The sequence below is a fragment of the Adiantum capillus-veneris genome, chromosome 21, assembly GCF_014529385.1.
Source record: "Adiantum capillus-veneris isolate H3 chromosome 21, ASM1452938v2, whole genome shotgun sequence".
In the NCBI taxonomy this organism is placed as follows: Eukaryota; Viridiplantae; Streptophyta; class Polypodiopsida; order Polypodiales; family Pteridaceae; genus Adiantum; species Adiantum capillus-veneris.
This window is the reverse complement of record NC_140951.1, coordinates 58,864,535-58,925,482: the sequence shown is the minus strand read 5'-3', so window position 1 is coordinate 58,925,482 and position 60,948 is coordinate 58,864,535. Positions and strand designations below refer to the sequence as shown.

Here is a 60,948-nt window from a genome sequence, read left to right as displayed (position 1 = left end):
ATTTCAAAGGGGGGGCCTGTAAGGACATGGGTCCTATGGGCAAGGCCACTGGCACGATCGGACAGTGTGTACGCTAGGGGGAGGCTATAAGATAGCACAGTTGGGTGGAGACTAGCACACGCATTACCATCGCCCTTTCACTGGTATCGGAGCTATTTTTGGGAGGAGGCAAAAAGCGGGTTGCATGTGCGTGCGACGCGTTGCTTCTCTCCCACGTTCCATCGACAGCGACGTCTCCACTGTGCAGCAAAAAGAAGAAAGGCACAGTTTCCTGTGCGAAGCGTGCACGGACAAACAAAGACAATCGACCACGGAAGCCCCATCTACGCCCTCCACAATGCACGACCAAGGCGAGGCAACCAAGGCAAACTCAATCAGCAACTCGACAGCACCGAGGCTCCGAAGGCAGACAATCGACCACGGAAGCCCCATCTACGCCCTCCACAATGCACGACCAAGGCGGGGCAACCAAGGCAAACTCAATCAGCAACTCGACAGCACCGAGGCTTCGAAGGCTTCCGTTGCTTGCGCACGGAGGAAGGCCAGCTTAACCCTTGCATGAAGGAGGGTTGAACCCACCCCATGAGGGTAAGAGGCTAGCACTTTACCATCAAGCTATTGACCCTTGTTGTGTATAACAAGGAAAAATGGCATACTTGTGTTAAAAGGAAAGCTAGAAGGAAAGGGAAAGCTTCAAACTTCAAGGAAGTAGTTTCACCCTTCCCTTCACTTCTTGGAAGAAGGCAAGTTTACCTCCAAAAATTCTTTTTTCCTCAAGGAGGTAGCTTCAAAGTGAGCAAAAGCATTCACGAATACGACGAGTTTTTGTGAAGAGGCAACAAAGGTGTTCTTACGACGAACGACACGTGAAGCGCTACAATTTCCACAAGGCGAGGTTCGCATGCAACGCAAATTGCAGAGCATACAAAACACAAAGACTTTGATTTCACAAGGTACAAGTTGACATTTTTTCTCTCTTTACATTAGTGTGCGTTTACCATGGTCAGTGAGGATATCCCACCTACACACACTTTTGATTTTGAGTACGTAGATCAAAATCAGGGCACCACGGGTGCTGCTGACACTAATATGCATGATGATGATGATCTAGGAGATCACGAGCTTGCAGATATGGCTTCTTTCAAGACTTTGGAACATCACCAAAGCGTACTTGAAAGCAACCTCTCTGCACTCAATGCAAGTGTTACAAATCTTACGGAGTTACTTGTGAAATTTATGAATTCACAGACGACTCAAGGAGCCACAAGTGACACGGTTCAAGGGAACCAAGCTCGCATGACTCAAGGAGTCCAAGAGACAAGTGCTGCAGAAGATAGCAACACATTACTTAAGAATATCACCATTTGTGAGTTTCGTGGGGAAGAGCGTGATCGCAACAAGGATGCGGTCAATACGTTCTTACACAAATGGAGTGATGCCTTAGTTTGATAACGATTTTATTGGCCGGGCTTACATCATGATGTTCAAGAGTACGTACTAAAATGCCAACAGTGCCAAGTTAATAAGGCAGAGCGCCTCAAGGTAGGTGGCCTTTTACATCCTTTAGAGATTCCACAAGGTAAGTGGGAGAGTATCTCTATGGATTTTGTAGTAGAACTACCTACTACAAATCATGGCCATGATGCCATTTGGGTAATTGTAGATCGTCTCACAAAGATGAATCGATTCATTCCCACTAAGACTACGGTTAAGACACTGGAATTAGCACGGCTATTTATAGAGCGTATATATAAACTCTACGGTCTTCCAGCTAGTATCATTAGTAACAGAGATCGAAAGTTCGATAATCACTTTTGGAAAGATGTGTTCCAAAAGTTGGAAACTAAACTTAATTTAAGTATGGCTGATCATCCAGAAACGGATGGTCAAACCGAAAGAGTTAATCAAGTGCTACGAGCATACGTTAGCAAGAAGCAAACCAATTGGGAAGACTACTTACCTATATTGGAATTTGCTTATAATAGTTCATGTGACTACATGGTTCATTCCATTTATGCTTTTATATGGATTTCAACCTAGATCACCTATTACGGTGGGGTTGACTAAGGAGAAGATACAACAAGCGAAGGATTTTCTCCAAGACCATTTTGACATGCTTTGAGTTGCTCGACAGAATGTTAAGCAAGCTCAAGATCGATATAAGAAGTACGCAGATGAACATCTTCGTCTTGCTACTTTTGAAGAAGGAGACAAGGTTTTCCTCAAAGTTCCGGAGCATTCAAAAAGTCTGGAACGGGAAAAGTTGCTAAACTTTCACCACGCTATTGTGGACCATTTACCATTCTCAAACGTATAGGTCAAGTGTCCTATAAGTTAGCTCTCCCAGAGCACTCACGAGTTCATCCTGTTTTTCATGTTAGCCGTTTACGAAAACGGCTAGGACAGAATGATAATGTCATTGACACAACTGTGTTAGTTGACCTTATCGAACCGCCAAGCATTCCTCATGAGCCCGAAAAGATTTTGGATTCTCATGAGCTTCGCACCAGACATCATGTCAAACGACAGGTGTTGGTATAATGGCTAGATAGACCTGAAGAAGGTTCTACATGGGAGAATGTCTCCGCACTTAAGAAATTTTCCTACGTTTGTTTTCGAGCACAAAAACGATTCTCCAAGGGGGAAGGGGGGGGGGGGGGGGGTAATGTAAGGACATGGGTCCTTTGGGCAAGGCCACTTGCACGACCAGATAGTGTGTACGCTAGGGGGAGGCTATAAGATAGCACGGTTTGGTGGATATTAGCACACTCATTACCACCGCCCTTTTAGGGCCATCTGCAAAAGAGCAATGTGCAACAATGGGCTTTAAAGACCCTAAGGTTCCGCCCATTAAGACTTCCAAAATGCTAAGGTTCCAAAATTCAAAGGTTGTGTCCAATGGTCAAAGCTTAATTAAATTGGATGCTTTGTGTGTGTACAAAAAGTCTTCAAAGGTTCCCACATAAGAGGGGGCGAGCCTTGCAAGTAGGGGATGAGAGAGAAACACACACACACACACACACTCACAAGCTTCCTTTACACAAGTAGGGGATGAGAGAGAAACACACACACACACACACACACTCACAAGCTTCCTTTACGCAAAGGGAATGAGGGACACATGTCAGCTCCCTAGCCCAGATGCCCACAAGGTGTACTGAAATCCTATTGGATGGCCATGGAGGTGGACCAATGAGAATTAGGCTAGAGTAAATCTAATTTTATTAATTTAAAAAACACTTACTAAAAGAACCAATAAGAATTAAGCTCTCTAGAAGACTATTGGACAGTCTCCCAAGGGGTCCAATGAGCATTCAGCAGCCCAATGGATTGGCCAGAAGACAAAGGGGTTCAATGAGAGTTTAGTTGCATTAATTAATTACCTACAGCTCTCACAAAAGGGGAAAGGGGGACACATGTTAGAAGGCTATCACTTATGTTGCTTAATTTTCATTAGCTAAGCTGGGAAAGGTCCAATGGGGTGTCAGCATGAGTAAATTGCATGAGGGGTCGACCAAGAGAGAGAGGGGGTTGAATTTCTCAAGGCATTATTCCACACACACTCACACTAGCTCATTTGTGAAACAAGAAGACTCTCTCTCTCTCTCCTTCTCAAGCTTTAATGGAAAGCTTATCACCTACTCCAAGCTTGTGAGAAGGGAGGCCTACACCAACAACTCTTGACTTTGTGATGCAAATCCAACCAAGTGCCAAGCTTCAATGTATGCTCATCTCCTCTGCCATGCTAATTACTAAGCTATGCTATGGTAATACGAGTGATTATGTGAGGAGTTGTACATCTTTCTCATAAGACTACTCCTTCTTCCTCTCAATCTACTCTCATATCCCGCTAGCTCTCACCATCTTCGAAGGTGTGTGAGGTCTTGGGTCTGAGACCATGAGGGAATTGATGTTGTGTTTATAAGTGTTTTGCTTAGTGCTTGAAGCTTCCATCTTCATTGCTCTAGCTAGTATTGAAGGAACAGAAAGAATTGTATTGTAAAATGTCTCTCTTGATGGGAGAAACCTGTAATACAAAGCCTTTTGGAGGGGGGACCAGCTCCATGTAAATCCACTCCTCAACTGTTTGTCAATAGCTTAATTTCTCTCTCTTTTGAAGTATTGTTCATGCTTATCCAGCTAGGTGTTATGATTTTTGTTGCTCTCTCCACCCAAGCACTCTTGTTATGCTCATTAGGAATCTATTCTAATGAAATGCTCACTATGTTCATGTTATTTTCCGCTAAACACAAGTTACTAGGCCATTAAATGTTACAGGTAGATTAGGGACACCAATTTTCACCCTTGGGAGAATTGAATGATTTAGATGACCAGTTCTTTTCCTTCACGAGTGGCTGAGAGTTCTATGATCACATATGTTTTTTTTTGCCATGAGCGTAGAGAAGGTAGCAAGGAGAACTTTACACATCTGTGTATTTACAACCGGACTTGATATACACACAACGCCCCAAGATGCCACACCGTGGGACAACTTCCTCAAATGGGGAGGAGGATACACCCAAGAGAAAGTAGCGCGTGAGCCTCGAACCCTCAACCTTGGCATTTCATCACGAAGGCTTCACCAACTAAACTATGCTTCTTGGTGATATAATCAAATAATTGAAAATTTTGAGAAGAAGTGTCATAAATTATAGGGAATATTATCAATTTTCACATAAGTGATTCTTTGCAATACTAAGATTACATCCATGAACTTGTTTTATAACCATTGGACCAAGAAATATGGCATTTACATTTGATAATCTCATGAGTTATTTCATCTCTTGTGTCCAAAAGCCCCTTAAAATCCACATTCCTAGCATGCGAAATCAATAGAGCATAACTGTTTATACCAAAAGTTCTAAAATGTAATGTATTGATGTTTTGGGAAGATTTGAGGGTATTTTGGGAATTTTGACCAATATACAACACACATTAGGAATATATCTCGTATATTTTGGCAAAATATACGAAATATATTAAGAATTTTGATAAAGTTTAAGGGCATATTGGGAAGATTTGTCCAAATTTGAGAGGGATTTAGGGAACTTTTGAAATTACAGGGGTATTTTGAGAATGTCCATAAATTTGAAGGGTAATTTTTCCAAATTGTAATGAAGCCCCTAAGATAATGGTTAAAAGAGAGTTTATCTCTTGACGATTAGTGGGAGTGCTGAGCATGAATCAGCAGTAATGGGGAGATTAAGCTGGCGACTGTCAGTCCCTGCGTTTCCGCAAAAAAGTCCATCGTCCCCTTTTCTCCCGCGCGCGATCTTCCCCTTCCTCGATCTCCATCCACTTCCAATTGAAATGCTCTCTCTTCCCGCCATCGCCAGCAGCACGTCGAGTTCTCCAGTCGCTCACGTTTGCAACCTCTACAGGCTCTACTTGCAGGCTTTTACTTGTGCTCGCACTTCCTCCAGGTCCACATTCCACCCTTCTCTCGTTCTCTGCTCTCGCATCATAGCACTCGCCCTCTCTGTCACATGCACATATCTCTTGAAATTCCTCAAACATGGTTAGTTTCCGGAGCTTCAACTTGCTGCGAGCATTTCCTGTTTCTTTTGGAGCCATGCATTCCAACCACCTCGGGTGTATAGCTCTGGACCAGAGTAGGCTGCTAGAAAGTTTAACTGTATTTTGCGGTTCAAAATTTTCCGGTTTTCCATAGCTCTTCTTTTTTGTGCTATGCGAGGCCGAGTCCCAATAGTGCTTTGTTCTGTTGTCGTCGATGACTGTTAGTAGTCATTAAAATTCTTCACTGTGAATTTCAAATCTAGTTTGAGCTATTTGCAGGTCTTCAAGCTTAGAAGCTGAAACGTTAAAGGACGAAGATTCAATCTTTGCTTAATGAAGACATGTCTAGAGAGGATGGATAGAAACACGTAGAGAAACGGTGAAACCCTATCTAAATATGTTAAATAGATGAATTAATCGACGAATTCTCCTTTTCACGTCGCTGGGTCTTGCTCATGCTGGCTTTGTCACTTCTGCTAAATCCTTAAGCGTTGGAGGTAACAACTGTACTGTTATTGGATGAGCAATGTTTGACTTTGCTTCAATGCCTCTAAAATGTGTCGTTGTAGGTTTTAAAGTGAAGGGGCCTCCACAAGTGCCTGGAAATGACATGGAGTGTTCAGAGTTGCTAATTGAAGAGCATGCATGCGAAGGCAAGCTCTCTAGCAGCTACAAGCCTGCGAATTGTGGGCATCCTGAAAATGCCATCCAGGTGCCCAATGAAGACAATTCTGACAACAAAAGTGACTTAGATGAAGAACATACACCAGAAAAGGCAATCATTCAGAGTCACTTTTTTGTAAAAACCAACTGCAATCGTTTGCATTCAGATAATGAGTCTAGTTGTTCAAGCTACGAAAGTTTTGTATCTGAAAGGATGGGTGAGAAAGTCGAGGATGGTCTTCAAGAGAATAGGCTGCTGGAGTTTGTGGCTTCATCGGAAAAGGGCTGTGTTCAGTCGAAGGCACTTTCAAAAGAGCTGCAGACTGGGCCATGGCAAGAGAGCTCGACAGAGTCAAGCTTGGTTCAGATACTAAGAAGGCAAATGGAAAGTTTGGTGCTCAAGGAAGAGTACGTTCAGCAAACATTGAGTACAGAAAGGATAGAAAATTTGGTATCCAAGGTGGAAGAAGAGGTTGAATTTGAAGGCATGGTTGAAGATTTATGCTTGAGGTTCAAAGCTGAAGGAGAATTTATGGACATAGAGAGACGAGAGAGGGATTGGGAGAGAGAGAGAAGGGAAGTGCGGCTTGAGGAAGAAGTGGAACTTCTACGCAACAAGGTAGAGGTCTTAGAAGAAGAGATCAAAATAGCGCGCAGAGAGAGAGACTGTGCATTACAGGAACAGACCGAGGGATATGAGCTGATTGACATTACACAGCTTTCTTCAGGATTAAACGTAAGTCAGCGAAGCCATGTACCTAGTGCTGACTCTAAAAAGGATGTGGAGATTTTGGCCCTTGTTCAGGGAGAACAGCAAGAGCTTTCTGACAGTGGAGGAGAAAGCTCGCTTGCAATGCTTAAAGGAATGCTGCACCAAGCTGAAGAGAAGGCAGAAAGAGATCGCAGATTGCTAGAAGATACTTTCCAGGATGAGCAGCAGCTGTGGATTGAAAATGAGCAGCTCCTACAAAATCGAATTTCTGCCCTCGACAAAGATCTCAATTGCATGAGGGTTACGCTCAAGGAGAAAGAATCAGTTATAAGCTTGGAGAGGGAGAGAAGGAGACAGTATGGTTTGGAAGTTGACAAGGTTCTTGCTTTTTGGAGGGAAGAAAACTCAGTTCATAACTCTGTACATGAGAGGCTGAAGATTGTTGAAGGTTTGCTTAGCAAGTCAGCAGAAAAAGTGAAGGTCCTGATGACTTCGTATTCACCTGGAGAAACAGAATCTGCTAATCTGCTTTCTGAACTACTGCTTGTTTTGGAAGAAGCGGAAACAGAGAAGATAGAGATTAGCAGTCCCTCACCGGGTCAGCAGCTTCTAGAGTGGGAACTCGTGGAGCAGTGGAAAGCGCAGCGAGACCTTCTGGAAGAGGAAAGAGATAAACTCCAGGAGAAGCTTGAATTGGCAACACAGATGGCAAATGAGAAACAGGCTAAGATGGAGGGGCTGTGGCAAGAAAAGGAGATGAACTTGGTGAAGCAACTCAGAAACCTCGAGGCACTTGCTGGCAGAAGTGTAGTTTGCAATAGGAATTCAATTTCTCATGGTGAGACAGAGCTTTGGGATAGTGAGATAGTTGCCTATGGTCAGGCTTGGCAGGACGAGCGGGAGAAAGTACAGCTAATGCTGGTAGAAAGAGAGCAGCTGATGGAAGATCATACCCGAGAGTGGTCTGCTATTTTGGATGCAAAAGAAGGGGAGCTGTGTGCCCTAAAATCTGCCCAGAAGAGGCTGCTCAATGCTCTTACCGGCATCAGAAAGCAACTGCATAACCTTAAAAGGCAACTAGCAAAACAGAAGAGAGGTACCACCAGGGATCCAATTTTGAAAGTGGTCAAGGCCAGTACGAATTCTAATGCTGTTGGAGGCTTTTGCAGTGATGAAAGCGACTTTGAGACAAGTTGCTCCACAGATTTTTCAGCTGCTCAAGAGCAAACACAGGCTGCTGCTCATGCTGATGAGGAATACTACCTCAGTACGCAACAGCTTGCAGTCGATATTTCCAAAGAAATCGGAAGGCTTGCCAGGGCACTCAGACAAGAACAAGATAGACTGGAAAGAGAGAGAGTGGATGTGAGGATCGGGACTCAGCAATTGAAGGATGAGAGAAAGGAGCTGGAAACCAAGGTAGTTGATGCTTTAGGTCTTATGGAGGGTTTACGAGAGCAGATCAAAGAAAAAGAGGGCCAGATGGAACGAGAGCGGAAACAGATGGACCTGATTTTGAATGTAAAGGAGGAGGAAACTGAACAATTGAAAACAATGCTAAAAAACAAGGACCTTGTTATTGAGAGAAGTGTGCAGAAATATAAAGAGGAGATGGACCTCATTCAAAAGGAAGTCGAGAAAGAGAGGAAAGAAAGAGAAAATTTAATGGACATGCACTTCTCTTCCAGAAGAAAATTAATTCAAGAAATGAAGGAGAAGGAGGCTCGATGGGAAAAAGAGAACGAGGAGATGTCACATGAGATGGAGGAGCTTAGAAGGGAAATTGATGAGAAAAATCAACTCATTTTGAAGTTAAAAAAAGATTGGAGAGATTATGACTTAAATGCGGAAGAAACTTCAATCAAACAGGTTGAGAGGTGTGATATAATAAATGTTCTAGAGGAGATACCAAATGATTGGACTGGTGCTGCAGTGACCAAGTCGGGAAGCACCCAAACTAGTGGTTTTGGTGGCAGAAGAGATGTAGAATGGCAAGATTTGATTAGTAAAATTGCAGGCTTTGATAATCAAATAGCTGAGGCAATGCTGGCTATCCACAGTCTCAAAGAAGAGCTAAACGCAAAGGAAAAGGAACTTCAAAGGGCAAGGTTAGAACGAGACTCTGAGAGGAAGGTAGCATGGATACACGAGCGAGTCGAACCAAAAGTCCTAGAAGAACATAGCACGATACTTGAGAGTGGAGAAGACTGGGGTGAAAGAGAACTTTTGCCCACGAGGGACAATGAAGACTTGATCAAGTTGCTTGAAATTGAAAGAGCTGATACAGCCGATGCTATGTCAATACTACAGGGAGCAGTCAGAGAGTTGCAGTGGGCATTGAAGCATTACAAAGGGAAAGATGCTGCTAGTTTTCAGCTTGATAGAGAAGCACAAAGTTTTTCATTGAAAGGAGAACTTGTGAAGGTACATGCATCTCACTTAGAGGAGTTGGACGCATACATTCTTGAGTTAAAGATGAAGATGGAGGAAGCAGAGAAGAGGGCCAGAACTGCAGAGGTTGCGCTTGCTGTTAATGCTGTAAAGGAATCTGCCAGGAACACGGGGACGGTCTCAGCTATGGTGAGGTTTGGGAAGGAATGGGTGGAGAAGCCTCAATTGAGAGGGCAGGATGACGTTTCTCCTGCATCAGCGACAAGAAGAGGATGGGGTGGAGGTGACCTTGCTCAGAGTCCTGTGAGACGGCAGTCAAAGAGTCGCAGTGGGTCTCTGGCGTCTGACTTTAGAAATGCTCGGACAGACCAAAGATTTTCAGGGGGGACAACAGACAACACTCAGCTGTGGGATATTGGTGCAAGCAGGTATTGGGGATGGTTGTATTTCAGTATTGACCCCAAGCATAAATGTAAAGTTTTGCCTGTAATTATTGCTCTGAAAATTGAGTTTGAGAACCAAACCACAATTCGGAGTTTAGATATACTACTCCCTCTTTCCACCGTTTCAATTAGAGACCAGTCACCTAATAACTCAAAGGGTATTAGAGTGCATCACAAGCATTCTCATGTTAAATGAGTTTGTAACCATATACAATAAGCTCATTGTGTTTTTAAAAGAGAGTCAAACCATAGTTCTTCTCTCTCCACTAAGATGAATAACATTGTTAAATTATCGTTGCTTTACATAAGTTACTAGTGTGCTGTTTATGGAAACGTCTTAACTTCTGAATCTTTTGGGAATTCAGTCCAAGACTGGATGCTTCTTCAAACAGCAGCTCTAGTGGCTGGATGACATTGAGGGGTGGGGCAGAAGAAAGTCTGGTCATACAGGATTCTTTCCAGCAACAACCATGGACACTTGCTGTTTCTACTCCTCCTCCTAGAGGTCAAAGAAGGTGGTTGGTAGATGCAGGTTGGCTGGATAACGTGCGAAAGGTATTGTTTCTCTTTCCCTGATGATATAGATTTTTATGCCTAGCTTTTCAGTGAAAACAAAAAATCAAGGAGATTGTTTGGTGCCACATCTCTGTAGCGGTGTATCTGTTGCTACAAATGCCATGCTGTATTCACTGTCTATACAAGCTGGAAGACATCAATATATGCTGGTGCTTGTATCAAGTGCATGGGGTTGAAATGACTGGTGAGGGGGCTCATATATAATCACAATGCATCTGGGTATAGATAACCCTACCTTGCAGTGCTCTTTTTCAAGACAGAAGTAAATGGAGTTTGACTTTGTCCATGTCCCGCTCTCGCTGGCTAGAAAGTATAGAGGGTTGGAAACATTTTCTGGTTATGCATGCTAGAATAAACTTCTCCTAATTGCTGATGTATTGGAACTTAGGCATCAAAACTATTATTTAGCCAGAATCTTCACAGTAAGTTTTGGTAGTATATTATGCTTGTTATTGGTGCCCTGTTTTGTTCTTTAGGTGTCTTAAGAATGGTCTCCACTGTCCAAAGGCATGCAGATATTTTGTAATCTTGAATCTTTTCAAAGCATCCAATTCCTTGTATTTTATAGTTGATTGAGGTCGTTTTTTTTGGGCACAAAGGAGCAAGCATCTTTGAAGCAGCAACTGAACTTGGAAAGAGAACGGGTTTCCACTCTAAAGCAGGTACATCTTATTTTTTTATGAAAGGGCCTTTTGAATAAACTGAAGAAGCTGTGAAATTGGCAATATTTTGAAGCAAAAAAAAGGAATTGTGAAGATGGCAGAAGAGGTTGCTGTATGGGATCCTAGGAAACTGTCTCTTCGTATGTGCCTTTTCATCTCCTATTTGAAGGAGGCTATGTACACAGTTCACTCAACAAATCAAATCAATTCAACAAGTGTTCTCGTCTCTCACTTTAATCTTAAGTATGAAGTTTTGGTCTTAATTCTAGGATTAGCACCACTAATCCTCATAGTGGTATCAAAGCTATTTTTTTTTCTCGGGACCCAATGGTTGTGAGCTTGTCACCCTCGCCGATCTCCTCTATATTCACAGTGACACACATGCAGAGAGCTTTTCCTTTGCTGCTGGTACTGAATAAGAAATGAGCTGTACATGTGATTTGTGTGTATGTCAAGAGCTCACATGCAGACATCACCTGCTAATGAAAGAAGGCAAAACCTGAAGCAAAAACATTCAGGCAAGCAAGAACATGAACTTGCAAACACTACCAAGAATTGGAGAGATGGGCAAAGGTAGAGTTTCTCCTAGCCAACTTTACCATGTGCTAATGGGCTAGTCGAAAGTGCAGATCTAAACTCTGAATCCATTGCGATAAACTAGTTTGTAAGTGATGCCGTGTAGGATCAATAAACTTGGTGTTGGAGTGATTCCTTAAGTATTGGAAAATGCTCTCATTTTCTTTACCTAATGTAAAGTTCACCACCAGAGTGAATATGGATCTTTTGGCTTTCTAAAGCTTAGTTTTTGAAATCAAAGGGCGCTCATTAGGCTTTGAGTGCCTAATAATGTCTGAAGTGTGCACAAAGCTGCTAAGGTAGCCTTGTAATTATCAATGACATGCTTGCAGCTACGCTGAGCAGGAGCTCTCTCTCTCTCTCTCTCTCTCTCTCTCTCTCTCTCTCTCTCTCTCTCTCCCCTACGACATAAAAACTCTTTAAAAATAAAATAAAAAATGAGAGAATCTGCGAGCGTAGAGAGAGAAAGAGGGTAGAGGGAAAAAAAAAAAAAAGGAAAAAAAAAAACCAGCTTTGTCCTCTTCTTCGCTTCTCTATCTCTCCCCCTTTCCTTTTGCGGCCTTCAATCATGAGAAAATAAAATGGCAAGGATGACCCTATGGAGGATGCCATTCAAAAATGCAAAGAAGAAATGAGCGAGTCCATCAGCAAGATCAATCGCCACCTCCTAGGTACTATTAAGTTATTAACACACTCGACGAGCTCGTGGCCACACAAGAAAGCACGATACATACACTTGAGGATCGTGTGAAGGCCCAAGATGAGGAAATCGTACTACTCAAGAAAGAGCCTGAGGATCGTGTGAAGGCCCAAGATGAGAGAATCGCACTACTCAAGAAAGAGCTTGCAGAGGTGAGATCGCAGAACGTCCTTGAAGAGGGAGAGCTTCAACCCTCAGTAATTGAAGAGCTTAACACGATCAAAGAGCAAGTGCGAGCCATCAAGAAGATGGGGAGCAACAAAAAGAAACTACGACCTCGTGGATAGACGTAATCACAAAGACCCAACAAAAAGCAGAAAAGGCCGAAAAATGGATCGAGATTGTCAAGAAAGGAAAGGGCAAGGAAATAATCCCCACCCCCACACCAATCATCATTAACTTGACACTAGAAGAGGAGCAAAGGAGACGTGTGCGAGCCTTACATGTAAGGATATGTGGCCTCAGAAACCAAGATAATGTGGATGAAGAGGTGAAAGAACTCATGACTCTGGTGGGGGTTAACGAGCAGACGCATACGAGGGCCTGGAGAGTGGGCAATAAAAAAAGTGGGAGCAACGGAGAAACCTCGAAAGAAAGGCACCCATCCTCCGTTTCCTTTCCATGGAAGCGAACTTCGAAGGACTTCTTGGAGAAGAGATCGACTCTAAAGAAGACTGGCATCTTTCTTGGAGATGACCTCACCCTCTCGCAGATTGCTCATATGCAAGAAGTAATGCTGGAAATTAGAGCAGCAAGGGAGAAAGGGAAGATTGCTTTTTACAGGGATGGAAGGGTATTGATATTGGAGCGACACTGCGCATGACGGTGCGAGACCTATGGGACCACACTAAAGATGGCAACCTGGAATTGTAATGGGTCACTCCGCCTTGATGTAGGTGCCTTTGAGGATAGTTTCACAGGGAGAGACATCATTTTCTACTCTGAGACGCATCAGGCCCCTGGGCAATCCATGCCACAGGTGTGCGGATATAGATGGGAGACAGTCTGCAGACAAGAGACCAGATTGGAGCATCGAGGACGTGGTTCAGGGGAAGTGACAAGTTCTATTCAGGGAGGAGTTGCAGCCATTGATATATATAGCGCGCAAGGATGAACAGGCTAGGTACATGTGGGTGAAGCTCAGGGCAGAGACGGGCAGATACCTCTACATTGCTATTTGTTACTTTTCTCCTAGTATGTCAGTATATGGATCACCTAGAGGACAGTCTCCCTTTGCTATTTTGGATAATGACGTATGGGAGTTTTCTGAGGATGGTGACATTATCATACTAGGGGACTTCAATGCCAGGACTGCCCATCACTAGACAATATTTTATGATACTTCCGAGGAGATGCTTAGGGAGCTGGACGTTACAGAGATGGGCCTATTGTCACAAACGGGAGCGCATAACAATATAAAATACATTCGGATAAATAGGATTTATCACTTATTACTGAAGCCAGAGGATATAGAGAGAAATAGATAGAGAGAGAGAGAGAGAGAGTGAGAAGATCGACACAGTACTGGGGACCAGAAGATGGGCTGGCCCCCCCCCCCCCCCCCGTAATAGTATCTTCATTACTCAGGAGAAGTCTATACAAGCACTTGAACCGAACGTATTACCACGTTCGTTCTATAATAAGACTTGATGGTTCTCGGAAGCCTCAGCTTCTGATTCCTAGGGCAAAGCCCTATTCCATTCCTTATTCCAAATCCTTGAGAACCAAGGTTCTCGCCTTTGGATCTCACCTTCCATACTCGGGGCATGACATCCCTGCAACTCTTTTCCGACTCTGTTCCAGAGTCCTTTTTCCTTGCAGAACAACTCTGCTTTCCCGGACGCAAAGTCCGTACTTGGAAATCTTAACTTCTGAATCATAACTTGAGAGACTACCTCTCTCCGATCCATGGATCTACTTCCCAAACTCGGGGACGAAACCCTTGGGCTGATCTGGCTCTAGTTCCTCAGAGCGCTTTCTACCGCAGAGGTTCATGCCTTCCTCTGCTCCTACTCCCTCACTAAGAGGAAGTACACCATACTTAGAGATCATAACATGAAAATCGTTACCTTCAAAGTCTCGACGCTTGAAACACAGTTCGGTTCTCGAAAAGCAATTCCTCCAAAGAGATCTCTATAGAGAAAATCCTCTTCGCTCCGCTAAAAACGATCCGAAACAGGGAATTACAGCCTGCTGTGTTTTTCTGCAGGTTTAGGGTTTCGCACCTAAACTGCAAGGGAACATCGGGGAGCCTCGTGAGAGCCTTGGGATGCGTGTACAGGCTTTTGGGCTCCCGGCAGTGAAAAACAGAGAATTACAGCCCGCTGAATTTCTGTGACAGCTCACCAAAAAGCTTCCAGATATCGAGGGAATCCGTCCTAGACAGGTGTTTTGGACCTACAGGGGTTTTTGCACCGTTATGTTGTCGAAATCCAGTCGAAAACCTGCGTTTTCAGCCCTCGCCAGGTTTGGACAGCTTTGTGAAAGCTTGTGCTAAGTGGTCGGATCGTCTACCTTAATTTGAATAAAGAAATACCGAAAGGGGCGCCAATCTTTGGAACCTACAGGGTGTCGGTCTCGTGTGCGCAGTGACATTCTAGTCGCTGGACGCAACTGTGTTCTCTTCCCTTCTCAGTGCTCTGTGTAAAGTTAACAGGTAATTGAAATAGTACCGCCCTCTACGTTGTACGGGCCGGTTATATGGTTCCATCGACGGGATAGTCACTTTTTCTTCAAAAAGTGCAGCGTGGATTGTTGTAGGTGAAAGCAACACAGAACTTGTCGATATGGCAGAGAAGAGAGACCAAGTACCTGAAGAGGGATCTTCCTCACATGGCACAGAGAAAATTCCTTCAACTCTTCAAGAAGAGGACATGTTGTTTAGAACTCAACTGCGTTGTTGCATGGACATGTTTCAGCAGTTGGCTAACAACCCAAGGATGCAGGAATTCTTACAGGCTCCGACACAGGGTTTTCAGACTCCTACACATGGCATGACTGAGCCGTTGCAGGAAAAGGAGATTTCCAATGCGCAGAGGACTCATGATGCTCGAGGGAAAGCCATGTGGTTGAGCAACTAGCGGTGTCCAATGATCCAAAGCAACTTGCTTTAGCTGGACAGGAACCGTTTGTGAATGGTCAAGGGAGCAATGAACAAGCTATGCGTCAGACCCTTCCATTACCTAATACTTATCCTGGTTATTTTGGAGGTAGTTCAGTGTTTCAAGCTATGGCTGGACCTTCCACAGGTTATATGCCAGGGAATGTGTTCGGGACAATGCAAACAGGCATGGGTAACCCTATGTACGCGAACATGGGTGTCCAACCTGGTTTTCAGGGTGCCTATGGCCAGTTTCGAGTGCCATACGTACAAAATGCAGATATGACAGGGAAAACAGTTGATGCGAGTGCTGGAATGAACACTCATGGAGCACCACTGCTACAGGCACCTGTTTATGATAATGTGGCTCCTTTGAGTCAGCCTAAGGATTACAAGGAAGGTGGGCAGGGAGTGAAGTTTGAAACTTTTAGAGGAACTGAGGACCAATTAAAGGCTTTGACCTTTATATAGCAGTTTGATGCAGCTTATGCTGCAGGCAACTTCACGGAATCTTCAAAGATACGCAAGGCTGCCACTTTCTTGAAAGGGAATGCGCTTCAATGGTGGACCGCATTGTTGAACCAAGGTCAAGCCCCAACAACGTGGGTCCAATTCAAACAACTTTTTGAGCCTGCATGGTTGACAAACACTTTTGAAGTGGATGTAATGATGGAATGGCACGAGTTGAATGCTAAACAGTGTGCGGATCTGGAAGAGTACAATAAACGGTTTTGGGCCGCACTGTTGCCAGTCACCTCTTACAGGTTTGTGCCTTTGTCAGAACAAATTGAGAAGTACTGTTGCGGATTGCCCAAGAAAATCAGGGACTACTGCACAAAGACTACTGTCATGAATATGTTTCAATTGATAGAGAATGCAAGAGTGGCCAACAATCTGTCGAAGGGAGATTCCGATGGATTTAATAGCCACAAGAAAGGGAATCAGGGCAAACAGTTTTCAGCCAAGGGCAATGTTGCAGCAAAGCCTTCTGACCTTGCAAAGAAGCCCTCCACTGAAGAAGCTGATACGTCCAAGAAGCAATCTAAATCTTCTTCGGAATGAGGACAAGGACAAAAAAGGCATTTTTCTGGCAAAACTTTTCAAGAAAGGAAAGCTCTTAGGGAGGCCAAGAAATGCTACATTTGTGAACAGGAAGGACACTTTGCAAATGAGTGCCCACAGAAGAAGTCACAGGATAAGGATGACAAGTCAGACCATAAAGGGAAGAAGCCAAAGCCGAGTGCAGGACTTGTTCCAGATTTGGTTGGAGACCAGCCAAACACAGATGCCACGGAGCTGTGCAGAGCTTGGGGCAAAGTTAGAGACCAGACAGTGCTGGATTTCTTTGATCCAGGAGCCCGTGCAAATTTCATATCACCAGAATTGGCATCAAAGTTGGGCATTCGTGCAGAGGAGATGGGTATGACAGGCGAAGCAGGTTTGGCATGCCCAGGACATTCAGAGCCTGTTACTCCCATTCTGGGAAAGCTTCGTCTGCACATTCAGAGCTATGTGGATGCGGAAGAATTTCATATTATGCCGCTTGAGGGTTGTGATGTGTTATTGGGTATCCCATGGTGTTACAGGTTGCATGCTATGGTGGATACTTACAACAAAAAGATTACCCTTGTACATAGAGGAAAGACTCATGTCCTTGATGTAAAGCTTAAAGGCGAGTCTGTTCCAGTTGTTTTTGCTTTTGCTATTTCATCTGTAATAAAGAATCATCTTCTGCGTACTTGATCTTTGCAAAAGAAGTACCTCAAGTTGTATCTAATTTGTCTACCTTAGATAAAGACAGGTCAACTTTTTTGAGTGGTTTCAGTGATTGTTTTTCAGACTCTTTGCCATGGGAGTTACCTCCTGAGAGACCTGAGGATCATACTATAGATCTTGTGCCAGGTTCTAGTCCACCGAATAGACCACGATACAGGGTTAGTGCAGCCCAGCAGAAAGAGATTATGGGTCAGGTCAACGAGCTTTTAGAGAATGGGCTGATTCAGCCAAGTTCATCCCCTTTTTGTTCGCCTGTACTCTTAGTGCAGAAGAAGGACGGTTCATGGCGCATGTGCATTGACTATCGTGCCTTGAATAAGAATACTATCCAGAACAGGTTCCCCATACCGAGGATAGATGACATTCTTGATCGGCTTGAGGGAGCGTCATTGTTTACAAGAATAGACCTAAAGAGCGGGTATCATCAGATACGCATTAGACCAGAAGATGTCCATAAGACTGCGTTCAGGACAACATTTGGTCTCTATGAGTTTCTTGTCATGCCATTTGGTCTCACAAATGCTCCTGCCACATTTAATAGAATAATGGACATAATTTTTAGACCCCATAGAAACTTCGTGGGTACCTTCTTTGATGACATGATTGTCTACTCAAAGTCTGAAGAGGAGCATAGGGATCACTTGACCGCAGTTTTCAATGAGCTACGCAAGAATAGGCTACTCATCAATGCGAAGAAAAGTGAGTTCTTTTTGCAAGAAATTCACTTCCTTGGGCACACTGTTTCAAAGGATGGGGTACGCATGGATCCCGCTAAAGTGGAAGCAATTAGGTCATGGCTAGACTTGAAGTCCGTACATGACATTTGAAGCTTTCTAGGCGTATGTTCCTATTACAGGAGGTTGATCCGAAATTTTGCTGAGATTGCTTCTCCTATCCATGCACTGCAAGGAAAAGGAGTTACTTTCAAGTGGACAGCCAAGGAAATTTTAGCGTTCAAACACTTGAAAGAGAAGCTGACTTCAGATCCGGTAATTATTTTGCCAGATCTTTCTAAACCTTTTGTGGTTCAATGTGATGCGTGTGGCCATAGTCTTGGTGCAGTTTTAATGCAGAATGGCCGAGTAGTCGCATATGAGAGCAGAATTCTTTTGAAGACTGAAAGGAACTTGCAAGTCTATGAGAAAGAATTGCTGGCAGTAATTCATGCTCTCACTAGTTGGAAACACTATTTGCTAGGGGCTGATTTTGTTGTCCAAACGGATCATCAAACCTTGCGATATTTTCTTACACAGACGAAGTTGTCTGAGAAGCACATGCGATGGGCAAACATCTTATCAATGTTCCATTTTCAGATTGTGCATGTGCAAGGGAAAAAGAACGTGGTGGCTGATGCGTTGTCACGAAAGCCCCAAATTTCAGCAGTGTCAATTCCGTACCATTGTGAACTAGACGAAATGAAGACACAATATGCTGAAGATTCAGATTTTGCAAGGATCTATGACCAGCTTGTTGATGGGCAACATCATGAGCACTATATTCTTAAGAATGACTTTCTCATGATGCATGGAAAGTTATGCGTTACTAAACAGTTACGGCCAAAGATTTTGATGGAAAGTCATGCTCCACCTTATGCTGGGCATCGTGGAATTGATGCGACAATGAAAGGGGTTGAGGCATTCTTCTATTGGCCAGCTTTGCGTCAAGATGTTGACACATTTGTAAGATCATGCTTAGTATGCCAAAAAGTCAAATTTGACAGACAAAAGCAATCGGGATTGTTGCAGCCATTGCCGATCCCTGATAGGCCATGGGAAAGTATAGCAATGGACTTTATCTTTGATCTTCCAAGGACGCAAACAGGAAATGATGGGATTTGGACTATCATTTGTAGGTTCAGTAAGTAGGCCCATTTCATTCCTGTTAGGAAGAAGATAAAGCCAGAACACATGGTCAAGATATTCATGAGCAATATCTTTAAATATCATGGGATGCCTTAGTCAATTGTCAGTGACAGGGATCCACGTATGACGAGTCTTTTCTGGAAGGCATTGTTTGAGAACATGGGCACTACGCTCAAGCTCTCTTCTTCGTTTCATCCGCAAACTGATGGACAGTCAGAAGAGGCAAATTCTACTGTCTTGGACCTACTCAAATGTTATGTCTCAGAGCACAAGGCAATTTGGGAACACCATCTCCCATTGGTTGAATATGCTTACAATAACATTGTGCATACATCAACAGGTAAGGCACCATTTGAGATAGTGGAAGGAGGAAAGAAAGTCCCACCCATTTTGCAGACTAAGTACAAGATATTTGAGGCATACAAGTATGTGCAAGATATGGATGAAACATACAGGAAGATAAAGATTGCTCTTGAGAAAACTCAGGCTAAGCAAAAGAAAGCTGCTGATCGTCACCGTCGTGAACTTGTATTTTCACTTGGTGATTGGGTACTTTTGCGCTTTGAAAAGGCCAGGTTAAGGAAAAGGAAGGCAAGGAACGCTTGTTTCCTAAGCTCCGTATGCGATATTATGGTCCTTTTCAGATTTCAGAAAAGATCAGCGATGTAGCTTACAGGTTAAAGCTACCAGAAGGCTGGAAAATACATAATGCTTTTCATGTCAGCCTTCTAAGGCCCTTTGTTGGTGATGTGCCAGAGAATATGCTTGATGAGGAACAACCCGAAGTGGAAGAATTGGATGAAATCCTTGTTCCTGAACAGATATTGGCACATAAAGAAAGAAAGGTTAGAGGAAAGGTTGCAAGACGCTATTTGGTGAAGTTCAAGAACTATCCATCATTAGATGCCAAATGGATGGAAGAGTCTGAATTGCTTGATTCACCTCAGCTATTGCAATTGTATCTTGAAGCCTTTCAAATGGAACCCACAGTGACTTGATGCAGCCTTTTTGGAGCAAGGCAAGAGCATGGTTCATGATGCTCAAGAGAGTAGTTAAGCAATTGTATCTACTCTTTCCGTACAGAATTTAGCTAGAGAAGTTTGTGCTCAAGAGTACACTAGAAGACTTCTATGCTTGATATATGTGTCGTAGCCAGGTTGGTGGGATTGTTTAATCGTCCAACGCTACATTTCCGGAAGCATGTATATCTTGGATTTCCCATCATAGAATATATGTGATATCAGGAGATATCTGCATGTATTATTGCCATGCAAGCGAGGTCGCTTGCAGTATTTCAAGGGTGGGGTGTGTCACCAGGAGGTGTATTTTTCCTATTGCCTTCCGTAAATAAGTATTAGATATATTTATTTTATTTTTACTTGTTTGTCCTAAAAACCTTGAAAAGGTGCAAGTGGACATTGCATGGCCAGTGTGAAACGGTTGCAGCCAAATGGGTTTCTCACATCGGGGATTTAGGTTGGTCAGACAGGGACTGCCCGGGCCAGTTAGCACTGAATTCTGATGAGTATGGAAGCTCGTGTGCGCCAAACTGGAATTTGGGCCACTCGTCAAGTCACTGCAACTTTATAAGTTGAAAGGGGCCAGTAAATTAACCCACATTGTAGATGTTGGTCAAATGGTAGTCTTCAATGATGGTCAGGAGACCGATAGGGACGCCATGGAAGCATCTCCCAAAATTTAGGGAACTGCTATTTTTGACCGGAAAATGTGTTCACGTCATTAGCTCTGAAATGACAAGGGGAACATTTTATTGCTCTGCTGCCAAGTCAACTGACGCACAAGCTGAGATATTTTTAGCAGGGAAAGCCCAAACTCGGAAACTGGGCGACGTGTCAGCGTGTGAGCGATTCTGCCACTCTTGGAGGCAAAAACGAGCTGCATATCAACAAAGGGGGCGCCATTTTCAGCCTGAGGATTGTAGCAGGTACAGAAGCTATGGAATGCTTACCTTGCCCTCTATGCACAGTATGGTGACAGGAGTGATGCCCTGCACGCTACATACTTCTCTCTTTCTCCCCTTCGTACAGTATGTTGTGCCCCACTAGTGGGCTTCTCATTTGACCTATGTACAGTTCTGGGGGTTTATGCGCGTTTGCCAAGGCAAGAGCCTTCTGAACAGGAACCGGATTAGCTAATTGCTAATCTCCCACAGGTACGCACAGTTCCATCACGAAAGATTGCGAGTTTGGAGAGTTTTCTCGCGTGAAAACTCGTCCAATTCACAGGGGAACTGTCCCATTGCGTGCGGGAGCCCTTGGGACACGCGTAGGCGTGTTCGCTCCGCTAAAAACGATCCGAAACAGGGAATTACAGCCTGCTGTGTTTTTCTGCAGGTTTAGGGTTTCGCACCTAAACTGCAAGGGAACATCGGGGGAGCCTCGTGAGAGCCTTGGGATGCGTGTACAGGCTTCTGGGCTCCCGGCAGTGAAAAACAGAGAATTACAGCCCGCTGAATTTCTGTGACAGCTCACCAGAAAGCTTCCAGATATCGAGGGAATCCGTCCTAGACAGGTGTTTTTGACCTACAGGAGTTTTTGCGCCGTTATGTTGTCGAAATCCGGTCGAAAACCTGCGTTTTCAGCCCTCGCCAGGTTTGGACAGCTTTGTGAAAGCTTGTGCTAAGTGGTCGGATCGTCTACCTTAATTTGAATAAAGAAATACCGAAAGGGGCGCCAGTCTTTGGGGGCCTACAGGGTGTCGGTCTCGTGTGCGCAGTGACATTCTAGTCGCTGGACGCAACTGTGTTCTCTTCCCTTCTCAGTGCTCTTTGTAAAGTTAAGAGGTAATTGAAATAGTACCGCCCTCTACGTTGTACGGGCCGGTTATAATTGGCAAATCTTGGCCTTTGTTGGTACTCTCCTAAATCTACTAGTCTCAATCTCTAGCTGGTGCAATGATGTGTGCATCTGACCAATAGCACATCTTATCCCATGGGATAAATGAGTCACTGTAATAGGGAACGGGGGGAACAGAGCCAAAACGTTCCGAAACGGCATTCCGGACGAGTCCCGTTCCCAAAACAGAGATGGGAACGGAACGCTGTTCCGAAACGGGGTGTAACCGGAACGGGTTCCGGAATGGGCGGAACATGAGGTGGAACGGCAAAACCCGGGGCGGAACAGGCAAAAGTAGGCATTTGGGGGAAAAAAAGTAGGCTTATGGGGGCAGATTTAGGGCTGTTCGGGCAACATATTTGGTGCAGTTTGAGAGCAGGTAAGGAGGCAGATTTGGGAGCAGTTTTGGGGTTGTTTAGGAAATTTATTTGAGACTAAGCTGAATGGAGGTAATTCAATTCTTACTTTAGGTGGACTGTTCTAGCCTCGTTCCCGTTCCGGCCCCCCCTCCTCCTCCCCGTTCCCGTCCCGTTCCGGACCCTCCCGTTCCCGTTCCCCGTTCCCGTTCCCGTTCCGGGTAACTATGAAATGAGTGTCCATATAGGCAGGTCTGATCACAAATCCATCCTCTGTGAGCTAGAGAAGATGCCATCTTCGTGCCAAGCTCTCGTGTCAGCTTTGTCCATGCCCTCTTGGTGTCTAGTTGAATCAAATCCTGTTTGATGAGGCGTGTAATCTCGGTCTGTGTGAGGGACAAGGAGGGTGCATCTAGCGAGTACTGGAAGGGTGGTAGTCTGTCCATACTAAAAACATGTAGTTGAAGCTAGGATGTCATTTGTGCATACCAACAAGATGTGTCTCCCATTGAGGCAAGCTATTGAGAAGACTCCAAAGCTAGGCGAGCATATCTATCTTTGGGGAGATCCCAGATACTGAAACTAGTCCGTAGGGCGGTAGACTTTAGCTTTCACCCGAATCTTTACTTGACAAACTTTACTTGAACTTCACGACACAAAGGAACTTCACGAATAAGCCTGTGATTGGAATTCAACACTTCAAAACAAACCACGGCCTGGCAGCTAGAGTGCTACCAAGCAGACAACGACACCCTGTTGGCCCCAAAGACTGGCGCCCCTTTCGGTATTTCTTAATTCTTAAAAAACTTGGGAGAAAACTCGTAAGTTCCTACGAGCTGTCCCGTTTTTACCGGGCTGAAAATGGCCTAGTCTAGCCCTATTTTGGCAGCATAACTGCAGTAGGAGGCTTCACAGATAAAATCCCCATGCAAAAGGTGACTTCCCCGGCGCATACGAGCACTTCCCAAACCTAGCGAGAATCTGCAGCACGTTGAATTCTCTGTTTTTTGCCCTGAAAATGCACCAGATCACCCATCAACGATCACATTGCTTGCCCGAACGCTCCTAGGGGTATTAGGGATCAATTAGGGTCAAAACCCTAAACCTGCGAAAATACACAGCAGGCTGTAATTCATTGTTTTGCTCTGTGTCGCGTGTCGGTCGCATCCGTAGCAAGCCCTCGAGCTCCCGCACGCGTAGGGCTACTTGCCCTTTGAATTGGACGAGATTTCTCGCACGAAATCTCTTCGAATTCACATGTACCTGCGGGGGATTAGCAATTAGCTAATCTAGTTTATGTGCAAGAGGCTCTTGCCTCGGCAATCACGCATGAACCCACACAATTGTACATATAGATGAAAAGCCCTTGAGCTGGGCATTACGATTGTGTATTCAAAGGGGGAGAGAGGTGTGGGAGAGTGGAATCATCGCACGTTACAAGCTTGGCCACTCCAAGCGAGAAATCAATAGCAACACAAGAAAAACTTCAAAAATTACTTGAGAGAGAGAGAGAGAGAGAGAGAGAGAGAGAGAGAGAGAGAGAGAGAGATGAAATGAAATGTTATATTAACGTCTTCAAAAGGCCAGAATGACCTATGAGACCAAACTAATACAAAAGTGGTGAATCTGTTACAATGTCTGGGTACCTTAGTACTAAAGTACTAAGTGTGAAAAAGTGTGAAAGTGTGAAAATAAATGTGAATGTGAAAAACTAAATACAAAGTATTAAATAAACTTCTTAGGAGCATTCTGGGTGTCTGGCTAGAATGCTTCTAATCCTTTGTTGTAGTCTCCTCCGGTGAAGTGTGCTTCTGCATCTCGGTCGTGGTCGTCTCGATTTCCTAAGCTCAATCGCCCTGTCAATGAGGGTGCCTTTGGTATGAATGGGGGTACTCCTTTGTGCTGGCTGCTGGCCTCTTGCTTCTCCTTCCAGTCCTGCTTCTCTCGATCCGAAGAAATTTGTGATCTGCCTCTGAGGCTATAGTGCTCTTTGTCTTCTCATTAGATTATCCCTGTGCTGATGTAGTTCCAGTAGGTACAAGCCTAAGCATCTTTGATCTTGGTATTGCATGACTCTATCTAGAGGTCCGAAGCCTTCTTTAAATAGGCAATGGAAACGCCCACGTATCTCATAGTATACGGTGCAATGACATATGTAGTGTAATTTTGTCTCCGGCTCCATTCCGCATAACTTGCAAATTCTGCTCTCAGGTGGGATTCCCCTAAATCTGCCAAATTCAATTTCCAGCTGATGTGAGGATGTACGAATCTGACCAATAGCACATCTCAAACCATGAGATAGGTGGGTATCCATGTAGCTTGGGCGAAGCACAAATCCATCTTCAGATAGCTGTAGGAAGTTTTCTTTGTAGTCGTTCATCTTCGTGCCCAATTCTTGTGTAGGGTCTACCCATGTCCTCTTAGTATCCAACTGTATAAGATCCTGACGGATGATTTTATTAATCTCCGTTCGTGTAATTGCTAGTGATGGAGCCTCAAGATAGTATTGGAAGGGGGGTAATCTTTCCATACTGAACCCATGTCTCTGAAACCACGAGGACAGTTGCGCATACCAGCATGATGTATCCCCTTTCATTGCGCATCCATTCTGGAACAAAAATTGAGTAGATGGGCAGAGAAACGGGGCTGGAACGGTCCGCGATTGAGAGAGAGAGTAGTTCTGTGTCCACGATTATTCGTCCTAGGTCAGAGGGAGGCCTTGGCACTCCTGCACTCCTCATGTTTGCACTCTGCACTCCTCATCATACCAACTATTCTGAGGCATGTTCCTAGAACGTCTTCTCTAATCTGGTTGAGTGTGTTGGTATGCCTCTGTTGCTGCCCCATGCAAGATCTCCGTCAATAGAGTGGTGATCTCCTCCACGGTATATACAAGCGAGAGAGAAATGAAAATGAAATGAAATTATATATTAACGTCTTCAAAAGGCCAAAATGACCTATGAGACCATCAGATACAAAGTGGTGAATTTAATACAATGTCTGAAGTACAAGTACAAAAAGTAATGAAAGTAAAAATGAAAACTGAAATGAAGTGTGAAATGTGAAATGTGAAAATGTAGAATAGGCCCTCAATGACAATCTGGGTGTCGTGCTAGAATGCCTCTGATCCTCTGTTGGAGTCTCCGTCGATGTAGTGTGCTCCTGTGTTTCGGTCGTGGTCGTCTCGATCTCCCGAGCTCAATCGCCCTGTCAATGAGGGTGCCTCTTGTATGAATGCGGGTACAACCCTGTGCTGGTGGTTTGTCTCTTGGCTCCCTCGATCCAAAGAAATCTGTGATCTGTCTCTGCGACTGTCGTACTCCATGTCTCCCCAACAGACTGTCTCTATGTTGGTGTAGCTCAAGTAGATATAAGCCAAGGCATCTCTGGTCTTGATACCTCATGACTCTATCTAGGGGTCCAAAACCCTCCCTGAATAAGCAATGGAAGCGCCCTCGTATCTCATAATACACAGTGCAGTGGCATATGTAGTGTAGCTCTGTCTATGGCTCTCTACCGCATAGTTGACATATCCTAGACTCTGGTGGTAACCCTCTGAATCTACCCGTCTCAATCTCCAGCTGGTGTGAGGATGTGCGAATCTGACCAATAGCACATCGCAGACCATGAGATAAATGAGTGTCCATGTAGATCGGACGAGTCACAAACCCATCCCTTGAAAGTTGGAGAAGGTGCTCTTTGTAGAAAGCCATCTTCGTGCCCAACTCCTGTATCGGCTCTACCCATGTCCTCCTGGTGTCCAACTGTATAAGATCCTGACGAATGAGTCTAGTGATCTCCGTCCGTGTGACTGGCAGGGAGGGTGCATCCAGGGAATACTGAAAGGGAGGCAATCTATCCATGCTGAAACCATGCCTCTGAAACCATGCCTCTGAAACCATGAGGTCATCTGTGCATGCCAACATGATGCATCTCCCTGCATCGCTAACTGTCTAGAGTACTCAAGTGCCAGTCTAGTATATCTGCCTCTATGTGTATCCCATAGACTGTGCATAAAGGACACTGATATGGTAAGAGCCTCAATCTCTATAGGAGGGGCGGCTACCTCCGCTCGAATAATCGCATGTGGTACAGAGGCCTTGGCTCTAATCATCCGGGATATCATAAATACCAAGGGTCTCTCCATGTTCCTCCAACTGTCATGATTCACAGATGGTCCCCAAACTTGGACCCCATAAAGCATAGCTGAAGCAACCAAAGTATCAAAGAGCCATAGTTTTGTTCGTGGTTCTTGAAACTGAACCTGCGAACACATCCTCTCTAGCCCTCCTAATGCCGCATAGGCTCTGGATAGTCTAGTCTCTGCTGCTCTCCTCAGGGTAAACCTCGGTCCCGTGAATACCACCCCCAGATATGTATATTCATCTATGTACTCCACAATGTCCTGGCCATATACGAGTGTAGGTGCCGATCTCTTGACCCACTGTGGTGTGGTGTTAAACACCATAACCTTGGTTTTACCAAGGTTCACAGACAGTCCACTATCCTCTGCAAAGTTGTGCAATGCATCCAAATGTCTTTGCATGCCCTCTGGCGACTCTGACATTAACACAATATCATAAGCATATAATAATAAAGGGATCCATGTCCCTGCCAGCTGAGCGCCTCTGTCACCCTCTCTGTCAATGTAGTCAGAGACCTCATCTACATACATACCAAAAAGTGTAGGGGACAAAGGACACCCCTGTTTCACTCCAATAGTGGAATGAACAATGTCAGAAATCCCCTCAGGAGTGCGTACCTGGCCAGTCACTGAGTCGTATAAAGCCATGATCCCCCATATGATCTCTGTGGGTACTCCCAACTTCAGTAGCCTGTGCATCAATCTGGCCCTCGGCACTATGTCAAATGCCTTTCGGAAGTCCACAAAGCAACAATACATCCGTCTCCCATGTGCCCGATCCTCCTCAATAATGGCTCTGAGTGTAAGAATATGGTCCAAAGTGGAGAAACCCCTCCTGAATCCAGCCTGTCCTGTTGCTCGTATGCCCTCATTTTCTGCCCGTTTACTCAGTTGCTGTTCAAGAATGGATGCATACAACCGTGCCAATGTGTGCCCTATCATAATAGTACGGTAGTTCCCTGGTACTGTGGGGTCCCTTGCCTTGAAAAGAGGTACAATAGTGGATAATCTCCAGGACTCGGGTAGTCCCTCACACATGACACGGTTAAACAACCGCGCAAGAACCTCTGACAGTAAATCTCTAGCATGTATCAAGTGCTCTGCCACCAAACCATCATGATCATATGCTCTCCTAGTCCTCATCCTGTCAATGGCGTTCTTCACCATCTCAGTGGTAAAGAAGGTACTAGTGGCTGGACATGGCTCTAGAGGGTCTGGTAATGGTGGTTGCCCAGGTACTGTATATAGTGATGTTGCATATTGACCCCAAATCTCGGGAGAGGTAATCAGTGGAGGAGGTGAGTGCTCATGGAAGAGACGCCAGGCCTCACCTGAATCTCGGCTCAAAAAGAGCTGATACAAATCACGTTCCATCTGGGCTAAAAAGGCCCGCTTCTTCCGTCGCACTAAACGCCGAAGGGCAATCCGAGACTGTCTATATGTAATGACTCCAAGTATAAGCTCGCTCTGAATCTCAACTCTCATCTCTCTGCACTCCTCATCATACCAACTATTTTGAGGCATGTTCCCAGAACGTCTTCTCTGATCTAGTTGAGTGTGTGGGTATGCCTGTGCTGTTGCCCCATGCAAGATCTCCGTCAATAAAGTGGTGATCTCCTCCACTGTATATACAGGCTCGGTTGCCCCCATCCATCTGTAAATCTCTTCCACATAAACTGAATCCGTCTCTAGTGTAAAAGTATACCGTGTGTGTGCAATCCTCCGTGGTGTCTGAGAGACACTATACTGGAAAGAGACTGAAAAAGTCAGGAGAGCATGGTCCACTGCTACTCCAACAGGCCTAGGGCCCACACTGAGATCTTGAATATGAGAGATGAAGCTCGGTGAAGTCATGACATAGTCCACTGTACTGGCCCCATGTCTGTGTGGAAAAATCTCTAGACCATTAAGTATGGCCAGACCATGCGTAGTTGTCATCTCCATGAGATATCTCCCATACTCTGTGTGCTCTTTATCCTGTGAGTGTCTGTCAAGTCCCATCTCCGATATATCCATCTCTCTAAGCATCTTCTCCGAGGTATCATAAAATGCCGTTTGGGAGTTGGCCGTCCTGGCATTAAAGTCTCCCAAGAGAATGATATCTCCATCTCTAGAGAACTCCCATATGTCATCATCAAGTATAGAGAAAGGGGATTGCCCTCTAGGTGAGGTATAGACTGATGTGCTAGGGGGAAAGTAACATATAGCAATGTATAAGAATCTGCTTGTCTCAGCTCTCAGTCTCACCCACATGTATCTCGCCCGGTCATCTCTCCGGACAATCTGTAATAGCGGTTGCAACTCTTCCTTGAATAAGACTGCTACCCCTCCTGAACCTCGACTTCCATGCTGGGATCTAGCGTCTGGCCGACAAGCTGTCTCCCATAAATAGCCAGTCACTTGGCATCAACTGTCCAGATTTTTGATGTCCAGAGAGAGAGAGAGAGAGAGAGAGAGAGAGAGAGAGAGAGAGAGTACCACAAACGCAAGATATGGTGAAGAGGGGGCGACTACCATGAGCAGAAGACCCGTACAATGACCAGATAGTGTGGAAGTGGGTACCCCCCTGCCCCCATAAATACACGACCCAACAAGAAAACGATTTATGGAAATGTATGAGGGCGCAGGGACAAAGGTGGGTGGCCGGCCCCAAACTCGAGCGGTCGGACCAGGTACAACCTAGACTGCATGTCCTTATAGAGGCTCCCATGTTCTTGGCTAGATTCTAAGCTATACTAGCTAAGAGTATTGATGACGTGTGGCAGTAGCTTATCCAGGTGGCTCAAGTGCATATGACATTTGGCTTAGCACCGTCTATTCCTTAAGTGCAAGTCGAATCAACGGTTTGAATCTTGTGCGGTGTGGACAGCACGAGAGGGGAGCCACTCCACTCCTTGTCGTTGATAGATGGAATAAAGTCACTAACTTCTCCATGAGATTTTAGGGGTACTGACAGACTGACATCATTTTTTATGAACAAATGTACATTGAAATGGGAATTCCTAAAATAAACTTGTTACGTGTGCTCTTTCATGTGTGTATTGTTTGAGTATATGTTGAAAAAATGAATGATTGTAGCATTTTATTGGTTTCACCTGATGAGTGATGTGAATGCGATAGTAATGAGAATTAGTAGATCAAGACATCTGCGAAAAGATTAGCGCGGTCTGGATGCGATTGCTAAATAATTATAATGGTCGTGATTCTCATATGAGACCTCGATGGGGATGATGATGTGACTGTTCAATGATTGTCATCATTGTGCAAGTGTTGGATGTGTGTAGTTTGGTGTGTAGGTACATAGAGTCAGTGTCTACTGAGCTAGTTTCTGTCCTTTGTCTGATTTGCAGGCGTAATTGAGGGCGAAAACTCTTCTTTCATGAGGAGGGTTATGTCACAAGTTGATGACATGGCATGCCCTAGAAGGGGTTAGACCCTTACAGTGGGTCCCTCAAGTGGAAAAAACCCGCCAAAGGAAAAAACCCTAAAAACCTGGGTAATGCTGATGAAGCAGCGAGCCCAGCTTAAAGAGTGCCGCAAATCATGTTGATGTGGCAGGACTGAATTAGTACTACTCTATATTCCCGGGTAGTTGTTTGACAGATATGTAGAAGAGTGAACAAACAATTAAAAAACCACAAAATTAGCATAATTCCTTGACAGGAACTGACAAAATTTGAATGGACAGGCTGTATGGCAATTCAGGAAGCTTTTGAAGCAGTGAGCGACAGGGGCGAGGTTGCACCAGCGCGAGGTGCGGGGGGGGTGGGGATAGCGAAGCGTGAGCTACGGTTTTGGACAGATGAAAAGCAAATTTGAGGGCGCCATGTTTTTAGTGATCCCTCTTGCCAAAGAGGGAGCCCTGGGCATTTGGCAAATTAGCTTGGGAGCACTACAAAGAGGAGACCGTCGGCGGTTGTACTTTTGTGATCATCAAGAAGAAAGAAATACCGAAAGGGGCGCCATTCTTTTGGGCCGGTGCTTCTGGAAGTAGAACTCCGACACTTCTGTCGATCTTCTCTCTCTATGTGGGTGAGAATGAGAGCCGAGACAGGTAGATTTCTATATATCGCTATATGCTACTTCCCTCCAAGTACATCAGTCTACTCCTCACCTAAAGGACAGTCCCCTTTCTCCATATTGAATAATGACATATGGGAGTTCTTTGGAGATGGAGACATCGTTCTCTTAGGAGACTTTAATGCCAGAACGGCCAACTCTCAAGCAGTATTCTATGATACTTCTGAGGAAATGCTCAGAGAAGTGGATTTATCACAGGAGGGGCTTACTAGAAACTCACAGGATAAAGAACACACTGAATATGTGAGACATCTCATGGAAATGGCAACTACACATGGTTTGGCCATACTTAATGGTCTAGAGAATTTCCCTTTATCTGGGGGATTCACATGCTTCCCGCACAAGCATGGGGCCAGTACAGTGGATTATGTCATGACTTCACCAAGCTTTATTTCTAGTATCGAGGACTTTAAGGTGGGACCCAGACCGGTTGGGATTGCAGTGGATCATGCTCTCTTGACCTTATCAATCTCCTTCCAATACAATGCCTCTCAAGTACAAAGGAAGAAGACACACACAAGATATACTTTCACGCCAAAGACTGATTCAGTCTATGTGGAAAAGATCTATAATAGGATGTGGGCAGCCGAGCCAGTATATACTATAGAGGAGATTACTTCTCAGCTAACAGAGATACTACATGGAGCAGCACAAGAGGCATACCCACATACTCAGCCTGATCAGAAGAGAGGATTTGGGAACATGCCTCAAAACAGTTGGTACGACGAGGAATGTAGAGAGACGAGAACCCAGGTCCAGAAAGAGCTTACACTTGGGATTATCACATATAAGCAGTCTCGGATTGCTCTTCGACGTATAGTACGTCGCAAGAAAAGAGCATTTTTAGCCAAACTGGAGAAGGATTTATATCAGCTCTTCTTGAGTCAGGACTCGCATGAGGCCTGGCGTTTATTCCACGAGCACTCATCGCCTCCGACAATTACTTCTCCTGAGATTTGGGGTTAATATGTAACATCATTATATACGGTATCTGGACAGCCTCCATTACTAGATCCGCTCGAGCCATGCCCTGCTACTAGTACTTTCTTTACTACGGAAATGGTGGAAAAAGCCATTGATAAGATGAAGACAAGAAGAGCATATGATCATGAGGGTTTAGTAGCAGAACATCTGATCCATGCAAGGGATCTACTTTCAGAAGTCCTTGCTCGTCTGTTTAATCGGGTCATGTGTGAAGGATGACCCGAATCTTGGAAATTATCTACTATCGTACCTATTTTCAAGTCAGGGGATCCTATGATACCCGGGAACTACGGTACCATTATGGTGGGTCACACATAGACCGGACTGTACGCATCCATTCTGGAACAAAAATTGAGTAGATGGGCAGAGAATGAGGGCATAAGGGCAACAGGACAAGCTGGATTTAGGAGGGGTTATTCCACTTTAGATCATATTCTTACGCTCAGAGCCATTATTGAGGAAGGAAAAGCAAGCGGGAGAAGGATGTATTGTTGCTTTGTGGATTTTCGGAAAGCTTTTGATACAATACCAAGGGCCAGATTGATGCGCAGAATGCAAGAGTTAGGGGTCCCCAAAGAGATTATCTGGGGGATCATGGCCTTATATGGGTCAGTAACTGGGTATGTACGTACTCTAGAAGGGGATTCCGACATTGTTCATTCCACCGTTGGAGTAAAGCAGGGATGCCCACTGTCCCCTACTTTATTTGGTATGTATATAGATGAGGTATTAGATTACATTGATAGAGAGGGTGACAGAGGTGCTCAACTTGTCGGGTCATGGAACCCTTTGTTGTTGTATGTAGATGATATTGTATTGATAGCAAAATCACCAGATGGAATGCAGAGGCAGTTAGATGCATTACATAAATTCGCGGAGGACAGCGGACTGTTGGTAAATTTGGGTAAAACCAAAGTTATGGTGTTTAACACCACACCGCAGTGGGTTAGGAGATCGGCACCTACATTTGCATATGGCCAGGATACAGTAGAGTACACAGATGCATACACATACCTTGGTGTGGTATTTACAGGACCGAAGTTTACTCTTAAGAAAGCAGCGGATGCTAGATTGTCCAGAGCCTCTGCGGCCTTGGGAGGGTTGGAGAGGATGTGTTAACAAGTGCAGTTTCAGGAACCACGAACAAAACTTTGGCTCTTTGATACTGTGGTGGCTTCGGCTATGCTTTATGGGGTCCAGATTTGGGGACCATCTGTGGATCAAGATAATTGGAAGTGAATGGAGAGACCTTTGGTATCTATGATTTCCCGAATGATTAGAGCCAAGGCCTCCGTACCACACGCGATTACCCAAGCGGAACTAGCTGCCCCTCCGATAGAAATTGAAGCTCTTACCAGATCAGTGTCCTTTATACATGGTTTATGGGATACAAATAATTGCCGATATACTAGATTGGCCCTCGAATCCTCTAGACAATTAGCAATGAAAGGAGATACATCATGCTGGTATGCGCAACTGTCCTCGTGGTTTCAGAGACACGGGTTCAGTATGGAAAGATTACCCCCCTTCCAATACTCTCTTGAGGCTCCATCACTGGCAATCACACGAACGGAGATTAATAAAATCATCCGCCAGGATCTTATACAATTGGACACTAAGAGGACATGGATAGACCCTACACAAGAATTGGGCACGAAGATGGCCGACTACAAAGAAAACTTCCTACAGCTATCTGAAGATGGTTTTGTGATTCGCCCGAGCTACATGGATACCCACTTGTCTCATGGTTTGAGATGTGCTATTGGTCAGATTCGTACATCCTCACACCAGCTGGAAATTGAATTTGGCAGATTTAGGGGAATCCCACCTGATAGCAGAATTTGCAAGTTATGCGGAATGGAGCCGGAGACAAAATTACACTACATATGTCATTGCACCGTATACTATGAGATACGTGGGCGTTTCCATTGCCTATTTAAAGAAGGCTTTGGACCTCTAGATAGAGTCATGCAATACCAAGATCAAAGGTGCTTAGGCCTGTACCTACTGGAACTACATCAGCACAGGGATAATCTAATGAGAAGACAAAGAGCACTACAGCCTCAGAGGCAGATCACATATTTCTTCGGATCGAGAGAAGCAGGAATGGAAGGAGAAGCAAGAGGCCAGCAGCGAGCACAAAGGAGTACCCACACTCATACCAAAGGCACCCTCATTGACTGGGCGATTGAGCTTAGGAAATCGAGACGACCACGACCGAGATGTAGAAGCACACTTCACCGGAGGAGACTACAACAAAGGATTAGAAGCATTCTAGCCAGACACCCAGAATGCTCCTAAGAAGTTTATCTAATACTTTGTATTTAGTTTTTCGCATTTATTTTCACACTCACACACTTTTCAGACATTGTAACAGATTCACCACTTTTGTATCAGTTTGGTCTCATAGGTCACTTTGGCTTTTTGAAGACATTAATATAACATTTCATTTCATTTCTCTATCTCTATTCAAGTTGAGTTGTTGCAGTTTCTGTCGTGTGTTGCTATCGATTTCTCGCTCGGGTGTTCAAGCCTGTTATAGAAGAGACCAAGTCTGCTAGACAAAAGTAGCTCATTTTAGATGTACTTCCTCTGATGTGGATTTTTGTTCACACTGGATGAGTTGTTGTAGGCCTGTAGCTACTTTAAAATGCCCTGTCCCCCGTGGGCTCTACACTCTCCATAAGATATCTGGAAACCTGAATATGAAGTTCTCACCCTCTAATCTCTGCAAAGATATTTAAAAACCTGTGTGTGAGGTCGCGCTCGAAGGTCACTATTTAAAGACTGAAACAAGATTGACATTTGAGGCAGTTTTGTAGCCACCTCTTCTGGTTAGGCAAGCAAAATGAGTAATTTGTGATGCATCGTGTTTATTAATCCCCTTAAGATCAGTGAGAAAGGTGTTGCTTGTGGATTTGTTAATATTTAGGAACGTTCAAGGTCTCACTGGAAGGCTGGCTGCAGGTTGAAGATTGAAACAAGATTGAAATTTAGGTGGTATTGTAACCGTTCTGGTTGTCCACAAAATCAGTTAACATGTGATGCAACTTGCTGCGACCCGATACCAGTGTACTGCTGATGATTATTTCTTGTTCTAGCAAAATAGGAAGTGCAAACATTCGCAATGATTATGCTGGCTCAATGAATCGAGGGTCTAGATGTATTTCAGACCACAAGAAGGTATGTTTCTAATCTTTGATGATAAGTTATGGTTTGCAGGTTGAAATGGAGAATAGGTGGCTGGAAGCTACAATAGTTGAGGCACTGGAGCAGAAAAGGGATTGCGACACCCGAGTCCTGGAGCTGGAACAGAAGGTTGTTTTAACAAAGAGATTTTAGTTCGAGGGTTTGATGAACCTTCACCTGTTTGCTTCTTTGTTTGCGTTAACTTTTTTGGTCTTATTTTTGCTCATTATGTTCGTCCTCATGGCTTGTTTCTTTCTAGGTTGCTTTTCTGGAGTCGATGATCAACAAAAAAGGTGGTCGAGAGAAATCCCCCATATCTAATTCGTTTTACAAGGGTGCTAGAGTCTGAAGCTGAAAATTGCTGATTCTGGCTGCCTTCACTGCTTCTTGGAAACTAAATGGTTCCAGTGTTGAGCAGGCAAAGGATCTTCCAGGCAGCAGATATTGAGGTAACTCCCTTATCACTACGTAGAAATCAGCATTTTTATGTAGGTCTCACCAAACGCAGACTATGATAGCAAATGCTAAAAGACTAGTTTGCTTATGCACATTCTGTCAAGTCTTACACATAGCCCTTGTATAAGAGGTAGCACTTTGCAGCTGGACCTTCAGTAATACGATCGATCTCTCTCCAAGTATTTACCATAAAGCTCTCATATCCAAGTCCAAGGATATGCTTGGTATCTCTCTGACGTACTATGCCGTGCTGCATCTTGTGCCAGCAATGAGACTCCTCCCCAAGCCGTTCAATGAGACATGGGCCGTTTCCCCTAGAAGGTGTGAAGTCCTTTGGAAGCTACCGCGAGGGCTTTTTTCAAACTCTCAATTTCCTTCTCTCTTGTTACTGCTTTAGTGTGAGCCACTCTTCCCGGTCAAAACCTCCATCCCATGATAATAGATGAACAAAGAAACATCTCATGTGCCGGCAGGTCTCTGCATGTCCAATGCCTTTTCATTCATGGAAAGCGTGTTGATCTTGATTGGGTTTGGATCTACATTTCATCTTCTTTTCTGTCATGCTCTGAAATCCTTCGGCGTTTGCTTTCTTCAAAGGAATATCTGTTATAAATAGAAAGGGGTCCATGGCAAAAAGGATTATACGCATAAATGGCTGGAGGTTTCATCTGTGCATGGCCATCCTTGAGATGGAAAGTAATATTAGGAGTTGTGACTTTAAGGGCCTGATTATATGGTCATTGGCATCATATAAGAAAGTAATACATGTGCTACTTACAAGTGTAACCAAAATTCACGTATAGTGGAGTGTGCGGACATGTCAAGTGTTTTACAGTACTGAGAAGCCACACAAACAAGTGACAAGGGGGTAACATCATGAATGCTAACAAACCCTCCAGCCTAGCAACCATTAGCTTGAAAGATGATTGTGTCTCCTCAGAATAAAAGAATGAAATCTAGTCACTGAGATGCTTCAATGGCAAGAAGGATGGTACTACCAACCAGCTTCTTATGTGAAAAGTCTCGATCAAAGGTGTACAAGGTAATGGCAAAGAATGCTGCAGAAACAACTGGGTTTGTGTGGACAGTGATCACGCTTAGATGTTCCCACTGACTATTCTACTCGTGGCCATTATTTCATTTTCAAGCACCTTGATTTTTATTTGATGGCTCAGAGACAGCATGCATGCAAGTATAAGCCAATGTGTGAAGATTCCCACATGAGCTCATTTATGTTCATGAGAGTGCCGAGGCAAATGTGAACGATTGAGAGATTTGCTTCAGAGTGTTTAACCTAGCTACATCATCATGGATAGTAACTCAAATTGCAGGCTAGCTCTATGTATGTGCATTGGAAAGAGGGTAGTTCTTGGCTGTGTAATATGGTTCAAATAAGTTCTGCCAAGGCCAATGATGGACCTTGCATGTAGCATTTTTCTCAACATAGGTGTTGAGTTTCAAAACTAGAGTGAACTTTATTTTTTGATGGGCGCTTGTTACTTGTATGCCTGCACAAATAGCATAGTTGGTGGTTTGAAGTTTCTGACATGTTTTTCTTTTTCGGACAGAAGAGTGACCAGGCCTAACGAGTTCAGCTGGTTGCAAATGAAGCCAGGCTGTGCAGGTTAGCCCACCCCACTTAGAAAAGCTCAGTGGTATACTAAATGGTAATTTGGGAAAAGTTGGTGGTTATGTCAACCCCATGATTTGTAATCTTACTGCCATAGGGATCAATTGTATATATTATAGTTGCTGCCATGCTGTTGAGCTCTAGCATGTCGCCCTTCCCTATCTATTGAGACAGTAAGCCACACTAGAAAGCGGCATTTTGATGTAAAGCTAGAATCTGGTAGGCAATGCAATCAAAGATCACAGTAATGGCTTTCGGATCAATGTGTTTTGAAAGCTCCAAAATATTGCTTCAAATCAGACTCTTTGTTTGTACACGAGTTACATTGCTGTATTTGGAAGCTGAGTTCCTATGATACTTACCTCATTCATGAAGAGTTGCACAGTGAATGTTAAGCATCATGTAGGTTTTCTCACCAACAAATTGTAATATGGAAGAGATCGTTATCTGAAGATGGCTTCTGTTAACTACTTCAAATGAATTCCACATCTGCTAGAATACATTTTACACACAATTACATGGCTATGGTTGGACATGCTTGTCGATGTCAAGTTGCTTTTTCAAAATTATTTTAGATACTTGTCAATCCAGGGAATACGGCTTTCATTCATGGATTAAGATAATTAGGGACATCATGTCAGCCTCTTTATAGCTGGAGAACCTGTGTTCACTTGTCAACCTTCTGCAAGGGAATGATGAAGTCCTCAGCTTTTGGGAGTTTTAGGCATCTGATCCAGTGATGACTTTAGAGTGTTCTTTTTTTAAGGTTTTTGTGCTTGAATTGTAAATTGAAAAGTTAATTTTTACCTGAGATAGACAAGTGAACATAATGAAGGTATAATACAGCTCGTTCCTCTAAATTCCCTTAATACCATCTCAATATTTTTACTTTGCCCCTAGATTTGATTCAACCCTTTTCCTTGCTTGTTCGCCGATGATGAATGAGATCATAATAAGCTGCTTCAGTTTGCAAGCACTTGTGACATGTACCATGTTTGACTCTTGCTTGCATGAACATATGCTGAACATATGCTGTTACTGCATGTGTCAAGTAAGCTAGTTGATTTGTAAAATTTGACATTACAATCAAAAGGCAAAAGGAATGAGCCCTCATAAGCCTATGACAAAATCACGAAGGTATTGTATACAACAATACTCAAATGTTCGCCAAGTAGTTTAGACGGATAATACATTGAGGGTATGCAAGCCAATTCAACCATTTTACATTCCTCCAAAGTAATTTAGGTTTTCTTACTCGTTAATACAGAGAGAGAGAGAGAGAGAGAGAGAGAGAGAGAGAGAGAGAGAGGGTACAAATAAGTTTTCAAGCATTCAATTACCATGCCTGAAGCACCAACCGCACCACCACAAAAGTGATTTATGTAAAAATTTGCAGTCCACTTCAGAAGTGGGGAATGCTTATGTACAATGCGAAGAAAAAAAACTTCTGTTGAGAGCTCAGATGGTAATCAAGTACAGGCAATATTCTGCATGTCATTGTACTAGAGAATTTTCTCTTTCTGATGAACCTCATTTTGGCCTTCGTCCACCTGCTACCATATCTATATTGAGGTGTTAGAAGGAATGTGAAGGGAAATTTCTGCCCACCCTCAAAATTGAGTTAAAATATGGAAAATTCCTTTTACTAAAAGAGCTCAAAACCTTCAGAAGAATCATGATCTGTCACCCATTTGTGGTTGTGAGTGTTCTTAATCGGCTGGAGTTTGCTGGGAGATGGAGGCATGTAGGGGCTTGGGATTTCTGGTGGGACCGCACACCGTATTAGAGCCCAGTTTACACCTTGGAAGAAGGCATGTTGTTTTACCTCAGATGCACCCCTGGTGGCTGCCAACCTCTTCATGGGGTCCTTCACCAGCAATCCTCTTATGAGCTCTTGTGCTGGAGGTGATGGAAACTCCACCACATTTGGATCATCTGATGCTGGAAATTTCAATTGCTGAGTGACAACATTCATCAATGTTGCTTCATTGTCGGGACCACGAAACGGTGTCCGCCCATGCAACAACTCGAAAAGAAAGATCCCAAACGTCCACCAATCAACAGCACTTCCATGCCCATCTCCAATTATGATTTCTGGAGCAAGGTATTCATGTGTACCAACGAAAGACATGGATCGAACAGATGTAGGCTCTGCTATGAGCTCAGGAAGTGTCCGGCGCGCAGACCGTAAGGGTGCTGATTTGGGCTTGGATGTGGGTGTATGGAGGTGGAAAAATCGGGGTACAGGCAAGCAAGATGCAATGGGGTGGACACTGCAAGGTGCGACACAACCGAGGCCCGGAAGTTCGCAGTTGGCAGATGCTCCGGCTGAGGGGAGGCATGATGAAGGGGGCTGTCGGACTGAAGCAAGGCGAGAGAGCACAGGATTTACAGAGCATTTGAGGGAGAGGTCAAAGTCAGAGAGCATGATGTGACCGTCGTCGCGCACCAGGACATTCTCTGGCTTGAGATCACGGTAGACAATGCCCATCATATGCAAGTACTCTAGGGCCAAGAGCACCTCAGCTGCATAGAACCTGCTCCCATTTTCACAAAGGCGTGTGAGCGACTTGTTAATTGGTATTGGCATGCATGTAATTAACTAAACTTTTAAAAAAATAAGCAAAAAATTACAAAAACTGTGATAAATGACAATCGCAAACATAAAAATTGTAGTGTGAAAATGCATAAAAATATAGCTATGTATCTAGGCGGAAGGGAAAAAATTAGAGGTTGCTTGCACTGCATTCCAAGATTCGAACCCACTCTTGGAACGTCTATTCAACTGATTAAGAACGTGACTTACCAACCTTGGTACAAATTTACTGACCACACACTCAAGAAATAAAGGCAAGTGATATTATGCAAGATTTTTACTCTCAGATATTTACCCCCGGAAACAGAAAAGTTAGGAACGCAGCACGGTCAACCGAATGTAAAAGCAGCAAAAAGTATCTCAAAACTGTGGAAGTACAACAGTCCGCTCCTCTTGTAAAAGTGAAGCCAAAATACTTGTCATCAGAAAGCAAAAAGTCTTTACAGGAAAAGAAAAGGGCAAGAAAAAAAATTAATGTTTCCCACATTTTGCAAAACTTTTGTATAAATTTTGCAATTTTCTTTTGAAGATTAAGATCGAAAAATAAAAGGGAACATTGTTTTATTTTATTTTAATGTGCCAATCTTCAAAGTATTGGCTGCGGGCAACATCATCATGGGCGATCCAGACATTGATTGATTGATTGATTGATGGGTTTGTCCCTCGTCTGTGAGTCGAAGGCGTCCGGACAAAAACTTTAAAGTATTGTCCGGGCTGATGGCTGACAGGCCAAAAGGGAGGCGGTTGCTTTTTGAATGCCGCAAAATCTTTTGCTGCTCAATGTCAGAAGGGAGGGACAACCGTCTCATCAAGATAAAACTCACAAAAGCACAGAAATCTGCGTAACCGTAACATCCAAAGTGGGGGGGGGGGGGGGGGGAAATTTTCACTTTTTAAAGCTTTTACACTAAAGTCTGTTGGGTTTTGCACCTCTTAATTTGAGAATTGTGGGTTAAATTTCACTAAACACTCGAGCATTCACATAACAAGATTGTGGAAGTGGAGTGGCTGTAGCTACCCTATTCAAGATTGTGTATATCATCATAGACTTGGTTGAAGGCCATTGCATTGCCCAAATTCTAATCACCACAAGTGAGAAACATACAGCATTCGAAAAATGGCCCTATACGCTTACACAACCATCTCCAATTAGAAAAAGAACTCTCTTAAAGCTTTCCATAGCTTGTGTCGAGGCTCTTTGTGACAGAAGTGTGAGAATATCCTTTCTCCTATAGGCTTCTTCTGCCTCTGGGTCTCATGCCTGCACTTCAAACAACCACAGCTTTGATAGCTATAGGCTTAAGGTGGCGCCATAAGGATTCTATGAAAGGCTGGCCCATTTGGTTATGCTTGGCACATGTGGCGGTTGCGTCGCAGGGGTGAATTGTAGTCGTAACATGGTAGTCATCGAGTGGGGCTCCGAAAGCACATTGGAGTGCACTTTCTTGGCAAAATTGGGGCACAATTTCAAGAGATGAGGCATGCCAGAAGGGGGCTGAGGCCTTGGAGTGAAGGCTCAGGAAAACTAATCTGTTGAGCCGGTTTCAAATCCTTCTTGGTGCGATTTGACAAGGAAAAGGCAGCATTTGAGAACGTAAAATCTACATAAATTCCAAAACATAAATATATTTTGTAAAATTTTGAGAGGGACTTAGTCCATTCTCATCCAAATTTGAGAAAGTAATTTCTCGAGCTGAGAAAAAGGGAATCTACCATGGTGAGGCTCTATTGGAGTTTCACCCTTTGCTCCCTGCGGCAATCATAACCCAAAAATGATGATTGTACAAGAAGAGCATGTGGTAGTTGAAATGGAAAAGAAAGGTGGACCAAGGGGCTTGAAAAGAGAAGACTAAACACTTTGTCTCACATGGAGAGGAAAAGGAAAACCCTTCTGCTCCTCAACACCATCATTTCCAAAGCTTGTTGCTGGTAACTGGACATGTTCTTTTTGGAGGATAAAGTTGTTTCTTTTGTAGCCTATAGGCTAACCAAAACAAAAAAATTGAAAAAGCAAACACAAGGCAAAAGTTAATGTGGAGTAGACAATCATGAATGGACAACTACATCACAATGACAAGATAGGATGTACCTGTTGAATCTTAAGATACCATAGCTTCTAAATTCTAATAAGGTTAAGTGTAGATTATGTTCAAAGATTGTCAATTTTTTTTGTTGTGCTCCAATTTGATGCAAAGCATCAACTAGTTTTACAAGATTGCGCCCACACACCCACACCCGTATGTTGCAAGGGTTGAGCCGGCATTCTAAAGCCCCTTGAGCCGGCGTTCTAAAGCCCCTCGCCTTTACCACTGGTCTACTGGGCCAACTCCCCTTGCCAGATTGTGATTTATCCTTATGGTTAGTAAGGATAAGATAAGAAAAACTAATGAGAAAAAGAAAACAATAATAAATTTATATGGTCAAACAATTCAGGATAATTTTATCTTATGCATCATAAGATTGAGATGAGATATCATAGCCCATAACTTAGAAAGACATTAATGTAAATTATGGTCAAGCATTGCAAAGGTTCACCACTAATCACACTATTGTTAAGACATCCCATTGAAACAGCAAGGAGAGGACCCCCCACTTGTCCCGAGGGCCTACAATGGTAGTCTCTATAATGGGAAGATGCCATTTGTTGTATAAAGGCATAGGCATGTGCCATGTTCAGGAGCATAGGTTCTGACAATTAATCAAGACTTTTCTACAGCAAATTGAGACCCCTAGATATCATCCATCATCCCTATACATCAATCATCACCAGCATTGCTTCCTAAGCTCCTATCATGGGTCACACAACTGATAGAGTCACACAGCAAGAGATCGCTTGCACACCGACACCAGATCACCGGTACCTATACCAACGTGCATTGCTTCCTAAGCTCCTATCATGGGTCACACAACTGATAGAGTCACACAGCAAGAGATCGCTTGAACACAGACACCAGATCACCGGTACCTATACCAACGTCATAAGACTGACCCTAATACTGGCCGCAACACCGGCACTCCGGAATTGTCTATACCCTGTTTGCGGGTGCCGGTGTCTGCATGACTTCTTGTATTGTCCAGACATAGATGGATAAGGGTGGAAAAAGGACAGGTTGTTGCCAAAAGAATCAACAACTTTGAGCAATTGGGAAAATTGAGTCCTTTACTAAGTTCCAATTTCACTCTCTTATTCAAGAAGCTGTCACAATTAAGCTTCTTACATGCTTCTTTTCTCCAGAAAGATAAAGACCTAAAACTTGTGATCAATCAAAACAAAACTTCTGATCAAGCAAAAACTTGGAGTTATGAGACAAAGTATACAATGTAGCTTAAGGTAAGCTCAATATGGATTATGAATAACTTAGGAAGAGAGGGGGGAAAGCAGATCACAGAGGAAAAGGGCAGCAGAGTTAGACAAGTCTGTGTGTGTGTGTGTGTGTGTGTGAGAGAGAGAGAGAGAGAGAGAGAGAGAGAGAGAGAGTACCTGACAGCATTCTCGCAGAAGCGCTTACCCGGCTGGCGCTGGCGAAGGACGTGTAGATCACCACCGGGGCAAAACTCCATCACCAGGCAGCTGAAGTGGCGCTCATCCAAGTGAGCATATAGAGTAGGCAAGAAAGGATGATCCAAAGCCTCCAAAATCTCCCACTCTGTCTGTGCTCTTAGCAGCTTGTTCCTAGTAGCTAAAGCCCTCTTATCCATCACCTTCATTGCGTAGTACATCGGATTACTGCCTGCAACAACGTCGGTCCCTTCTCCCTTTAGTTCTGCTAGATACACACTTCCTATGTCTCCACTCCCAAGCCTCTGCACAAATTTGAAGTGCCCCAACGTTAGCCCCCCGTCACGTTCCTTCGCTTTCTTCATCGCCTCCCATGCTCCATCTTGCGCCTTGTGTGGCTTGCTTGACGCCGCCACCCCACCTCCAATAGCTGCCCCCATTCCTGCCATCGCGCTGCATGCTCTTGTGTCAAAGCTGCTGCTCCTGCTGCAGCTGCTAGTGTTGAGCTCTGTTGATGACCTGCTTTGGCTCCGCAGCGGATCTATCTCGTAGTACATCGGCTCACTAAAATCACTCGACGCTCTAACCATTCCCGCATGTCGAGATTGCAGGTGCTCATCTTGCTCACTTAGCATCTCGCCCACTTGCACGGACGAGTAGCTCTCCAAGTCAGAGTCTCTTGCAGACTCGCACATTGCAACGATGATCTTCTCTTCCATTGACGCGGTCTGTCTGTCTTGATCTGCAAAACACAATGCATTTGGCTAATCAAAATTGAAGGTCTCCATAGCCTTTTGTAGTAATGCAGCTCTCAAGAGAGAGAATGGCAGCTGCCTCCATATAGCTTCCTCTCAGCAGCAAAGAGCGAGCACTGCTCTAGCAAAAGCCCAGCATGGGTCTTCTCTTCTGCACATGGCACACACACCTCCCCACACATAGAATATGCAAGTGCCAAAAAGCCGTTTCTGCTAAAGCGGAGAAAAGGATACATGAATCTTACCTGCAAGTCACAAGTTGTTTATGTCTTTGTGGACATGACAACTCGAAGCTCCTGTAGCAGGAAAATGGGGGGGGGGGGGGGGGGGGGAGAGATCAGAGAGAGAGGGAGGGAATGAGGGGAGTAGATTTATGAAAGTTTGTGTAAATTATAGAGAGAGAGAGAGAGAGAGAGTGTGTGTGTGTATTACTTCTCTGCGTGAGTGCGTGTGTGTGTGTGTGTGTGCGCGCGCGCGCCTCTTCTCGCAGAAGAGGGAGCTTCTTCCAGTGGGAAGTGTGTGTATTGACGTGGCGATTTTGAATTGTGCATCAAAAGAAGAGATTTGAATTGTGCCCTCTGAAAAGAGGACTCTCTCTGCTGGTCTTTTCTTGTAAATTTGCAAATTCACCACCACATTTATCGGGCCTCCAATTGGCCTTTCAAGTTCAAACAAATCAAACTCTCACCTTCGACCGGCCTCTCTCTCTCTCTCTCTCTCTCTCTCTCTCTCTCTCTCTCTCTCGGTGCGCACATGCGTGCGTTCAGAGCTGCGTTCGGCCAAAAAGCGCCTTCTACATCAGCTGGTCCTGCCACGCACCTGTCCTCAGAAACCGGATGGCGAACGTCGTCATCGTAATGGAGCACCCCCCCTTCATAACGATCTGCAACGTTCACAAAACGTTGGCAACACGGGAAGACGACTGCGCTGCCTGCAGACCTGCAAAAGCTGCAAGCTGCAGGGCAGGAAGCTGACTGAACTGCCTGTAGACCTGCAATGTTGAGCTCAGCAGAAAATCAACGATCTGTGGATTGAATGAACGCTATGCATGTGCGCATTACATAGTTGGTCAGCACCCGTTCAAGATTGAACGACCGGGAGGGTGAACGGTGCATGTGCGCTTTACATCTCTCTCTCTCTCTCTCTCTCTCTCTCTCTCTCTCTCTCTCCCGGCACCCTTCTCGTTGTTCACTGTCGCACTATAGGGCACACACGCCGGATGAAGGATGTTGCACCATGTGGCGGGGGCGGAATCCCTCCCCCCTTTTATTATAGTATAGATCAAACTTTCACCTCTATATTTTCAAGCTTGTGAGTCGTCCCTTATGACGGCAAATGCAGGTCGTTGACACGAATGTTCTGCCAAAAATAGATGCAAGCCCACCATGATTTTGGCTCATAGCTCAGCGGCTCTCTAGTGTCCGAACGAAACAAAGGTCCCCCTCCATCATGTTCAGACTTGAACGGGCACGTTCTGCATGGCAAGAAAGAAGCTCAAGTCTATGTCGCCCTGCTTTTGCACTTTTAATAGGGTCTGAATTCGCTTTTTACAACTTGCACATAGGTTGATCAAACAAAATGAAGTTGTTCGGACTGCATGTGTGCAACACGGCCTCTTCGGCCAACACGTTCATTCATGTCGAACGAACATTCAGGGCTCTACATGTGCCAATCATAACTATCTTGCACGGGGGCTTCTTGACGATCAATCCACCGTCGTAAGTAGGTATACTATGTTGCGGCTCACAGCTCAAGGACTCTCTCAGCCATCGGATCCTCTAAGTGAAAAGTGTTAGGGTCCTTTTTTATGACCATTTTACCTGCTTTTGGATATCTTGCGCGTTCTTAGCGATTGAAAATGTGAGCTACCTTTCACTAAATTGCCTTAAACACATGTAAGGGTGCCCGTCCAAAACTAACATACATGAGAACTCGAGGTGAATTGCTTACCCTAGTTCATTGAAGAAATCCAATGATCAAGAGTGCCTGAGATCTGCAACACCTAATCTCAGTCGTCCCTTCAAGGACCCCATGTCAACTAGAGACGAGGTGCACTACTTTTGCCTCACAAGTACTTTTGAGTCTTCCACCTCTTTTTATGCATTCCCTGCTCAAAGCTTACCCACGATATTTTCTAAGGCCCTGTGTCACACTGGGGTGGGAGCCATAGTCGTGCTCTCCTTTGGCCAAACATGAAGAAGTCTGACTAGGCCATGACTAGAAATGTGTGCCAATGTCATGCCCTCAATATTGTAAGGTTTTTGTATGTTAAAAAAAACAAAGTGCTATCATACCATAGTCATGTCATGCCCTTGCTTCATAACACTATAAATAGGTCAAGCAAGTTCCCAAAAATCACCCATCCACACTTACAATGGGCAATATAGACACAAATATGGGAAAGGATATATGCTACTCTTTCTCACTTCCTATGAGCAAAAACAAGGACAAGAAGAAAAAGAGAAAAGGGGATGAATAAAAGACCACAGAGGAGACGGTAGAAGAGGAAGTAGAGGCATACTTTGAGCCAATTTTCATCATCGCAACTTTTAAGCCCTTCAGATATCGACCTAGGAGATGGCATGGATTAGGCTTTGGGACTTGACATGCTAATTTCAACAAAATTAGATAGGACTAAATATGCAGAGACATATCCAAGGCTCCCACAATTGCAAAAAAAACTAAAAGACTGTATTGGGAGTTATACTTGACTTGGAGACAATGAAATTTTAACAATGGAAGCCTTTGGTTAAATTTACTTATATTGTCTTAGTTTATAATCAAAATGTTTGATTTTATGAGGGGTTTATAGCTATACAAAAAGTTGGTTTTCAAAAAGGGATAATGTAAATTCTTTACAAGATGTTACACCTCATATCTATTTTGAGTTGCTATGAAACCTTCCTTCAAAGTTTCTAGAAAGGAAGCCTAGGAATTTCCACAATGAGTGCCTTTTGTGCTCTCCTACTCTCTCTAAAGCATATCACTCTTTGAAAAAATCTTCTCTTCTCTTAAAGAGACTGAAGTGAAAAATCTTGGTATCAATTCCTTTATGAAGTGTTAGTTTTTTTAGGTGTAGGTTTTTCTTCTTACTTTGAACTCTCTCATTAGTTTACTTTTAATTCATCATGTAGCTTCTCCTTCTTCACCTCCTCTTTAGAACCTTCCTAGTAGTTATTTGGTCCTTGCCATTAATGACTTTTTCCCCTTGTATCATTAGCCATAGTATAACTAAAAAGAGACATATAATTTAGAAGAATACTTGTCTTTCATATTAGATATAGAAGATGGTGGACATCATCCAATTTTACTATTAAGGTAGAGATTGTTTAGCAAAGGGTGTCCCTCATGCATGAAATTAGAGAACCCTTAAAATTCTTCAAACAAGGTACTAAAATTAACCAAAATTTAAAGAAATTAACAATGTGACTCAAATTTTGGTGATTTTCACCTCCCTAGTGCGTCCGAAAGGCCCAAAAACCCTAGGATCGACTCCTAAATTCTCTTTTTTGGACACCCCGAGAGGAAAAAACGTCAAAAAAAAACTCCAAAAAAGAGGGTTTGTCCTTGTGCAAATTTAGTGTAAGCGGAGGGTCTTGAGAGGGAAAAGTTGTACACTAAATTCGCACGGGGAGAAAACCTCTTTTTCAAGGGCTTTTTTTGACGTTTTCCCTCTCTAGGTGTCCAAAAGAGGCGATTTAGGAGTCAATCCTAAGGTTTTGGGCCTTTCGGATGCAATGGCGTGGTCAAAATCACCATATGTCAAGTTTGAAAATTCAACTTCTTTGGTTTCTTGTTATAAGGTCCTTCTTGCGCGAAAATTGACTAGTCGGTGGACTCACTCTTTTCTATGACTTGTAATACATGTATCCCCCTTGCACAAAAATTGAGTAGTCGGAGGCTAGCCTAAGTACTCATTTTTTGCACAAGGTGGACACATGTCTTAGATATTAAGTTGATAATGAAAGTAATATAAATTCATACTAAGCTAAATAATACCAATTGTAGTAGTTAGGTGCCAATGTCAAAAACTATCCCAGTCAAGCGCTCATCCTTAATTGTTCACCAAAGCATGTCATCTGCACAATCCATCCCAACGAGCCATTCACCAATGTACACTAATGACTTTGAAACGAGCCAACCCTTTTTCATGCTTTCCTCAAGGCACATCCTTTGACACACATCTCCCTTAAGCATTTTCATGAAGCTCTCTAGGAAGAACATCCGTTTAGAATGCACAATGCTGCTATTTCCACTTCATCAATCATGTGCACAAGGAGATTTACTTGAATAGTAGCTTGGTGATGGAAAAATGTGTTTCAATAATCCAAACACACTCCGTAGTGTTCTGCTTTGAAGAAGGTATGGAGGCAATGCCAATTTCCTTTTGAAAAATCCAATGAATTAATGTAGCAAGTTTACCAATTGTTGCACAAATGATGAAGGACAAAGAGCCGCCCTCAAAATCCATGCACAAAATAAAATGAAAAGTACCTTACAAGCCTTACGTAGGTGAAGCATGCACTTAACATGGTTAGGAACGTCAATTTGAAGCGTACTTGACATATTTTATGCCAATCATGTCACTTCAAGCCAAAGAGCTTTCCTTCCTTTCATGAATTCCATCCTGAGTGAAAGAATTACCCCTGTGGGTGTTCGCACGGTTTAGATGATCCCTTTTACCTTGCGTTCTTGTTTCACTGTTAAAATCCAAGGTTTTGGCAACTTTATTGACCCATCATTTGTAGTTTACGGCCAATATCTCTCAGATCAACCCTAGCGGTAAGCGTATCTTTCTTTTCGATGAGATGGTCCCACAGTAAACATCCCACATTATTAAATATGTACATCGGATCGTGCAAGTGATTTATTCTAAATCTTTTATAACAGAGCAACTCATACCATATTGAGAATTTGTTCACCCCTGACGGGAGACACCCTGCATACCTCTCCTTTTGCTCTAACCAGATATCCTTGCTAGCTCCCTTCTCAAGGAACCCTCTCACATCTCATGGTTCTCTAGAAGATGTGCTCGATGACCTTTGTAAATTTGTTTCTTCAATGTTGTCGATCGACGTGCAACAAACGTTGGATTGATATATTTAAGTCCTTTAGACAACACAAATTACTTCACACACGATAAAATAACATAAGGAAATCATAATTCATGGGGTGAAGGGGTTTCATGTGTACCGAAGCATTCTTCAAAACTAGGATAGTCATGCATTGTCCACATTAGAATGTCTTTTATGTTTGCATTGCATTGACCTGCATGTCGGCTCATGTTCGTGACTTCTATGCATGTCCACATTTTTTGTAACTCTTCAAGTAGGGGACAAAAATATGGATCTATACTCTTCACTTTGTACCAACCCATCATAATTATTCAAGTTTAAGAAAAAATGTCCTTTCTTAGTTGCTATCCATTGTGGAATATTGTAGTTGACAATGATATGGCCATACACTGTAAATTTTGATCACTGTTTGAATAAATTTATGCCATCCATAGCCAAGCCGAGGCATAAATTTCTTAGATCATGTAGAAATTCTGACCACATTTTTACTTGACGCATTGTAAAATAACATGAGGAAACCATACTTCATGGGGTGAAGGGGTTTCACGCATATTGGCGGAGTATTCTTCAAAACCCAGGATAGTCATGCATTGTCCACATTAGAATGTCTATGATGTTTGCATTGCATCGACCTACATGTTGACTCATGTTCGTGACTTCTATGCATGTCCACAATTGTTATAACTCTTCAAGTAGGGGACAAAAATATGCATCTATATTCTTCACTTTGTACCGACTTGTCACAAGAAATTTTAAGAATAAATGTCCTTTCTTAGTTGCTAGCCATGGTGGAATATTGCAGTTGACAATGACAACTAGCCATACACTATAAGATGTTGATCATTGTCCAAATGGACTTACATCATCCATAGCCAAGCCAAGGCGTGAATTTCTTGGATCTTGTGAAAAATTCGATCATGTTTCATTGTGAATTGGATGATAAGGCTGTCAAATGTATTTTTGTTGATTATACTTCTGAAAGCAAAGGTTACAGGTTGTATCATCCGCAAGAAAAGCATATTTTGGTTTCACGAGATGTAGTGTTTGTGGAAGATTCTGTTCAACCCTTGGCTCACCGGACATTTATGACACTTTGTTGCCTCTTTTCAGTGGTGGAAGTTCGAATGTAAATTCCAATGAGGCAAATGTACAGCCTACGGGGGTTTCTGAAAATGTTACAGATCAGCCTATTACTAATGCAGATGTACATGATGTACTTGACGAGGAAAGGACTGAAAATGAGCAGGCTAGAGGTATGCCAAAATGGCTGGTGCATACATTGCGTGACAGTAAATTGGATGCACCTTTGTCTAGTCGTACTCGTTCAAGCTCGCGCCATGCATCTTATGCATTAGATTGTTATGCTTTGGCTACGTTTAGCTTACATGATGTTGAGGAACCTTTGTCCTTTGATGAAGCACAGAATTCAAAAAATTGGATGGTTGCCATGCAATCAGAATATGATGCACTTATAGAAAATGACACATGGACTTTATGTGATTTGCCTCCTAGCAAAAAGGCCATTGGTACGAAGTGGGTATACAAGTTACGGAAGCCGGATGGTGAGATTGATCGCCATAAGGCTCGACTTGTTGCAAAGGGTTATACACAACAAAAAGGTATAGATTATGAAGAGACTTTTGCTCCTACTTATCGTATGACTACTGTGCGTTTTCTATGTGCATTGGCAAGTCATTTTGGTTGGGATGTACATCAATCAGACATTGTTACTACTTTCTTGAATGGTGACATATTTTAGGAAGTTCATGTAACATAGCCTCGCGGTTTTGTCAAGAAAGGACAAGAGGACAAAGTGTGCAGATGTAAGAAGGCTTTGTATGGGTTGAAGCAATCTCCTCGTGCTTGGTATGAGAAAGCTGACACTATCTGTAGGAATCCTTAGTAGACCATTTGAAGATTGATTCTCCTTATGCCATGATATTAGTAGAGTAGCCATTGATTTGCATTGAAAGAAGTGCTTGATACGAGGTAAAAGAGAAAAAATTATGAGCATATTTTGCGGTATTTTTTGACCTTGAAGGTATTTTCAATATCTGTCTGCTTCACACTCGGGTTTCTCCATATCTACATACTCCTCTCTAAACATAATGCAATCATTAGGGTAAGCATGAATGGATTTATAGTCCATTCTTTAATTTTGTAGGACATTTCTTGCATCATCTCTTGAAGTTGTCACCTAGTTTCCATATCCTAGATTGTGGTGTTAATTTCTTTCACTTTCGAGGTTGGAAATTGGGCATTTTTTTTGTTACATTTGAAAATAAATTTCATTTCCTCAATGTCTTAAGACCTGTTGGAATTAGGGTTGCAGAGAACCGCACACAGCTTGGAGACGACGAAGGAAGCTCAAGGCACAAATAGAGAGTGTGTTACTGTGCAATGGAAAATTAGATAGCCCTAGAGTTATGGGCGTATATACAATGCACAGGGGGAAAAACCTCCTTAAGAGGGAAAAAATCCCCCGGCGGTCCTAGTGTGTTCACACACATCACTACCACATGTATATGGTAACAAATCCCCCTTGGAGTTATGCGGTGAACGAGAGCTGGCACATGAGTAAAGGGAAGTGCCATGCCATGAGGACATGATCAGTCCACAAAGGGGAGTAAGCCCAAAGCTTTGAGCTTCTCACAAGATAATGCCTTTGTGAAAAGATCTGCAAAGTTGTCCTTTGTTGGCACATAAGCCAAGATAATCTCTCCTGCAGAGAGCCTCTCCTTGACATAGTGGTAATGCACCTCAGTGTTCTTTGGGCGAGCATGAAAAATTGGGTTCCTTGCAACTGCCAATGCGCTCTGACTGTCAGTGTAGACAGTGGTGGCAGTGGCCTATCCAACACCCAAATCAGCCATAAGGCGTCTGAGCCATATACACTCAACCGTAGCTGTGAAGATTGCCCTGTACTCAGCCTCACAACTCGAAGTGGCCACAGTAGGTTGCTTCTTGCTCAACCATGATATACATGAACTGCCAAGCATGAAACAAAAACCACTTGTGGACACTCACGTGTCAAAACAACCAGCCCAATCTGAGTCTGAAAAAGCATGTAAGTCTGGCGGCAATGATCCCCCCTTGGGATAAAACAAGCCAAGATGTAAAGTGCCACTAGGGTAGCGGAAAATCCTCTTGATAGCCTACCAATGCATAGACCCTCGGCTATGGATAAATTTGCCAACCTGTGAGACTACAAACTGAATATCTGGCCTTGTGTTGCATACATAATTGAGGCATTTAACGTCAGTTTTGTAAAGAGTGACATCAGCAGGATCACCAGCGTCATGAAGACTCAATTTCAAACTTGTTTCCATGGGAGTGGCAATAGGTTTGCAATCCTCAAGTCCAAACTTACATAGCAATGTCTCTATGTAACTTTTCTGACACAAGGCAATACCACCATCACACTGCTTAAACTGTATACCCAAGGAATGATGCAACAACCCCAAATCTTTCATCTTGAAAGTAGCATTTAAATCAGCCTTAAATTTAGCAATATGTCTCTCATTTGGTCCAGTGATCAGCAAATCATCTACATAAAGAACCACAATGAGAAGTACATCACCCTCACGCTTTACATACAATGTGCTTTTTGTTGGACTGTTACGAAAGCCTTGTTTGATCAAATGAGTGTCAGCTTTCTCATACCAAGCACGAGGAGATTGCTTCAACCCATACAAAGCCTTCTTACATCTGCACACTTTGTCCTCTTGTCCTTTCTTGACAAAACCGCGAGGCTATGTTACATGAACTTCCTAAAATATGTCACCATTCAAGAAAGTAGTAACAATGTCTGATTGATGTACATCCCAACCAAAATGACTTGCCAATGCACATAGAAAACGCACAGTAGTCATACGATAAGTAGGAGCAAAAGTCTCTTCATAATCTATACCTTTTTGTTGTGTATAACCCTTTGCAACAAGTCGAGCCTTATGGCGATCAATCTCACCATCCGGCTTCCGTAACTTGTATACCCACTTCGTACCAATGGCCTTTTTTCTAGGAGGCAAATCACATAAAGTCCATATGTCATTTTCTATAAGTGCATCATATTCTGATTGCATGGCAACCATCCAATTTTTTGAATTCTGTGCTTCATCAAAGGACAAAGGTTCCTCAACATCATGTAAGCTAAATGTAGCCAAAACATAACAATTTGATGCATAAGATGCATGGCGAGAGCTTGAACGAGTACGACTAGACAAAGGTGCATCCAATTTACTGTCACGCAATGTATGCACCAGCCATTTTGGCATACCTCTAGCCTGCTCATTTTCAGTCCTTTCCTCGTCAAGTACATCATGTACATCTGCATTAGTAATAGGCTGATCTGTAACATTTTCAGAAACCCCCGTAGGCTGTACATTTGCCTCATTGGAATTTACATTCGAAATTCCACCACTGAAAAGAGGCAACAAAGTGTCATAAATGTCCGGTGAGCCAAGGGTTGAACAGAATCTTCCACAAACACTACATCTCGTGAAACCAAAATATGCTTTTCTTGCGGATGATACAACCTGTAACCTTTGCTTTCAGAACTATAATCAACAAAAATACATTTGACAGCCTTATCATCCAATGTTTTGCGCTACACTTGTGGCATTAAACCATAAGCCAAACAGCCAAAAACACGCATGTGCTCAATAGATGTCTTCCTATCATGCCATGCTTCATATGGAGTCATAGACTGCAATGCTTTTGTTGGACACCTGTTGAGTACATAAGTGGCACACATGACAGCCTCGAGCCAAAACGAATGTGTTAAAGCTTGACTCTTGACCATACATCTTGCCATTTTCATAAGAGACCTGTTTTTCCTCTCAGCAACACCATTTTGCTAAGGCGTATACGGCACTGTACATTGGTGTTTTATCCCACGAGTAGCCAGAAATGCATTAAATTCATGAGACATATACTCCCCCCCTCGATCGGAACAGAGGGTGCCCATAGTACATTTCGATACATTTTCAGCGATAGCCAGAAATTGTTTGAAGCACATAAAAACTTTGGACTTTGCTTTAAGCGGAAATACCCATGCATGCTTGAAGTAATCATCGATGAAAGTCACGAAGTACATGTAATTGCCCAAGGACGGAGTTTGCATGGGCCCACAAATATCACTATGCCCAAGGACGGAGTTTGCATGGGCCCACAAACATCACTATGCACAAGCTGCAACCTGCATGTGGCCCTAACTGAACCATCCTTTGGAAACTTAAACCGCTGCATTTTACCCAAAATACAGCCTTCACAAACATGTTTGACAGGTGCTTCAAGGGGCGGCAAAGAGGCAACCATATCAGATTTCTACAAATGCAGCAAACTGGCAAAATTCAGATACCCAAAACGTGCATGCCAAAGTTTTGCATCTGAAATAGCCCTTGAATCTGCAACTGCATTTGCTAAATTTTGTCCACACTCGTCATAAAAAGTGAGCTTATACAGCCCACGGCACAAAAGGCCCATTCACACTTGGGCGTCCATCCTTAGCCAACTAACCCTTGTGTGTTCCAGTTAGAGTGCGCCTCTAATCGGCGATCACTCTTACCATTTTCCTATTGGACCAACAAGCCCAGCCCATGACTACTAGAAGTGGACACCGGTGGTTAACATGCCCCCCTTCCTGATGTAGATTCCACCCTCTAAATATAACAGTGCAGCATCGGGATCCACGATAGGAGTACCTGTGCAGAAGAAAAAAAATATTGTGAAAGCTCAAAGGCAACATTGCAAGGATGCAATAAGTGAGATGTATACATGATATTCTAAGAAATGCAAAAAAAAAAAAAAAAAAAAAATCATGAATTGTAACATTGCCAACTAGAACAAGCGTAGTACGTGAATAAAATGCAATTGAGTTAAGGTCTATTAGGTTGACTCTAAGAGAAGTACACAATAGCTAGGGCGAAAGTAAGTATTAGATTGACCAACGTTAATTAAAAAATGTCGACTAAAGGGTAGTTAACCTTAGGAATGCTCATCGGGGTCTAAAGACTAGTGATCTTGTCACTTATACCACTTAAGTGTGATCAACATAAAATACAAGGAAGTTTGTGCTATTTTCTTTCTCTTTTCTCTTTTTTTTTTGTTGTTGTTGTCATAGTTGCTACAAGAAGCTAGGGGACTTGAGGTCTCAAATACCAGCAGCTAGGAGACTCGAGGTCTCAAAGACCAGCTTGAGCATAAACTAGCCGGGAGACTCGAGGTCTCAAATACCAGCTTAACAAATCGACTTCCACAACACAAGTCACACTTAGGTGGAATAAGCTAGAGAGAACTATATCCTTGTAGCCTGAAATATTACTAAATTTACTACAATTAATAGACTATTAGTAGGAATTAAAGTCAGCATTTAAGTGGCCTAGTTTGGCCTAAGGTCCTGATACCTATTTAAAGCCAACTAATAGACCAGACTCAAAGAGAAGAACAAGGTACTAGAAGTTTGAAAAAATTATAGCATATAAATTGGCAATGTCACAACTTCATATATTTTATGCATTGTTAGAAACTCAAATGACAAGATGCAAACATGTAACTGTGGAAGCATAGATAAAAGGAAGTAGTACACCTGATTTAATGGAGAACATCCATTATAACATGTAAACATCCATTATCGTTGTCCTTCAAAGGCATCCTTATGTAGTCACAAACTGCACAATAGTCACTACCAAACATCCACCTTCCAGAGGCACATTAGTGGGAAAAAAAACTTTTCTAATCACTAAACTCTAAAACAGAAACACTCCTATCGTACTAATCCTACCTACCCTCCATCACTCGAGTGATGAGGATCAAAGTAAGTGGAGGTTGGAGAGCTCAGTCGATAGCTCTAAGGCTAAACTGCCATCCTCATCATCAAGGTAGGTGTAATCCTCTTCGGTAAGGCCATGTGTCTCATCTGTCCAATCACCATTATCGTCCGTGCAAAATAGTATTAGGAATGTCACGAGGCATGCATACTCAGCCTGGGCAAAAGGGTAAACTTGGGCAATTGGGCGAACTTCTTGGATAGAATAGGGATCCGTCATAGTCAAGAGGTGGACCAACCACTCTAATTCCTCAAAATTTCTCTCACAAGTGTTGGGGTTAAGGCCTATGTGCCTTGACCGGTCGCCCAGGTCCTGGGCGCCCGCCCACTATTACCCTATACTTATAGTGAGTATATTGTATAGGAGGAGCTGCCACTTCACAATCTCCCCACCCACATCGTGTGTGTGTCTCCTTCTCTCTCTCTCTCACTCTCCGTCTGTGGTGCTCCCCGATCCCCTTCAATTGGTATCAGAGCTATGGTGACCGCGCATAGCACGACGGCTTTGAGAGCTTCGAGGCGATAGCTCGCTCGCTCTCGACGGTAGAGAGATTAAGAAAGCTTGGAAGCTTTGTGAGAATGCAATGGGAGCTTGTGAGCTCAGTTGAGAGTGATGTATGCTCTTGTCGAAGCTCAGAAAGGAGTGTGGAAGATTGTGTGTAAGTGAAGGTGCTGCCCTAAAACAGTGTGCGCAGCAGCACTGTTTTCAGATTCGTTTTTCTTCTTGTAGAATGAAGATATGAGAATTATGTCCTCAGCTCCCATTCGTTTCGACATGGTCTACAACTTTGTAGAAGAAAATTTTTGCAAATTCCTCACCGTTTTGCTGATATTCAGCTCAGACTGACTGTATACAGAAATTCCATATTTTCTGTTGTCGCATTGTGTGCGAGTTTGATGCACTTTTGGAAGCATGGGAGATGCTTGAAATTGAGTGCATATATTCTGAGCTGCAGATGCAATTGCAGCTTGTGTTAAGCTTGTGGTTTGAAGGTTTTTTGGTAGACTTGGGCAACGAAGTACGGAGGCGTTTACACACCACCGAGGCGGTCTCTTGAGAGACGCAATTTTTTGGAGCACACGGGTGGAGCTTCTTTCACTGGTTTTCACAGGATACTTTGGCAGTGATTTTGTGCTTGGATTCATGGTCTTTGCGGATGGTTTGCATATGGTTATGGCGCATGGTTGATGCCCATTATACATGCATTTTCGCGCGCACTTTCAAGTGCCAGTGAGCTCTCTTGAGAGCATTGTTTTCGCATTGATCAAGTTTCCGGATTGCAACTCTTTTGGCGCTTGCTTATGCGCGGTCGCTCTGTTGATGTATGTTGAGTGGGGATTGCCATTGTATGTGAAAATGTGGAGCCATTTTGGCATTTCTACTCATTGGCATTGAGTAGTGTCATGGTTTATGGTAGAGATTGTACTTGAGTTTTTTGCTCAGTTTTCATGAAAAATTTTGTCGGATTTTTCCCAGATTCTCGCCATAGTTTGTGATCGAGTGTTTACTCTCACTTTGACAGGTTTTGTCAGTTTGGACACAGTTCTATGTTTTTGTATCCACTCTCGCAAGAGTGAGGAGTTGTGTATCTTTCTTTGCTTGAGACACTGGTTTGCTCTCGGGTGGGAGAGTCTTGTGATCTCGAGCATTGTTTGCCATAGTTTTGCAGAGCTTATGTATGTATGTTGAGTGTAGTTTGATGCGCATTGATTGCTCATTGTATTGAGCTTGCACGACAATGGTTATTTTGTGTTGATAGCCATTGTGCGTCGAAACTCTGGCGAAATTTTCCCGGGAGTTTTATGCGCATCATTTATACGATCTAGGTAGAGATTGCGGGTTGCACTCAACATTTGCGTGCGGTGTTCTCTGCAGGTGGAAGATTTGTGCGTGTGTATGCATCGATACCGCATAGTGTGGGCTTGGTGATTAGCTCACAGATTGCAGTGTGATACTAGAGTAGGCGAGGCTTGTATTGACATTGCGGGAGCTCTATTTTGGAGTGTGTCTCACAGGTTTTACATTGTGTTTCTGGCCATATTTGTAGACAGTTTCCAAGTGTTTTTGGTGAGGTGGTTTTGCTTTCTAGTTTGCTACATTGTGCTCATGGCAGAGACAGGTGATCGCTCAGATTATGATCTCTCCGAAATGTGCATGTTTGATGGGTCAGACTTTGCAGCATGGAGAGAGTGTATGCTTGATGCATTGACACAGCGAGGGTTGCATCGACCATTGAGTGGTGATGCAGGTAGACCTTCAAACATGTCTGACGATCAGTGGCAGGAGCTAGAGGAGATGGCACTATCTACACTCTCTTTGCACCTTGCGGAATCTGTATATGCTCTTGTTATGTATGAGACTACTTCGAGAGCACTTTGGCGCAGATTACATGATATGTATGATAGATCTGAGTCATCACGGACTCGTGTGAGACATGTACATTCACGAGCACGCCAACAAGTGACATGTTGGGATTGTGGTCATTTTGGACACGTTAGACGGCGCTGTTTTCGTCGTATGCGACATCGTAGGAGACATGGCAGTCTCAGAGATGTATGTAGTGATGCCATGGACTCAGTTGCTTTGACAGTTGAGGCAGATGTAGTGTCGGAGTATACTAGTGACGGGGATGTCACTTTTACCTCGAGCTATGCATGAGATCCTATACATGTGGATAGTGCACTCTCTTCGCAGTGGTTGCTAGACGCAGATGCTATGTTTCATGTCACGCCGCATCGTGAATGGTTTTGTAGCTATTCTAGCGGCATGCTTGGCAGTGTACGTTTGACCGATGGATCGGTGCATGCGATAGCAGGTGCAGGAGATGTGAGACTATCATTACCGAGTGGTGCATCTTACTTGTTACGACATGTGCGCTATGTACCAGATTTGACAGTGAGTTTGATCTCGATTGGTCAGCTTAGAGATTGTGGATGTCAGATTTCGCTACGAGAGCGAGATTTTGTGATGCATTTGGGTTCGCTAGTGATTGCGAGAGGTGCCAGGAGTGGTGCAGGTTACCCATTGCATGTGGATCACGGGAGAGACGATGTTGTCTCTGTGATCATGCAGCCAAGTAGAGAGCAAGAGAGCAGGTGAGTCTCTTTTGCTTGTGGGTTGCAGGATGCTTTGCATGGAGTGCAGAGCAGTGACCTTGTTGTGTAGTTTGCGTCTACGGATGCACAGGTAGAGCGGGACAGCTCTAGTGAGTCACAGCACGATGAGTCATCAGAGGTGATGACAGAGATGACTCACATGGATGTTGAGATGTCAGCTATTGTGGAGTCATTTCTTGATATGCTTATGCCAGAGCTTGATGAAAATTCAGGACAGATGGATACTCTTGGTACACATGTGATATGTGGTGGGCACGAGGAGTCACTCCAGAGCTCGGAGTCAGAGTGCCATGGTCTCTATGATAGGGGACAAGATTACCATGAGTTGAGTTCTGAGTTGGAGGTGGCAGAGGTTGCCAGGGTTGCATCAACGTTCGGTGTCCTCATGTACGAGATGCTGATCTCAAGGCCCGACATAGCAGCTGCAGTGGGAGCATTTGCAGCAGGGTTGATTAGTTGTTCGATGACTGATCTCGGCATAGATCATAGGGGAGGTTTGCAGGTATTGGACCGATACTTGCAGGAGTGCATGAGCTCTTGTAGACTATTTGCAGAGCTTGGAGCTAGCTCTGTGTGGCTTCCGCAGCGGGATGTTTGTCTATCAGTAGAGCTTGATGCACTAGCTCATCGAGAGTCAGTGGGCATAGGTTGAGAGAATATCTCACCTTCTATTAGTTGTACACTAGTAGATCTTGCTTAAAGGCACATTGGCCTTTAAGTGGGAGGGAATTGGGGTTAAGGCCTATGTGCCTTGACCGGTCGCCCAGGTCATGGGCGCCCGCCCACTGTTACCCTATACTTATAGTGAGTATATTGTATAGGGGGAGATGCCACTTCACAGTCTCCCCACCCACATCGTGTGTGTGTCTCCTTCTCTCTCTCTCACTCTCTGTCTGTGGTGCTCCCCGATCCCCTTCAACAAGGAGTGTTTCAACCGAATCCCATTCATAGGAAATATGAGGATAACATAAATGCATTACTTGGGACATGTAAAAAGAATATTCGTAAGAATGAACCATATCTGTGAACACAAATAGTGGATGGTTAGGTGTTTGATGACATAGGTTTTTGTTTCAGTGTACGTGATGTGACATGTGTAGGTCTAGGTCAATTATTTTGACTAGTATTGTGCACACTCGTTTGCTAATTGCTCTGCCCTTTACTTTTTTTTTAAAACTAGGGTGGTTAGTTACTATATAGCTATATATATACAATCCCTAAAATCGGAAATCTCAAGGGTCAGGGAAAGAAGTGTAAGAGGGAAATAATTCAATAGGCTGACGTGAATGAAGACTCCCCCCTTCCTTGGGTAGATCATACTTTAAAAGGATGTCATCACCTTTTGGAACGAGTTATTCCAATTGGTAATAGGTGAGGATTTTAGCCAATAGTTCTCTATTACCTTGGGTGCCTCAGCGAGTTGCAAGGTGGTAAGGTACTCTCCCATGAACGAACTTGAAGTAGTGCATCATGTAATAATTGAACAATGGGAGGTGTCGAATCTTTTGTAGCTTCATGGAGGCTTCCTATGGTAGGTGGAGGTTGTGTAGAAGATTTTACCTCTATGGATGCACTATATGAGGATCTAGAGGCTTCATGGAAGGCCCCCTTTCCTGAGCTAAGCCGAATAGATTGGTTTTGCCTTGGAACCCAAACTAGCTCTGGAATAGGTGTGTAGCATTTTGTGATCTTTCCCTTTCCACGGTCTTCCATTCGCTTTGGAATCACAAGGTTTGACGCACATGGTTTTGTAGTGGATAGGGAAGGACACGATTTATGTTTAGGTACCCAAATTCGATCATTTTCATCATAGTAGCTTTGGGCTCCTAATAGTTGTTTGGGAATCCAACATGGTTTGGTTTTCATTTTCTTAACCTGAGTGGACGCCTTCCCTTTGTGAATTAACTTGAACAATAGGGGGTCCGACAACGATACCTTGGGGACCCATGGATATGTACCCTTGGTCAGATCACGTGGAGCCTTTGATGTAGCACTGTCTATCGTAGCCATGGAAGTTGAAGCTTTAGAGGGTTGTGCTACTGGCAAGGATGTTGTGACTTTTTGGATTGTCAATATTTTGTTGTTTTTTGTGTTATGAAGAGGTGAGATTCCATGTGTTATTTCTTGAGCCGTAGGGTCATGAGTTGGGTTCTGCGCCGTGATACTCCCGGTCTCCCAATTGATATTACATTTGACTGCAGACATCCATTTTCACCCCAGGTTTATATTACCCTCCATAGTACCAATAAGCATGACCAAAAAGCTTTGAACCACGGTTCCATTGTCATAAATAACATAAGTGTGTAGGATTTCAAAAAAAATGGTCTTCTTCTTACTGACACCCTTGACTTGGATAGTGCTTGTGGATAGGGGTGGTTTTCCTAGCTGACACCAAACTCCATAGGATA

General features: G+C 43.6%; 2 protein-coding genes across 5 annotated transcripts; one reads left to right on the top strand and one right to left on the bottom strand.

Moving 5' to 3' along the window:
- The first annotated feature begins 5,172 nt into the window (after nucleotides 1–5,172).
- LOC147431011 (uncharacterized) lies at nucleotides 5,173–37,207 on the top strand. Of its 3 annotated transcripts, XM_086493525.1 has the most exons (10): nucleotides 5,173–5,423; nucleotides 5,797–5,820; nucleotides 6,007–6,014; nucleotides 6,087–9,711; nucleotides 10,092–10,281; nucleotides 10,902–10,964; nucleotides 34,620–34,715; nucleotides 34,846–34,879; nucleotides 35,005–35,035; nucleotides 36,611–37,207. In XM_086493525.1, exons 1-10 carry the CDS (start codon nucleotides 5,194–5,196, stop codon nucleotides 36,669–36,671), a joined length of 4,362 nt encoding a protein of 1,453 aa, XP_086349651.1. In that variant the 5' UTR covers nucleotides 5,173–5,193; the 3' UTR covers nucleotides 36,672–37,207. The 3 variants fall into 3 exon arrangements, 1 of the variants encoding a protein (XP_086349651.1); XR_015185664.1 differs by lacking the exons at nucleotides 5,173–5,423; nucleotides 5,797–5,820 and having other exon boundaries at nucleotides 5,850–6,014; nucleotides 6,096–9,711; nucleotides 34,846–35,035; XR_015185665.1 differs by lacking the exons at nucleotides 5,173–5,423; nucleotides 5,797–5,820 and having other exon boundaries at nucleotides 5,850–6,014; nucleotides 34,846–35,035; nucleotides 36,614–37,207.
- Nucleotides 37,208–37,983: 776 nt separating this feature from the next.
- On the bottom strand, nucleotides 37,984–43,916 carry LOC147431010 (serine/threonine-protein kinase D6PK-like). 2 transcript variants are annotated; one of them, XM_086493527.1, is made up of 3 exons: nucleotides 43,768–43,916; nucleotides 42,750–43,509; nucleotides 37,984–39,209 (listed from the first exon to the last, which is right to left on the bottom strand). In XM_086493527.1, the coding sequence occupies exons 2-3, from the start codon at nucleotides 43,484–43,486 to the stop codon at nucleotides 38,318–38,320; spliced, it is 1,629 nt and encodes a 542-aa protein (XP_086349653.1). In that variant the 5' UTR covers nucleotides 43,487–43,509; nucleotides 43,768–43,916; the 3' UTR covers nucleotides 37,984–38,317. The 2 variants fall into 2 exon arrangements, with proteins under 2 accessions (XP_086349653.1, XP_086349652.1); XM_086493526.1 differs by lacking the exon at nucleotides 43,768–43,916 and having other exon boundaries at nucleotides 42,750–43,744.
- Between the last annotated feature and the right edge of the window lie 17,032 nt (nucleotides 43,917–60,948).

What these genes read in the sequence shown, in the direction of transcription:
- LOC147431010 (XM_086493527.1), bottom strand. Translation starts at nt 43,486, where the DNA reads ATGGAAGAGAAGATCATCGTTGCAATGTGCGAGTCTGCAAGAGACTCT. An exon ending in TTCTGCGAGAATGCTGTCAG is followed by an intron (nt 39,210 to 42,749) that starts GTACTCTCTCTC and finishes AAATGGGAGCAG; the next exon opens with GTTCTATGCAGCTGAGGTGC.
- LOC147431011 (XM_086493525.1), top strand. Translation starts at nt 5,194, where the DNA reads ATGGGGAGATTAAGCTGGCGACTGTCAGTCCCTGCGTTTCCGCAAAAA. An exon ending in TGGGATATTGGTGCAAGCAG is followed by an intron (nt 9,712 to 10,091) that starts GTATTGGGGATG and finishes TTGGGAATTCAG; the next exon opens with TCCAAGACTGGATGCTTCTT. An exon ending in GTCGATGATCAACAAAAAAG is followed by an intron (nt 34,880 to 35,004) that starts GTGGTCGAGAGA and finishes AGTGTTGAGCAG; the next exon opens with GCAAAGGATCTTCCAGGCAG.